This window comes from Gossypium hirsutum, chromosome A05, assembly GCF_007990345.1.
Source record: "Gossypium hirsutum isolate 1008001.06 chromosome A05, Gossypium_hirsutum_v2.1, whole genome shotgun sequence".
Classification (NCBI taxonomy): Eukaryota; Viridiplantae; Streptophyta; class Magnoliopsida; order Malvales; family Malvaceae; genus Gossypium; species Gossypium hirsutum.
In genome coordinates this window covers 13,989,236-14,059,184 of record NC_053428.1, presented here as the reverse complement: position 1 = coordinate 14,059,184, position 69,949 = coordinate 13,989,236, and the positions used below count along the sequence as shown (strand labels likewise).

At 34.5% G+C, this 69,949-nt stretch overlaps 7 protein-coding genes across 21 annotated transcripts; 2 read left to right on the top strand and 5 right to left on the bottom strand.

The window, feature by feature from the left end:
- Positions 1-17,437: 17,437 nt before the first annotated feature.
- Positions 17,438-21,468, top strand: LOC107958316 (E3 ubiquitin-protein ligase RNF216). Of its 8 annotated transcripts, none has more exons than XM_016894050.2 (6): positions 17,441-17,697; positions 17,861-17,897; positions 18,101-18,170; positions 18,379-18,878; positions 19,495-20,255; positions 20,824-21,468. In XM_016894050.2, the coding sequence occupies exons 4-6, from the start codon at positions 18,459-18,461 to the stop codon at positions 21,203-21,205; spliced, it is 1,563 nt and encodes a 520-aa protein (XP_016749539.2). In that variant the 5' UTR covers positions 17,441-17,697; positions 17,861-17,897; positions 18,101-18,170; positions 18,379-18,458; the 3' UTR covers positions 21,206-21,468. The 8 variants fall into 8 exon arrangements, with proteins under 8 accessions (XP_016749534.2, XP_016749539.2, XP_040969470.1 ...); XM_041113536.1 differs by having other exon boundaries at positions 17,832-17,897; XM_016894048.2 differs by having other exon boundaries at positions 17,825-17,897.
- A 1,255-nt stretch (positions 21,469-22,723) lies between these two features.
- Positions 22,724-28,563, bottom strand: LOC107958318 (O-fucosyltransferase 23). 2 transcript variants are annotated; one of them, XM_041113539.1, is made up of 2 exons: positions 28,227-28,563; positions 22,724-24,555 (listed from the first exon to the last, which is right to left on the bottom strand). In XM_041113539.1, the coding sequence occupies exon 2, from the start codon at positions 24,383-24,385 to the stop codon at positions 23,036-23,038; it is 1,350 nt and encodes a 449-aa protein (XP_040969473.1). In that variant the 5' UTR covers positions 24,386-24,555; positions 28,227-28,563; the 3' UTR covers positions 22,724-23,035. The 2 variants fall into 2 exon arrangements, with proteins under 2 accessions (XP_040969473.1, XP_040969472.1); XM_041113538.1 differs by lacking the exon at positions 28,227-28,563 and adding an exon at positions 24,849-25,337.
- Positions 28,564-29,358: 795 nt separating this feature from the next.
- LOC107961313 (egg cell-secreted protein 1.1) lies at positions 29,359-30,061 on the bottom strand. Its single transcript, XM_016897480.2, has one exon. It carries the CDS (start codon positions 29,862-29,864, stop codon positions 29,451-29,453), a length of 414 nt encoding a protein of 137 aa, XP_016752969.1. The 5' UTR covers positions 29,865-30,061; the 3' UTR covers positions 29,359-29,450.
- A 1,443-nt stretch (positions 30,062-31,504) lies between these two features.
- On the bottom strand, positions 31,505-35,758 carry LOC107958319 (putative E3 ubiquitin-protein ligase LIN-1). Of its 4 annotated transcripts, none has more exons than XM_016894054.2 (7): positions 34,530-35,758; positions 34,283-34,427; positions 33,222-34,189; positions 32,986-33,133; positions 32,551-32,793; positions 32,124-32,433; positions 31,505-31,887 (listed from the first exon to the last, which is right to left on the bottom strand). In XM_016894054.2, exons 1-7 carry the CDS (start codon positions 35,573-35,575, stop codon positions 31,850-31,852), a joined length of 2,898 nt encoding a protein of 965 aa, XP_016749543.2. In that variant the 5' UTR covers positions 35,576-35,758; the 3' UTR covers positions 31,505-31,849. The 4 variants fall into 4 exon arrangements, with proteins under 4 accessions (XP_016749543.2, XP_040969469.1, XP_016749542.2 ...); XM_041113535.1 differs by having other exon boundaries at positions 32,130-32,433; positions 34,530-35,743; XM_016894053.2 differs by having other exon boundaries at positions 31,505-32,433; positions 34,530-35,743.
- An 11,537-nt stretch (positions 35,759-47,295) lies between these two features.
- On the top strand, positions 47,296-56,821 carry LOC107958321 (TLC domain-containing protein 4). 2 transcript variants are annotated; one of them, XM_016894056.2, is made up of 9 exons: positions 47,296-47,951; positions 53,951-54,167; positions 54,397-54,485; positions 54,582-54,720; positions 55,103-55,177; positions 55,548-55,669; positions 55,742-55,817; positions 56,129-56,188; positions 56,514-56,821. In XM_016894056.2, the coding sequence occupies exons 2-9, from the start codon at positions 54,027-54,029 to the stop codon at positions 56,670-56,672; spliced, it is 861 nt and encodes a 286-aa protein (XP_016749545.1). In that variant the 5' UTR covers positions 47,296-47,951; positions 53,951-54,026; the 3' UTR covers positions 56,673-56,821. The 2 variants fall into 2 exon arrangements, with proteins under 2 accessions (XP_016749545.1, XP_040969468.1); XM_041113534.1 differs by lacking the exon at positions 47,296-47,951 and having other exon boundaries at positions 53,658-54,167.
- Positions 56,822-56,859: 38 nt separating this feature from the next.
- LOC107958322 (ras-related protein RABF2b) lies at positions 56,860-60,361 on the bottom strand. Its single transcript, XM_016894057.2, has 8 exons — positions 59,996-60,361; positions 59,283-59,360; positions 59,020-59,187; positions 58,641-58,689; positions 58,407-58,480; positions 58,056-58,149; positions 57,866-57,966; positions 56,860-57,143 (listed from the first exon to the last, which is right to left on the bottom strand). Exons 1-7 carry the CDS (start codon positions 60,032-60,034, stop codon positions 57,866-57,868), a joined length of 603 nt encoding a protein of 200 aa, XP_016749546.1. The 5' UTR covers positions 60,035-60,361; the 3' UTR covers positions 56,860-57,143.
- A 2,706-nt stretch (positions 60,362-63,067) lies between these two features.
- LOC107958323 (trihelix transcription factor ASR3) lies at positions 63,068-65,122 on the bottom strand. 3 transcript variants are annotated; one of them, XM_016894060.2, is made up of 2 exons: positions 64,075-65,122; positions 63,068-63,739 (listed from the first exon to the last, which is right to left on the bottom strand). In XM_016894060.2, the coding sequence occupies exons 1-2, from the start codon at positions 64,766-64,768 to the stop codon at positions 63,588-63,590; spliced, it is 846 nt and encodes a 281-aa protein (XP_016749549.1). In that variant the 5' UTR covers positions 64,769-65,122; the 3' UTR covers positions 63,068-63,587. The 3 variants fall into 3 exon arrangements, with proteins under 3 accessions (XP_016749549.1, XP_016749548.1, XP_016749550.1); XM_016894059.2 differs by having other exon boundaries at positions 63,068-63,734; XM_016894061.2 differs by having other exon boundaries at positions 63,068-63,734; positions 64,079-65,122.
- Positions 65,123-69,949: the final 4,827 nt, after the last annotated feature.

Genomic DNA, 69,949 nt, shown 5'->3' with positions numbered 1-69,949 from the left:
GCGAGAACAAGAACTCAAAAATATGATTTATGGATTCATGAATCAGTGGTATAATGAGAAAGTGCGAGGAAGAAATCAGATTACACAACCTCCTCCCCCTATCTCAACATCTGTAGTACCCCCGGTTGCTCCTCCACCTCCTCCGACAACTGAATCTGGCAAACGTTCTCCATTTGAAAAGCTCAGAAAACACGGGGCTGAAGAATTTTGGGGAAGAACAGATGATGACCCCGTTAAAGCTGAATATTGGTTACAAAGTATAATGACGATTTTTAAGCAAATGGCGTGCTCACCAGATGATTACTTAATATGTACCGTGTCATTATTGAAAGAAGAAGCTTATAACTGGTGGGAAACAATAGAAGCTGTAGTACCGGCTGAGAAGATCACTTGGGAATTTTTTCAAAATGAATTTAAGAAGAAATATGTCGATAGAAGATATCTGGATAAGAAGAAAAGAGAATTTCTCGATTTGCGACAGGGAAACAAGTCAGTGGCTGAATATGAAAGAGAATTTATTTATCTGAGCAAATATGCTCGAGATATAGTACCCACAGAAGAAAAAATGTGTATCAGATTTGAAGAAGGGCTTAATGATGAGATTAAAATGATGATAGGGGGCATTGAGATACGAGAATTTGTTGTTCTATCAGATCGTGCTCAGAAGCTTGAAGAAGTATATAATAAAAAGATGCAACGAGATAGAAGAAGTAAAGAATCTTTCAAAAGAAGTGCATCTAAGTCAATTTCGGCTTTACCAGTGAAGAAATCTAAAGAGGAATTCAGTCGAGCCACTTCAGTACCGGAAAGTTCAGGAAAAAGTAGGCCAAGACAATCTGATTACAAAGCATCTGACAGACCTGCTGTTAGTGTGGGTAGTGTACAAAATACCCAAAGGCCTAAGTGTCAACATTGTGGAAGAAGTCACCCCGGTGAATGTAGAAGTAAGTTAGGGGCTTGTTATAAATGTGGGGCCACTGATCACTTTATTCGTGATTGTCCCCAATTACAAGTAGAAGAAGTGGAACAGAGGGAGAAACAGAAAATTGTTCCTCAAAAAGGAAGAAACTCTGGTCAGAGCAGTGCTACAGGGGCTACTCGTTCGGGTATGAAAGATACTGCTAGCCGATCAGAAGTTAGGGCTCCTGCTCGTACTTATGCCATTCGAGCGAGAGAAGAAGCAACAGCTCCAGATGTAATTGCTGGTACTTTCTATCTTTATGATGTTCCTGTGTATGCTTTAATAGACCCTGGGTCTACTCATTCATATATTTGCACTATGTTAGCATCTGAAAAGAACTTATTTATTGAGCCTACTGATTATGATGTACAAGTTACAAATCCGTTAGGTCAAAGTGTGGTAGTTAATTTAATATGTCATAACTGTCCATTGAAAGTTAAGGGCTCTGATTTCCCCACTGATTTGATGCTGCTACCCTTTCGTGAATTTGATATTATCTTGGGCATGGACTGGTTAATGAAACATGACGCGGTAGTGAATTGTCGAGAAAAACGAATTAGCTTGAAATGTCAAACAAGAGATATTGTTTTGGTTGAGTCTGGGAATTTGGATGACATGGTTAGAATGATTTCCTTTATGTCTGCTCAGAAATTGTTGCGTAAAGGAAATGAGGCTTATTTAGCCTATATTCTTGATACTCGAAGTTCTAAATCAAAGTTAGAGCAACTATCTGTTGTAAATTAATTCATGGATGTATTTCCTGAAGAATTACCAGGTTTACCACCCGATAGAGAAGTTGAGTTCGTGATAGATGTGCTTTCAGGAACAGCTCCCATATCAGTGACACCGTATAGAATGGCTCCAGCAGAATTAAGAGAGTTAAAAGCACAGTTGTAAGAACTGTTAGACAAAGGGTTTATCAGACCGAGTATGTCACCATGGGGTGCACCTGTCTTATTTGTGAAAAAGAAGGATGGTTCATTGAGGCTGTGCATAGATTACAGGCAGCTGAATAAGGTAACAATTAAAAATAAATATCCTTTGCCTCGTATTGATGATTTATTCGATCAGCTTAAGGATGCTACAGTGTTTTCAAAAATAGATCTCAAATCTGGGTATTATCAGTTAAAGGTAAAGGAATGTGATGTTTGAAAGCTGCTTCCGATCGTCAAAAGTCGTATGCAGATTTGAAAAGAAGAGATATAGAGTTCAATGTGGGTGATCGTGTGTTCTTGAAAGTTTCTCCGTGGAAGAAAGTTTTACGGTTTGGTAGAAAAGGAAAGCTTAGTCCACGATTTATCGGACCATACGAAATCATTGAGAGGATCGGTCCGGTAGCTTATAGATTGGCCTTGCCTCCAGAACTTGAGAAGATCCATAATGTATTTAATGTATCTATGTTGAGACGATATAGATCAGACCCTTCACATGTGATTCCTCATATTGAGATAGAGCTACAATCAGAGATGACTTATTCGGAGGAACCAGTGAAAATATTAGCTCGGGAAGTTAAAGAACTACGAAATAAACGAGTACCGTTGGTAAAAGTGTTATGGCATCGACATGGATTGGAGGAGGCAACCTGGGAAACAGAGGAGTCAATGAGATCACAGTATCCAAATCTGTTTTCAGGTAACAAATTTCGAGGACGAAATTTTTAAAGGGGGGAGAGTTGTAATGGCCTAATTTTCAGTGGTGTCGGAAATGGTGATTTGAGATCACTAAATTCGACAAATAAGATTGAACAAGATAGTAATTTAATATTTATGAGTCAAGTAAGAATTTAGAAGAATTTGTGAAATGGTGAAATTAGTGAATTAAAAGAATTTATTAGGTCAAACGGGTCAAAAATGAGGTATCGAGACCTCAAAGTTGAAAATCGAGCTATAAATATTTTTATAAATATTTATGGAGTGTCATTGAGTTAGTATTAAAGTTTCGTTAGAAAATTTTAACGTTTGGATGGCTAATTAATTAAAAAGGACTAAATTGAAAATAGCACAAAATTTGTTAAATTGTGAGTAAATATCTTAAGTATTTAAAAAGATGGATTTAAAGAGCAATTAGACCCAAAGGTTAATGGCTGGACGGTTTGGATATGAAATAAGCAAGAAAACAATGTGAACAAGGGGCAAAATTGGAAATAGCATAAAAGTTAATAGTTAAATAATGATGTAATTGAAAAATCTAAACATTTCTTCATATTTTCTCAGCCAAAACGCCATAGAAGGTCTGGAGAACGCTGGTTTTTCATATTTTTACATCTTGTGAGTTTAATTCTTACTTTTCTTGATAATTTTTATGTTTTTATGACTTTTACCCTGGATGTATAAGGGAATTTTATGATGAATTATTATGAAATTTAAGTTCTAATTTCATATTAAGGTGGTTTTATTAAGTGATTTTGATAGGAAATGATATTTAGGACCTAATTGTGAAAAAGTTGTGAACTGAAGGTTTCTGTTGAAATTAAGAATATAAAAGGTTTTCAAATAGTTTATAATGATAAAATAAAGTGTTAATTGAGAAAAATTAGCTCAATTGATGGGTGAATTGAGTAGGGACTAAATTGTGAAAACTGTAAATTTTGGGGTAAAAGTGCAATTTCAAAATTTGAACAGCATAAATTGTGAAGTGAAATAGAATTGAAATGGATGCTAATGAAGGAATGATTTTATAATTATAGATCAAGAAAACGAACTGAATCGTGGAAAGGAGAAAATTCAAGAATAGTCTCTGAATTTCTACGACTTTTGCAAATTAGTCCAGGTAAGTTCATATGGAAAAGTTCAATGTTTTGTTATGAAAATCTTATGATTGTTAAAGTATTTTATTGTTGATGAATACTATCAATTTGCATTAACTAATAAATAATGTGTAACTAAAAGTACAAATTAGTAGGAACAATGGATTTGAGTGCTTCTATTCTGTGACCCTGATGAATTGACGAAAAATATGTGATAAGTGCGCCCGTTTAAGACCATAGCTGGGCTATGGCATCGGTGCAATGTGATAATGTGACTCCGTATAAGACCATAGCTGGACTATGGCATCGGTATAATGTGATAATGTGATTCCGTATAAGACCATGTCTGGGATATGGCTTCAGTATGATATGTGAACCGTGTAAGACCATGGCAAGGCTATGGCTTCGGTGTGTGATGCGTAACAATGTGAAAGTCCATAGTTTACTATGGCAATGTGATAATGAAGCACTCAATTCCCTTATTATTCCCTAATTTGACAATGAAGTAAATGAGAAATGGGCCTAAGGGAGTTAAATTGTGAGTAGCCATATGGAAATTATTCCAATGAGTTATTAATGAAATTGTGATTTGGAGGATGAAATAGTTAAACTAATAGATATATGATTGTGTACGATATTTGATATGATTTGTGTTTTTATGCCTATGAGCTTACTAAGCTTCAATAAGCTTACTTGTGTGTGTTTAATATTTTTATGTAGATTGACTTGAAGTGAAGTGGGTAGATCGGATCAACACAACAGGGCACACTATTCAGATCAATTCCGGTAGTTTTTGTTTTATGTTTAAAGATTTATATGGCATGTATAGAGTTTGAATGAATTGAAGTAAAGATGTTATAAACTAGTTAACAATATTTGTACTAAAACAGTTTTTGGTAAGTAGCAGTAGTTTGACTTTGAAAAATCACTAAAAATAGTAGAAATGGAATTAAATAATGAATAAGTTACGGAATCGAATCTTGATGAGTCTATTTTCATATGGAAGAAGCAAAACAGGTATATGAGCTATATTTTATGAGATGTTTAAATTTTTGTGAAACAGGGCCAGAGCGATTTCTGGATCCCCTGTTCTGATTTTGGAAATTCACCATAAATTTTACAAAGATAATTAGAAGTCATACTTTATCTGTACAGATTCCTTATTGAGTCTAGTTTTATTAGAGACAAACGTCATAGTCATTGAAGCTCTGTACAGAGAGATATCTGATTCGTAATACACAAAGGTCAGAGTAGTTAAACCCTAAAATAGGGGAGATTTTAACTAATAAACTGTACTAATTGGCTTGACCAACAATTCTAGAAAAAATTGGTAAGTAGATATATGAGTATAAATTCGGGTAAAATTTACGGATTTGGATTTCGAGTTTTATAACTCGAGATATGAATTATTTAGCAACTATGACGCAGTTGGACAGCTTGTCTGAAAAGTATGATATAAATTATCTAAATTTGGTTAAGTGCTCAAATAAGTTTAGTAGTGCCTTGTGCTCGACTCCGACAACGGTCTCGGGTAAGGGGCGTTACAGAAGGCTCCTTGGTTGGTTCCTAGTGAAGTCCTTTACCTATGTGGTAGTTTCGATTGGGTCCCTTTGCCAGGAATTTGGTGAGTTGTTGGATATACATCATTGCTTGTTCTAAGGCAGTATCAAGCAAGGCAGTTTATACCGGCTACACAGGGTTTAGCTTAGAGCGATTTCTCTTATAAAGGTGATCACTACAAGAAGAAGATACGGGAGATTTCTGAGGCTTGGAAGAAACCTTTCTGTATGAAGATCTTGACTGAAGGCTCGACGTTAACTCCTGAGTATAACGGGTGGTTTAGTAAGAGATTCAACGATAATATCCCTAGGCCGATTTTGGGAGAGGCTCGATCATTAGAGGAGAACTTGCGAGTGATCCCGTCGGAGTTGGAGGTTATGAAGCAAGAGTTTGAAAGGAAGAATTCAGAGCTAGAAAAGAGGATTGAGAAACTCGAAGAGGAGAAAATGTGCTTAAGTCTCGATGTTGACGTTCAAAAGATGGAAGTCTAGAAGATGAAAAAGGAAAAGAGGAAGGTCGAGGAAGATCGAGATGACCTAAAGACACATTATAAGAAAGCTCAGATGACACCGAAAAGGGTCGGATTAGGGAAATCTTCAGAGCAATGGCAAGAAGAGATTCAAGAAGAAAGAGTCAAGGCGGAGTATTGGGAGAAAAATTTCCAAGAAATGCAGTCTTGTAATCAGGCCCTAGAGAAAGAAAATCAAGGGTTAAAAGTTAAGGTGTCAGAGCTCGATGCAAGTAACGTCAATTGGACTCTAGCTTTAGTGGTATTTTAATCGTGTGCTAAATCGGCTTTAAAAAAGATATTATTAAATATTTTTAATTTTATAATGTAACTAACAATAGTAATTTATAAAATGCATATTTTGTATAGTCTTGCGATGAATGCGGTTAGGACACGGAATTAAAAGGTGTATATATATATATGCGTTACACGTAAATTAAGGCGTTTGAATCTCTAAGGACTTTTCCTATATGCCGAATTAAATAATTAAGGAGAAAGTTGACCTAATTTTTTGACTAATTATTCAATTTTATATTGATTTCTCTTTTATGTCTAAAAATCATTTCAACATGCAATTGTTTGATTATATACTCATACTTGGAACTGATGGGTTATTTTGGGCCATTCCAAGAGAGGATAGCAAATGTTTGAAGATAAACGTAAAAAGTTTTCAAATTAAAAAAAAAAAAGTAATTAAGTCTTTTTTTTTTCACTCACTTGAAAACTTGAATTTTTATAATACATTAAAAAGACCCTTGAACTTAAAAAAAAAGCAATTAAGCCCTTATTTCTTTTTTTTTTCACTCAATTTGGTACTTGAACTTTCAAAATATATAAAAAAGGTCCTCAAACTTTTTCAAAAAAAGTAATTAAGCTCCTACCTTTTTTTTTTGCACTCCAATGGGTACTTGAACCACCCTTAATTTTTTTCCGTTAAAACAATCATGTGTCACAATCACTACGTGACATGTGGCAAAAATAATAAAAAATAAAAATTATAAAAATATTAAATTTTAATTAAAAATACAAAAATCATAAAATTTTATAAAAATTGTAAAATTTTATAAAAATCGTAAGAAATTATAAAATTTTATAAAGGCGTAAGAAAAGTATAAAAAATGTAAAGAAATATATAATTCGTAAAAAAATACAATTTTATTATAAAAATATAATTTTTATAATTTTTTTTATAAATTTTATTGATTTTTATTTTTTATTAATTTTTGCCACATTTCAAGCTGTGTTGCAGCACATGATGACATTAACTAAAAAATATTGGGGGTCATTAACTTTAACAGTGAACAATGAAAGTTAATGGTTAAATGGTATTTTTTTATGCATTTTATATTTTTTTATGATTTTTATAAATTTAGTTTCTAACTTTTAAGGAATTTTAAAATTTTTTTATTATAATTTAACAATTGTTAACTTTTACTGATTTTTCATTTTTATAATTTTTTTGCCACATATTACGCCGTGGTTGTGATACGGGATGACTTTAACTGAAAATTTTAAGGCTAGTTAACTTTGATGGTCAACTGTTAATGTTAATGGTCAAAGGGCCTTTTTGATGTATTTGATAGTTAAAGTAACCAATTGAGTGGAATAAAAAATCAGGGACTTAATTGTTTCTTTTTGAAAAGTTTAAAATTTTTTTAATATATTTTAAAAGTTTAAGTATCCAATTGAGAGTAAACAAAAAAAGTTTAATTACTGTTTTTGAAAAAACTTGAAGGCGAATGTATTTTAAAAATTTAAATAGTTAATTGAATGAAAAAAATTATCTGAGAATTTTTTTTTTAAATTTGATAACCCAATATAAACTATTTTATGTAACGGTTTTTTTGTCACTATAAACACCAATTTCAAAAGAAAAATCCGAAGCAAAACTGGAATATTGGAATGGAAGCATCTTTGAGTGCCCCATGTGATTGATATATCCCCGTGAACCTTAAATAAGCCAGTCCCACCAAAATAAATAATGATAGACTTAATTAAGTTCTTGCACTAAAAACATGAATATAATTATGGTATATATCCTTATCTAATCTTATCTTTTGATTCTTTTATTATTTTGTGTTATCTCGAAAGAGGAAAAAAATTTATATATTTCTAGCAAAAAGGAAAAAAGCTTTCTTATTAAATCAACATACAAAAATAAAATAAAAATTAGTAGACTCAAAGGACCATGCACCATGTTCCCTTTTGATGAAAAGATCCATTCAACAGTCATCAGAAACAAAAATTTGTCATTTTCTTTTGATATGCTTGGTATTGCTTTAATTACCAATTTTACATATAAGAAATTTCGAAAAGCTTTTCCATCTTTGAACGTTGAATTTGATGAATCAAATACAAAATTAAAAATAGGAATAAATCAAACTACATTCATTCATTCTTTTTATGGAAAAGACATCCATAATTCAATCGTATTTTAGGAGGCTACTGGAGGGGTGGGAGTGTAGGAGAGAGATGTTGGTGTGTAGTTCCTTTCATAAAAGGTGGTGGGTTCTTTGACAACTTTGTCACAATGAGAATAAGTCTCATCTTTTTGTTAACATAGCCATATCAAAAGTGGGAAGCTACATTCTCCCGTGAAACTAATTACAAACAATCATTTATTTTAAACATAATATTTATATCATTTTATACATTGACACATTAGCCCCCCAACCTTCTGCTATCAAACAAGGCTTGTAATTGACACATTAGCCCCACCCTATTTATTTACTTACATTGGTTTTTTTTTTCCGGTGTTTGGGACCCCATTAATTATCTGACACACAATAGAGGATCCTAGTCACAAGGCCCATGTCTTGGTCCCTAATTTTTGAATCTTCGATTGGGGGGCAGTGTCCAAGGCAAGGCAATGAAAAATGGGGGAGGGGAATGGGACCCAAGACTTCCAGTTGGTGTAAAGAGAAGGATAGGTGTGTCGTAAAGCAGTCGACTTTATAAAATTATCCATATTCCATGCGGTTGGGGGGTGGGGTTGGTGAAGGGGACGGAGTGCACAAAGCGGAACATGAAACATGGATTCAATTAACAGCTATGGGTCCCTTAGCCTAGATGTGAATCTTAAAACTTTTTTTTTTATGTAGAATTTTGGGTGTTCGTTGTTTAAATGTGGAATTTGTTCACACTTTTACTGGTCCAGCCCCGTAAGAAAATTGATGTTTGCTTCCTTTGTTCCCCCTACAACACATTTTCCCTTTATGAAATAGTCCCAATCCCAAAAGAACCAAGATGCTATGGGAAGGGAGAAGGAGCACTACCTATCAAGAATCATGCTCTTTATTTGGGAATTTTAAAGCCTGCCATGGGCGTACTTTTTCATGGCATATAGATTTGGTACTGATATATATATTTATGTGTGTGGGTGTAGTGGAGTAGAAGTAAAGCTAAAAAGATGATTATTCCATAGGTGAATCAATCAATAATAAAAATCCCAATAAGGATGAACCTATTAGAGGTAGAAGCAATAAAAATATTCTTTTATCTTTATCTTTTGTTATGGGTGTCAGAAGAGATGGGTGAACACATCATATTCTCCCACTAAAAAATACAGAAGCTTTTGGGGTCCATTTTTCAATTCCAGTAATGGGGTTTTGGAAGATTTGCAGCATATCAAAACTGTTTAGTGCATATCAACCTAATACCCAACTTGGGTAGAATGATTTTTGTCTTTGCTTTTTCAAGTTTTTAAACCTTAAAAGTCCTAGTGACCAACAACACTCAAACTTCCCAACATTAATGGTTTCATAGTGGATGGTTCTTTCATACATTGAGGGATGGAGATTGAGATTCCATTCATACAATACATCCATAGTAAACTTGACTTTTCTGTTTGGAAGAATAGGAACCCAAAGTTATAGAATAAAATCATTTCAAACTAAGGATATAGGTGAAAAGGTACTAAATATCCCCCTATCTTTTAGGCTTAAATAACAATTGGACCCTTGAATTATACTCATTGTTCTACTTTACTTAATTTTTTTTGTCCTAATTTGGTACCTAAAGTATCAATCACTTCCCAATTTGGTACCTAAAGTATGCATCCGTTATATTTTTGAGTCCATTTTTTTACTGATGTTAAAAAAATTGATAGCCAATCATAAAGCACCACATAGCAACTTTATGTAAAAAAAATTATATTTTCTTTTTTTAAATGTATATGCACATTAAAAAAAATGAAAAATAAAAAATAATTTATTAAAAATGTATAAAAATAAAATTTACAAGAAATATGATAATTGAAAAGAAACAAGTTGAAATTAATAATAATATTAAAAATGTTACAAAATTGTAAAAATTATAAAAAAAATATATAAAATTGTTTTAAAAATATTTTTTTATAAAATTTTAAAAAGGTATTTAAGTTTCAAGGTTTTTTTGCAATTACTTGAAATTTAAATATTTTTTTAATTTTATAACAATTTTCAGTTTTTTATATATTATTTTGACTTTTTAAAATCTATAATTATATATTTTATAATTTTTTAAAAAAATAAATTTTTTATATATTATATATGATTTTTTTACATATTTAATCAATATTATATATATAATATTAAAAATAAAGAAAGACACGTATTTTAATAGCACTACATGGTAGGTCAACACACAGTCAATGTTGGTCAATGCCAATTAATGATTGGTCAACGTCGATTAATGGCCGATCAAAGTAAACAATATTTTTTAATATTTAAATATTTAATATTGTAATTTTATTTTTTAATTTAAATTTAATATTTTTATTTTAAATAAATATAATTGTCACATGACCTTTTTCATTGGTCAAAACAAGTAATGTGGTACTTTTCCATGAACCAAAATGGTTTAATTTTATAAAATAGACCAAAAATAAAGTAAGTTAGATATTTTAAGTACCACATTGAGACGAAAAAGAATGCAAGTATCAAATTAAAAAAATAGGTATAGTTGAGAAGCTAAATCTTAAATTAAGCCTTCTTTTATTTGTTCCCTAGCTGAAAATTTCACCCCTTCTCGTGCATTCGATAAAAGCGTTATTGCTAGTTGCTGATATGAAAGGCGTATTTGTATGAAAAAGTAGAAATAGGAAATTGACTTTGCTTTTGGATCCAATGGCTTCAATGAATATATTGAAATGGAAAGGAAGGTGCATTAGCATTGCATGCGTCAAGGAGATAGAGATGTGGGCTATCATAGTAATGGGCTGTAGCGAGTGGGGGCTCCAAGGAAAAGTGGTTGGACCACAAGGAAATGGTGTAAGCAAGAATCTTGAATGTGAGGTCAAGTTTGTGAGCTGTTAAATCCTAGGGCAACACATCTCGGCCGAAAGTCAGAATTGTAGAATCTCTTTTCTAGAATATCATCGTCATTTTGGATAGAAGCATGCAGTAATCCATGATGCTAATCATGGTATAATTCATGCAATTTGAAATTGGAAGAAGCACCCATGTGGTCACATCCTTAAATTTAATTGTCTGATGTTATTCATCTTTTGAGATTACGACTAATAAGCCAGCATTAGGTTTTACCAAGACAAAATAAACATGGAAAATTTAACAGGGAAGACGAATAGGGAAAAAAATAATAAGCTTAATTCATGATTTGATTCTTGAAGTATACTCATTGTTCCATTGTAGTATTTAATTTTTTTATCATAATTTGATACTTAAAGTATCAATTACTTCTTAATTTGGTAACTAAAGCATGCGTTCAATATATATTTGAATCTATTTTTTGACAAGCGTTAAAAAAATCTGATACCCAATCATAAAAAGCCACGTGGTGACTTTAAATAAAAAAAACAAGCACTTTATTTTATTAAATGTATATATACATTAAAAAATATATACAAAATAGAAATAAATACAAAAAACTTAAAATATATATATAATCGGGAAAGAAATATAAAATGAAAAAATACAAAATAAATTTACAAAAAATACTATAATTGAAAAGAAATTCGTTGAAATTAACAATATTATTACAAAAAAATGTAAAAAAATGAATTTTTTTTAAAAAGATTATAAAATTATGAAAATTTGTTTAAAATTTAAGATTTTTTTTCAATCACTTGAAATTTAAGTACTTTTTTTAATTTTTATAATAATTTTCAATTTTTATATATTATTAAGTTTTTAAATTTTAAAATTATATATGGTAGAATTTTATAAAAACTTTAACCTTTTTCTAAAAAAAATTAATATTACATATCATTTTCTTAGCTTTTTAATCAGTTTGATATATATAATATTAATTTTTTTAAAAAGGACAAGTGACGTATTCTAATAGCATCACATGGCAGGTCAATATCAATTAATAGCTGGCCAAAGTCAATAATGTTATTAAATGTTTAATATTATAATTTTTTTATTTTTTAATTTAAATGTAATATTTTTTTAATTTAAATCTAATTGCCATGTGGTATTTTTTGATTGGCCAATAACAAGTCACGTGGCACTTTTCCAATGGCCAAAATGGCTTAACATATATATATATTTAATTGCCCTTACAAAATGGACTAAAAATAGAGAAAATTGATATTTTAGGTACTAAATTGAGATAAAAAGTTTTAAATTTCAAGGTAGACAAATGGATATATTTAGGGGACTAGATAGTAAATTAAGCCAAAACAAAGAGGGAGTGGTGGGTGTTTGGCATTGAAACTTCAGACCTAAATGCCAGCAACTTTGTACAGCCAAGGAACAATAGTGGATTGGCCACCGATCCTACTTTTCCTTGGATATGGTGCTTATAGTTTTTGGGATTCTGTCAATTGGTTCAAGAGATTGGCCCAGAAGTGCAAACCCAAACGAAATAAGAAGGGCTGCAGGAAGTGGGAGTTGATAATTGAAGGCATCAGGAGCTTTTAACTTGGCCCAACCAGAAGGCTTGTTGATATGTGATCTTATATGTTTTACATTAGAAATTAGAAAACAATCCAACCCAACCCACTCAAAGCAGGGGATAGACGCGCATGGTGACATTATGCAGGTGGTAGGTACTAAATTTTCTTAGCACTACTCTATAAACCATGGGTCTCTACATGTCTCTCCGACTAAGAAGTTGAAAACCAAAATTTGCATCGGTAAGTAAACCCCAGAGATAGACCAAACCTCAATGTGACGAAGGAAGACCTAAATTCGTGTTCTGAATGGTGATTTGAAATTTATCTGACATCAGAAGTTCATAAAAAAAAAAGAAGAAAAATCCTGTGGAACCATTGAACAGTATTAGTAGGATCGTAGTGTTGATTTAATTTTTTCAAAACCCAAAAGGACAATATAATTATTAAGGTAGTAATTACATAATTTTGTAATTATAAGGAATTGTAATTTTTCAGAGATGTTTGACTGGCAGAATGTAATTATTTCGTAATTAAATATGTCATATTTAATGATATAAATTGTAATTACATAGTTACATAATTTATATTTTACAAAAATATTATTTGCTATAAAAATTATTAGTATAATAAAAATAATTTCTAAACAAGTAACCACAATTAAAATAAAATCATCATATCTATTATGTTAGTCTAAAAAATTAGTTGATAGTATGATTATTGATAAAAAACAAGAAAAAAAATATCATATGCAATTTTGTGTAATTGTTCTAGTGCATATTTGTTGAGTTATTCCCTCTTTAATATTTAACACATGCCCCTTATCATCATCTATTGGTTCTTGATCGAGTTTATCATTATCTAAATTTAATTTTGTATCATTAAGATTATTAAGGTCTTTTTCTTCAATGCACTCTTCGAAATATGGATCATATTAATTCCACCTATAATTGAAATTGTAAAGTATGCAACATGTTAGAACTACTCAACATTGTTTTTTTACGCTATACTAAGGTAATAATTATTTCAAACATTTATACGTGTTTATGCTTATAATATAATTTTTATAAAAATATTTTTTAAAATTAGATTTGTGTGTAATTACCTACTTAATTACTCCAATTTTTATCCCTTAAAAATTGAAAAGTATAATTGAAATGCTCTAATAACACTTAATTCAGTGAGACCTACCAATTACAATGATTACCCAAACATGACACTATTGTATAATTATAAGCAATTACACTCAATTTAATTACTAAATAACTTTCCAAACACAACCTAAAACTCTTGAAAATGACCGAACACTACAGCAAAATACTCCATAAAAACACCCAGAGTTCAATTACAAGACAATCGAGCTTCTTAAAAAGGGCAAAAGTAAAATAGTAACAAAAATAAAAATTCGAGCACACTCCTTAATATCACAAATCATTAAAAGTTATGAATCTCCTAACTAAATTACAAATTCAGACATACAAGCCAAATGCTACCATTTGACAAATATTGAAAAATCTCCTTAAGACGTAAGCTTGCAAACATAAGAATAATTTCTAAATTCTTCATTAAGTAGTTTCTCTTGCCATCGCCTACTCATCTTCGAAAATTGATATTTTAAATCTTCATAATTTTACTGCTCAATTCAATGTTTGTTAGTTCCATAACTATCTCTTCTGAGACTTCTCTCACTCTAAAAGCATTAAGAACTTATTTATTTATTGTATAGCTAAGCTTCTTCAGTTTCCTAGATGATGTTTTCCCATGGTATTGACCTTTTTACTATTTCTTGATTTTATAACATTTTTAGTTGGCAACAATGTATTGTTACCTAAGGAGCCCTAGTGTTGATCTAATCATACAATATTGCATTGCTGTGGTTTGAGTCCTAGTAACTAGATTTGACTAACGACTGAATTTCGATAAAAATTTTACACTTTGAGTCAATTCAATCCAATTCAAATTTAATTTAAAGAAAAAAGATATTTTTAAAATAAATTTTAATTATAAAAATATATAAAATGGTAAAAAAATATATTTTTAATATTTTATTAATTTTTTGAATAGTAAAATGGATTCTTTGAGCGGTCAGATCCACATACAGATCCAGGCTTGAAAATTTTTTGAAACTAAGCTTCGACCTGGCCCGATCTATAAACACTTCTAATTCTGACTAATTAGATCTTGACTCGATGTGGCTTGACTCAAAAGCATTTCTAGTCCCCCTACTAATTAATTTATTAATTGTATCATGTGATCCAGGAAAAGGCATAGAAATGTTTTATTTTACTTTATTATAGTACTTTCACTTTGTTAGTTTGACACTCCATGGCAGCAAAATTTGCCTTTTTCTTCCCTGGTCCAACCTTGGTTCAGTTGATTCTTCATAGTAGCTTTACTCAATTGACTTTGAAGTATATGAAGTCCAGCTAGTTGGTTTAGCAGCAAAAGTAAAGGAATATTAATTGGCAAACGGAGAAGCCATAGTCCATTAATGATTTGCTATTGCCATTGGTTTTATTAGTACCGGTTACTCTGACGTTGAGAAGACAAGAGTTTCCTTAATATCAAAGAAACTCTGATTGAATCCCTCTGCAGGAAAGCTTTCTTCATGAGTGGGTGAAGGCTGCTGCCCTGTTGCAATCTCTTTGACCTTCATTCATATCCAGATTCTTGATTCTGCTTATAAATAAAATATTGCTAATGACCTTTCATTGGTCAAGAACTTGAAAGTGTGTTTCTTCTTTGGAATAGTTTGATCAGTGAGGGACTGATTGTTCCAACAAGTGAATATGTTTCCTTTGATTGATTTCAACTACTCAAAAGATTAGTAACTAGTCCATCTATTAATTGCTCATCCACGATCTCTTCTCGATGCTTCTTACATTAACATCATCTCAAGATTTCATAAGCAATATTATGGATTTTCGGTGGAGGGTCCTGCGGGCCTAAAGAAATCTAAGGTCCAACCCCATTGCGTGGCACAAAACACGACACAAGCCCTTTTGACGTTAAATTGTCCTTAGGTTTCCTCTTGAGGAGACATTGAGCGACCTATTTGCCTGATGGCCATACACCATGACACCTCACATGCCATAGGATAGCTCACTTGCATTAAGGAGGTTCCACCAGCTAATCAAGGCGAGGGGCAGTGGGAAGTTCACATTGTTTCATTATCCCCTAAATAGCACAAGAGCTTTTACAGCTCCACCCTCGTGAAACACTTTTTCTTTAAAAGTTCCCACAAGGACCATTTTTTTAAAAATTTTCTTAAGGAAACACTAAAATGTTTGAAATAAGGACATTTTTTCTTACTTGCCCCTCCAAGGACATCTTGAGGAATGAGGCTTCTCCAAGCACACTTGACTCACGCTTGAGAACCCATATTATGTTGCTTGCATGATGTTCACCACACTTGGCTCACCATCAAGGATCATGAATCCTATGGCACTAGGTCTCATCATAGCACAGCTGGATAATGATACATTGTGATTGCTTTTACAACCTTAATCAACTTAGTTAAAGCCAAAGAGTTGTGTATCGCTACAATTATTTTAATCATAGCATACCACCACAGTACTTATCGTGGAGTGTAAACCCATGTAAAGTAGGAGTTCATTTAGAGAAACCAAAAGAAGTTTAAATATCTATAGAATATAAAATTAAAATAAACATTAAAAGAAAATAAATGAAGAAAACAAAGAATACAATACAAGACATCATCGTAGCATTTAAAGTGAATCAGTCTTCTCGTATGTTGATAATAATTGGATAGAATAATCCGAAAAAACTCTAATGACACAAAATTAAAAAAAAAAAAACTGTAAAGATATTACAGAACTCCTAATATCCAAAGAATAACTCTTACAACAAAAGATCAAATTTACGTGGTTGATCATTCCGGAACGGAATCAATTCCCCAACCCACGATCAACACAACACAACCCGTCTGGTCTGCAAGCTTGGTTTACTCACAGATCAACTGCAATTTGGTCAAACAATCATTTGATTTATAATATTTGTATTTAGGAATTTACAATATTTAATAAAAAATTAGTAAAATAATCAGACGCGGATTACCAGATAATATAATGATGGGTGTCATTTTTCAACCTGCTTCAGTTTCACTTTTGCAGGTTTATTTTATTCCTAGAAAAGATAAATAAAATATTATATTATGGCCTAGGGGGTTGAAAATGTCAAAACAGTCGCATATTTTTCTCATAAACCAGACAAAACCCCATGTGCATTGATTTCTTAAGCCTATGTTTTCTCTTTCTGGTTGAAAGAATCTTACCTTGTTTATTGCATTATCCAATAGTGCTTTTATTTTTTTATTCTACGATAAAATGACAAAAGCCTTTAGTTTTATTAGGTGGATTGAGTTAGACTTGCGATAATAAAAGGTTGAAATTCTTGTTTTCATTTTTCAATTTTCATCCTTTGTTTTAAAAATGCCTAAAGAAAACATATTAGTACTGAATTGTTTTTCTTTACACCACCAAAATCAAGATTGATATAAAATTGTACACAACCACTACTCATTTTACAAATGCTGAAAACCATTAAAAAATTGAGACAACATGATTTTTTTATTTTTAATCCAAATTTCAACCATACCCAGATTTTCTCTTCCCTTTGGTAAAAAAAAATAACAATTAACGATAAGACGAAGCTTAAATTATCTATAACAGCAAGAAAGACTAATCATATAACTCAATTTGCCCTAAGGTTTTAGCAAATTTTAATCAAGAGAGCAAATTTGAACATTATACATGTGACACTATTGGGAACTGTAAAAGCTAATCTGTATCCAAGTAAAAAAGAATAAAAGAATGTCAGCAAAGCCAAAAAAAAAAAAGGTCCTTCCTTTTCTCTTACGCCATGAAACGAACAGCAAATAATTGGTCTTTTTTCCCTTTCTTTTTCTTTCCAAATAATGATCTTTAATCTTAATTTACGGTATAATAAAAAATATAGAAAAACAAAACTAAGCTAAAAACAGATTTGAGAGAACAAAGAAGGAAAAGAACACAGAGAGAGATGATTCTATCTACTCTCTACCAAAGCTTTGATCTTCTGTCCCAAAGGTAACTCCTTTTTTTTTCCGTTTGTCTGAGTACCTTTTTTTTAGTTTAATTCTCTCCCGTTTAGGGTTTCATTTGCTAAAAATGAGTCTTTTTTTATTATATTGTATTTTTTTCCTTTTCTTGTCAGAGATTAGGGTTTTAATAATACTCTTTCACATGACAGCCATAAATTCCCCTTCCATACAAAGTTCCAAGACATGGTATGGAAGTTTCATTTCATTTGATTGATAATCCACTTTTATTTATTTCTTTATTTTGTATAATATATTCTCTGTAGTTATGTGGAAAATAAAGAAGGGATTCATTTTAAAGTAGGTTTAACCTTTTTTTTTTAATTTCTGGGGTTAATGGATTATTGATGTTGATTCTTTCTGAAGTGCCAAATTTTAATTATTTTGGTCAGAGCTTGGAGCTTTGAATTGATCTGTTGATGGGTATTTTTTAGATTCTGATTTGGAATCAGGAACTTGAAGGTGAACTTTTTGTTTGTGGATTTCATTATGTGGTTTCAGCTGGATTTTGGTGATAAAATCTGGGTTCTTGGTCAATTTCTTTAATGGCTTCTTTGGATTTTGTTCTCGAAAAATGAGCTAGAAAAGATCACTCCTTTTATTTTCTTTTCTTAATGACTTGTAAATTGAGATGCATTTTTCCTTTTTGAACCTTAATGGTTTGGCTTAGGTTTGGATATTGATAATTACTTGAAGTGTAAAGAGCAGCGGAGATTGTTTCAATTATTTGGAGGAGTTGTTCTTGGAAAAATGGAGGATCAGGAAGTTTTACCGGATAATATCTCTGTAGCCTTAGTTAGGGGAGTTAGGGCCGAAGAAGATGAGGAAGACTTTCAGAGCTGTTGTGAAGATGATGAGGTATGGAAGGACAATGAAGAGGTGGCGAAAGAGGAAGAAAAGAAAGAGCTTGATGAATTTTCAGTGAAGATGTTCTTCAAGGGCATCTCTTTAGCTGAAACTGGGGACTCTAGTTTTGGGTTTTCAGGAATTGGGGTGGTCATGGAGAGATCAGCCAATAGCCCTGTTATTCAAGTGCAGAAAAAGCTTGACTTTTATGTTGAGGAATCTGTGGCTGATTATTTAGCCTTAATGGATGGTTTGACAGAGGCTATGCAGAACAAAATTCTCCGAGTATATGCTTTTACTGATTCCACATTGCTACATGATCAGGTCAGTTATGATTGGCAATTTGGCATCCTTGTAATGTTCTTTTGGTAACAAACATTTAAGAAGTTACTTTCATCATATGATATCAGAAAGTTTTCCTATAATATGAACTTCCATTTTTTTTTTGTCTGGCCACACTATACAAAAGCTTGTTTTCCATTATTTGAACAGCTGCAGGTTCACATTGTATGTGTTTTTTCTTTCTTTAAAGAAAACTTCTGGAGTTAAATGATTTTGCTAATTTGGCTCCTGATATGATACTTGGAACTTTCAACTTTCTATTATGCTGAAAATTTGGTAGCTTGAGTTTTGAAGTCTTCAAAGCTAGTGCTAGTATCTCCCTTGTAACTGTTATCTGTTTAATGTTATAATCAGCTAAATGCAAACTGTGTGTTCAATCATTTATGGCTTAATGCTGAAAAGTTTTGATTATCTCTGAAATCATAGAACTTAAGAAAACAAAGAATTAGTAGTTGCTTATAATGAATCACTGGAGGGGAAAAAAACCCTTAATGATTATTTTATAGACAAAAAGTCTGAAGTTTATAATCTTTATAGTAACCCTGTATAGCTTTTATGTTATACCTTGAATTAGCTTACTGACATGAATTTCTGGCAGATTACATGCGAGGAGAACCTTGATAATCCACTTTTGATGGCGTTAAGGGAAAGAATCATGGAACATTCCCGTAATTTGGAAGAGTTTGTCCTGAAACTTGTTCCAAGCACCGATCTTTTGAGGCCATTGCAGCTAGCCCAAGTAGCAATAGGAGTTGTTTCTTCTCCTGCCAAGGGAGATAAATCACTTCAATATTGTTCTATTTGCTTTGAAGACAAGCCATCATTGATGATGATCACCATGAAGTGTTCCCATAGATTCTGTTCCCATTGTATGAGAACTCATGTAGATGGTAAACTGCAGTCGTCCAAAGTTCCAATCAGGTGCCCTCAGTCACAATGCAAATATTACATCTCCACTGCTGAGTGTAGATCATTTCTTCCTCTTGCTTCCTATGAGTCTTTAGAAAGAGCACAAGCAGAAGCAAATGTTCTTCACTCAGATGGAATATACTGTCCTTATCCAAATTGTTCTGTCTTGCTTGATCCTCGTGAATGCTTATCAACTAGGGCAAGTTCATCTAGTCAATTAGACAATAGCTGTGTTGAGTGCCCTGTTTGTCAAAGGTTTATATGTGTGGAATGTGGAGTTCCATGGCATTCATCAATGAGTTGTGAAATGTATCAGAACCTCCCACTTGAGGAAAGAGATGCTGCAGACATCACCTTGCATCGCTTGGCACAAAACAAGAGGTGGAGACGATGCCAGCAGTGCCGTAGGATGATTGAACTTGCTCAAGGTTGCTATCACATGACATGCTGGTAAGTCCATCTTCTTGTGGTCTTACTATTAGTTGTTGGAATACTTTGATGCCAACCTTCTTGCTTTTAATCATTATATTGGTTGCAATTTCTTGCTTGCTACTTGGCAACAATTTTAATTGCTGCACCTGAACCTAGTCACAGGCCATGCAGCTTGTACCATTTTGGAATTGTAGTGTTGTTCTTTTTTTTTGCGACAGCATTGATCTTATCGTATGCACACCTCCCTTTGATTAGATTATATTTATGGGAACTTGGTTGGAGCTCTGACATGATCAGGTGGCAAGAGAGACCTTTTAAGCTGGAAGGGTCCATTGATGTTTGGACTTAAAAACTTTGTTGTGTATGTTTGGACCATTCTTTGGCCCCATGATATGACCAAGTCATCCATGACTTAGCCAACTTGATTTCCTTTGATTATACAGTTTGGCATGCTTTTGTCCGGTTCTTGTTTGTCCATGTTTGAAGAAGTGTATTTGTATGTTTTGTTCACACGTGCAATTGAGGCATATATGACTTCATTTTTACATTGGTTTGATGTTCAATATGCTTCATGTCTCCTTTTCAGGTGTGGGCACGAGTTCTGTTATTCTTGTGGTGCCGAGTACAGGGACAGTCAGCAGACCTGTCAATGCGCCTTTTGGGAAGAAGACAACTCTGAAGGCTTGGCCACCCATTCTGTCCAAGAATCGGAACAATGGGCTTGGGAGACTTTCAATTCACTCCCTATGCTTATGGATGCATACTCAGACCAAGAAAGATCACAGCTGGCACTAATCCAAAGGTTCCTTGCTGGGGGTTTCAGTCTTAGTGATCATCATCCATATCAATCACCACCCCGCTGTACGGATTCATATGTGGATGCCATGAAGGACCTCCGTCAGCTTCCTTGGCTCGAGAGATTTGTCTCTGTAATAAGTGACAACTACTACGAAGACTATATCCAATGAAGCTGTGTAGATGATTCCAATGTTAGGTAATAAGTTGCTTATCAGTCCAACAAGGTTTACAATAGAGCCCAAGAGTTTCTCACTCTATTGGCTCCATTTTCATTTACACAAATTCCTATGTGGTTCTTGTTGCATAAGAGCTGAAGCAAGATTCTGTGCATGTTAGTTGCTTTCTTCTTGAAAGAAAAAGAAAGATAATAGGGTAAACACTTGTTGATGTCACCAGATTGAAAAAAAGTTAATGAAACAAATCATCTTTTCAATCTTTTTGGTTTCTCTGAGGTCGTTAATGATTATTGTTGCCCACTTAAAAAATTTTCAGTTTAATCTTCAAGTTCAAGAGATGGAAAAGTTAACTGTGATATGATGGCTATGTTGGTTGTAGCATGACTTTGTTTCAATTGCTCTCTTACCCCTATCGGCAGCCGCCTGATCCAGTGATCATTTTAGATGAGTTAGCTGTCCATAGGCTTACTAATAAGAGTTCAATTGTTAAGTCCTCCAGGTCTCATTTAGCAAGCAACACAAGAGAGCTTCTCAGACAACAAGCTTTTGTTTTCTGTTGGCTTTTATATAATACGGCTTTCTAATCTGTGGGTGCTCGTGCATTTTCATTTTGAGCAGCTCTCGGTATGGATAGCCTTCATACTTCGAACCCCAAAACCATGTCCTCGCATTTCAAAGTATTCACCACCACACTTGACGTGGAAAGACCTTAGTACCATGTTGCTCAAAAGCCAAATTCAACTAAGATATGCCACCGGCCACCCATATTTAAATGGTTACAAATTGTTTTTTCTTGTTCTTGTTACAGCCGGGCCACGAATGAACTTCACTTCAGTATGTTAATGGCCCATGAAACTACATTGACAAACAGATATTACTCTATGTTAGCCCCCAAAATGAGGAGAGTGATTAAGACAGGATCCAATCTAGGTAACATTTTTGACACCCTTTTTTCTCAGTTTCTCTGCAATTCTGATTTCACCGACTGTAAAATATCTACACGGAAATCGATGACCTGACCCCTCTTTGACAAATGGGAAAACAAGAGAAAATTAGCCTGCTATTATTGCTATTAAAATATAACACAAGACAGCAAGAAAGTGTTGTAAAGAGACTGATATTCGGCAGAAGAAAAAAAAAAGGACATAATAATATATTTTTGATAGAAAGCATGAAAATTCTTGTTTTAATCATAATTCATAATTGGATTATTGAGCCCGAAAAGATGACCGTCTTGGCCAATATTGGACCTACATGATGGAAAAAAGTAGGCAAAAATGTAATTCTTTGATTGTAATGGAGGCAAGTTGCAACAACGTGTGGTCCTTCACTTTACCTTTTCCACTCTGTTCCTATCCTTGAATGGCGGTAACAACAAAGTGGATTAATAGCTAAAGCAAATGATCACCAAAATCATCAAAATTCTCGTTTAATTCAGTGACAAGATTCAGGTTGGCAAAGCAGGAAACCAAATAAAACAAGATTACTTTGCAAGTAACCTTACAACAGGAATTGGTGAAAGCTTGAAAGATTTTTTTCATTTGTAAACACAAACCAAGAACAGGTAACCAAATAAAGTTTTATGAGGATATTTAGCTGAAAAAGAAAGATAATAAATCTATGGACAATGGCTTCAACATAATAAATACGTTCTCTGTAAACAATAAGATATATCAGACACTAAAATTACAAAAACGAAAACTGTACCCTATTTCAGTATTCAGCTGTATCAAGATATGCCTCTTCACCTGCTTCTCTTTACAGTGTATATACGAGCACCATCAACATGGGGAACTGCAGTAGAAAATTGTATGCCATAAACTTTCAACATGTGATTGCATTAGAACCATAACTAATTGCTTGGAGAGTTGAATCAGACATGTTAGTCATCCATTTCTGAGGACCATTTGATTCCCCTAATATGTTGTATGCATAAGACGGCCACCTAACATCGATATCGCATGACCTTGTGATGCCCATTCTCTTCATCTTTTGTGTTCTCTCAAGAACTATGAGGCTAGAAAATGTGGAAAAACTGTTGCCAACAAAAATATTGGCCCTCGAGCACACCTCATAGTCGATTGCCGACTGAATTAGATATGGATGCTTCTTGTAAATCCCATCAACCCCTAATTTCTTCTTCTCAAAAGGAAGCAACCCTTTCTTCCAGCCACTCAATATTGAAGAATCATTGAGGAGACTATCGGCAACAGCAAGATACACAACAGTGGGAGATTCTGAGCTGACAATGTTCCCCACTCTTTCTATGATTTCTTGTTTGCTACTACAAATTTGCTTTACGCCTGATCGTTGCTCTAACTTCTTACAGTGAATCATCCAGTCTATTTCTACCCTCATATGAACTGCAATGTAAGGGGCCGTTGCCATTGAAGAATTCTCTGTGTTGGCATCGAAATCGCTTTGTATCATCTCGGTTTTTCTCCTATGCTTTTTTACTATCTGCCTAATCTTGGACACAACTTTGTCTGCTTCCTTCGATATCTCATCAACCAAAACTAAGCACTCAAAGACCCTTGCATAGTCCTCGACAGGCCAATGATCATGCCAAAGAAATGGATTCTTTCCTACAATTCTAATCATTTCATGCTCATCAACATGACCCCTGCTGCTTTGCTTCAAGTGCTCCATGTCTCTCTCAACTGTCCACTTTCTTCCACTTCCCTTTTGGAGATCATATATTCTAGTCTGATTCTTAAGATCCGAGTAACGACCCAATTGCACAAACCCCTTACAAAGTGAATTGAACTTATCGAATTGAAAGACTTTATCGAAGGAAATAGGCTGCAAGCGGTCAATTTCCTTATAGAAAAGTGAAGCACTTAAGCTGGGCATCAAAAGAGTTCGGTTCAGCATTCTAGCAGTCAAACAAGCTCTTGCAAATGCTATCTTCTGGTTATTTAGTCCCCAAACAATTTGAGGAACCTCCAAATACTTGTCCCTACGAATCCCTTCATCACGGGAGTTTAACAACAAAGAGTGGCTTAGAATCAAGTCCAGGTTGTTCCATTCAATCACACCATAGCCAGAAAATGAATGGAGCAACACAGCTCTGAGAAACAGAACCGTGGTGACCAGTGCAAGGCATATGTAAGTTAGAGAAGTCAACTGGCAGCCGATTAACCTCGAAAGCTTACTTTTAGAGGACAAATCCATTTGAAATTCACAAACTTACAGCCTTATCATAACCCAACTCATTGAAAAAGGTCCATAGAAGATTCAAGAACAGATTTAGAACATACCAAGTCCTACAATCACTATAACCTTGGGAATTGATGGTATATAGAGTTGAGAAGACACCAAATATGTAGCTTTGAGTTTAGAATCTACACAATTCAGAAAAGAATTCATCGTTAGAATCCATTTAAGCTTGACAAAACATGATAAAAATTGCATTCTTGATTCATATGTCTAAAGCAAACTCAATTCAACACTAGGAAGGAGGAGAAGAAGAAAAGTAAAAAACTTGGATGAGATAAAGCCAAGATTAATCCCTCGTGATACCATACGACAACAATTCAAAAGACCAATGAAGCATCTCTTTTTAAGCCTAACAAATTTAACAAAAGAAACCCAAGAGACAGTCCAGAAGATGATGTTATTGAGTAAAAGTTCTTACCCTGCTTTGAATTCTGCAGAAATCAAAATATGGTGACCAAAGGAGTAAAAAAACCCAAGAAGGAAAAGGATACAATTCTAAACAAAAGGAATTTACATGTGATTATCACGAATGAGAAAGAACCACAAAACACTGAATTCTCATGAACCAAAAGCGAGACAGCCCATCACCGTCATGACAACATGAACAAGTGATTGAAAAAACGTGTCCTTTTTTCCTTCTTATTTTTCAATAATAAAAACAAAGAGAGTAGGAATCGACGAAATATAATATAACAGGTAGGAATCCACGAAATAGAGTATAATATAACACAAATGTTGGATGGATAATTGTGTGAAAATAGCAAACAAACAAGCAAAAGTGCAAAGCAGTCAGAAGAGATCAGGGTGGGGAAAAAATTATATGATTTGATAAATGCACTTTAACCGTCTCATCACAAAATAAAAGCAAAAAAAAAAAAAACTACATCACAAACAAACAACGCTTCCTTCGTCTCTTTTAGCCTACGTACGAAAATCAATTAATATCTGGTCCATAATGGGTGCCTAACCTATATGCATAAAAAAAAGAAATTTCACCAATTTTGTTGGCCAGTGCTATCTGTTGACAGTTGGGATCGGGGGCCTGGTTTTGTCTGTACATTCTAGTGAGTTCTGATGAGTTGGAAATAAAATATTAAAATTATAAGTTACGATAATATGGAGGATAATGCGTTTCAGCGCATTCAAACCCACTTCTTCCTGACTAATAAAACTAATTTGACTTTCAAAATCAATTGGTTAAGGATAAATGTATGAATTAATCGTGATAAATCTCGAGTAAAAATTGGTTTAATCACAAATATAGTTGATGTGAATTTGAAAGTAATTTCTTTTAATCTCGTAGTTTCATTATAGTTGGTAACCTCCAATAGATAAATCATTCTAAACAACTAATACATCATAAAATATAGGTAAAAGGAATATTAGCATATTAAACTGTGATAATCATTTGTTAGTTTAAATGGTATGGCAACTCATGATCCATAATCTAAAGTCAAAAACGTGGGCTAGAAGGAAGGAAGGTAGGATATTTTTGTTATTATATATGTCTATTATTTACAACCCAAAATTCATTTATTTTAAACATATTTCTATTGGCTTTCCATTATTCAGCGAAAACTTTCAGTATTTATTAGATAGTTTACATTAATGTTTTAAGAAATGTTAGATTAAAAAGCAAATGAAGCAAAACTGGTTTTGGTCATCTATTCTTTGCTGAGATGAGAAGCAGTGTGGAGGGTGGTGGACCATTGAGGTTGTGAAATTGGGGAGTCTGAAGCGTTAAAGAAGGTAGAAGAAAGTTTAGAGATGAAAACGATGGGTGTCCGGGTCGCATGTGAGAGGGGTCGTTTTTGGGATGTTGTCAATACATGGGAGCACACTTGTAGCGTATTTTCCGGATGAAAACTGACACATCCGAATCTCGCTCTGCTGCATGTGCCTTTTTCTTTTTTGGGCTTGGTAAAGTCTTATAGGTCTTTGTGTTAGGCAAGGCAGGGGCATGTCCTAAAAACTAAAGTTAAACTGTACCTTCAAACCAAATTTTGGCTCACATTTCTAGGCGTTGGCCAAATTAAATGCCCGAAATTGGATGTTTGGTGGGGGCTCCCTTTTAGCTCCTATGGCGGCTTTTAAACCCCCCCCTCCCTCAATTTTTCCTTTTTGTCTGTAGAATCTTGGCTCTTTTCCTCTGTCAAATACCCAAAGATGCCATTTCACATGAGCTAACATGACTCAGACTTCACACCAGTCCCTTGGTAATTTGCCTTTGTAATTTTTTTATACAAGTGGACAATTTGTCATTATAGATTAGTTTTTGGGCATATTTATGGAATATTTTTTTAATGATAGGGAGCAAAGGTGAAGTTATTAGAGATTCAATCAAAACTTTTATGCCATACAACATAATACTTTTGTCATTAGGTCAGATGACTATGAAATAATTATATAATCACCCTTTTCTTCTGACTCGAAAGGAAAATTACTACCAAATACCATTCATATTTATCTTTCCTAAGATTTGATTCAACAATTGAAGCAATTGCCTGATTTTAGCCAGACAAAAGAGTAAAATAATATTACTATCATTTATAGTATTATTGTAGGGGACATTCTGTATGGTAACCCCCCCTTCCTTTCCCTAATAGAAAGGAATAATTTGCTAAAGGAAAGACAACAAACAAGTTATTCCTATATTTCAATACTCAACTATAACCCCGCGAAATCGTGACACACAATGCTGTGTGCTTAGATAGGGAAATTCCCATGATCTTTGAATGAAGCTAAACACACCTTTTAATACATTCTGGTTCTTGGGTTTAGTTTATGTAACTTGATCCGGACTTGTGGGTGGATTATACAAATGGTGGAACATGTGCAACGATAAAGGCATTAAAGTCTGACTTGCATTTTCAGCTAAGCGGAACGCTGGCATAGTCTTCCTTTATTAATTAATTATTGTTCAAGTTGAGGAATAGAGTTCCGGAGAGGAGCAGATGTAGGTCAGTATGCTTAAATAGTGATGACATGAAATCGGAATACAATGCCACCTTTAATTTCACAATCCTTTTCACCTGAGGACATGCCAAGCTCCTGGTTATATCCCCACAGCTAGACTTAAATTAAAGGTCACGAAAGGTTAGTTAATATACACATGCCTATGCTGTGAAGTTCAGAATATTGAAGTCAAACCTTGATGAAAGATGGACATACATATAAGAAACACAGCATTCTCGATAGACACAAAAGGAAATCTCACTGAATAATTCATGCTGTGGATGTATTAATAGAGAATTGCCCCCCCAAAAATTATTGATCTTACAAAAAGAAAGAAAGAAGGGTGGACTTCAAGTTTTACAGACACGCGAATGACCGATGAAGCACACAGGGAGAATTAGCAGAATTTTGACGGAAAAGAGAGCAGGTAAGTGATAAAAGAGCTACATGTCAAAGTAAGCCTGAAATTATTTTTATCTTTTCTAATATGATCTGCATCCTGTTTGTGCAGATCCAGGAACACCATATTGGATTCTAGTTAATTCAACACCGTGGAACCTGCTTCTCGGTAGAGGTTATCGATCATACCATTAGCAAGTTGGTTAGTCCACTGATTCATTACCCAACATTGAAATCTCTTCGTTAGAACAAAAGTGTAATATGTGCAACATGTCCCATATTACAACAATTAATCCAATAGGAACCGATGGTGTTAGATGGTGATAAAACAATTTAAATACTATTTCACTATCCAAACAACCACGAATTCAGAGTTTCTAGGATAAAAAGAATACAGTAAAAAAGCATTAAAACAACTGTTCAATTTGCAGAAGCAAGGTACCTTATGCAGGATGGTCTTTTGACTTCTAAGTTGGTAGCAAAACTCAGTCAAATACTTTGAAGCCAGTGAAAAAAATGCTTCATATCCAGTAACGACAATACAAGCATACCCAGATAAAAAGATGAATGTTGGAAAAATATCGGTTCATTGACCCATTTTACCGAACTGATAGAGAGCAAGTGTTCAGATAGATACTGCCACTCAAAATCGAAACTTTTACATGCTCAAACGAAAAAGTACCTTCTTCGTTGAAAAACCAAGAACTTCTAAGGAATCCATAAATTGAAAAGGTTTAAACTTTCTTCAAAGTTAAGCTTCTATTATTTGCAATTCTCCTCTTCCTCACATCAAAATGACCAAATTTTATAAGTATGTACATTGTTGAAATGATTGGGCAAAAAACCCCTATTCAAATGGGCCATGAATCTCAGACCATACAGGGCTTCACATTATATTTTATGGGCTTTGGAAGCCTTCTTTGTTTTCCCTTTTTTTTTTCTTTTTAATTTTCTCAATCTTTTAATCGTATTTGTATTAATAGTTTTTTGTATGTAGAGATTAATTGGATGTATTAATTAAAAAATATTAGATTATTTTATATTAAAATTGATTTATTTTTGGTAAAAATTAAGATTTATTTATATATGTTATACAAAAAATATGATAAAGAAATTAAAAGATTGAAATTAAATCATTATAGGTATGTAGTACAAATACATGATACCTTAAAAGATAAAAGTAATTCATAAATAATGGTTAAAAAAAGTTAGAAAGGGAAATTTTTTCATAAATTTAACTTTAAAAATTAAATATTTACAATTTAAAATATAAATAAAATTATTTATGTATCTTAATATAATTTATTATTCTTTGTATAAAGTTAAACGCAATACCTTGAAAAAAATCCAACCAACATACAATTGTCATCTTTGTCCTCATATGTATTTTCATAAGTTTGTTTTTATATTATGTTTTAATATGTAAATAAAATTTTAAAATTTTAATCTATTTATAATTTTACTTGTTTTAAAACATGGATTAATTTTATATTTAAATTTTTTTATAGATTATGTTATATTAAATATATATATATGATTTCATTCATAATTGGAACAAAATGCAAACATTGAAATACGCAATGAAGAAATTAATAATCTTCATATTCAAAGTAAATACTTTTTCCATTAAGCATGTTATTTCATTATTAGATAACAGATGATCAGCTTAGGGATTAAATAAGTTCGAGGAACCAATTTCATCAGTAAGGGCGATGGATGGCGGTGATCGATCATCTTCATGGTCGCAGTAACCTTCAATAACGTGGGACTCTTCAGCTGTAAAGCCTAATGCATCGATCATGGTCGGCCAGCATTGGTGGCTTATAGTACGAATCGCTAGGCAACAGCTTTTCCCTATTTCGGTCTCACCATTCAGGAAGAACATAATAAGCTCTCCAGTGCATGATTGAAGCTGAATCAATGAGCTCCAGCAGTCGGGTGATTCCTCATCCAGTTTCAATCGAGCCAACAGGTCGCTTGTTGTTGTCTTAGGGAGGTCCAACGGCCTTGCCTTAGCCATGAAAAGCAAGCTCGAAAGCAACAGCAATGCAAAAAAGAAGACTCTGAACGTGGAACCCATTTCTTAGAGATATAGACAAGTAATTGGGGTAGAAATAGATTGATGATAAGATGAGGAAAAAGACTGGGAATTGTTGTGGCTTATATAGGGATGGCGACATTGATGATGGAAAACAAAGGAATCTTAAAAGACCTTTTGCCTGTATTAGTAGGAAGAAGCTGATGAGACTCATCAGTTTTGCTTCTTCAATTACATATGTTCACTACATTGCATTGAAAGATGTTAAAACCATTTGATTTAACCAGCAGTTACTTAAAACTTTTTACCTCTCTCTCTTGTCCTTTCAAACCATTTACTCTCTTGAAATCCTATATAATCAAAACTTAACTAAAAGACAAGTTTCTGTGGTTTGGATGGAAATTTCTGCAGTACACACTTTAGAGGTAAAAGCAAAAGACATGAAATGAAATGAATATGTTAGTTTCATAAATTTTCTGTATAAGATCAGTGATTTTCTGAACATTATTAGATTTAAAACTGTTCTGGTTTTCTTCTAACTTGAAGTCTTGAAGGTAATCAATTAAAATAAGCTGAGGAAACTCCAATCCTATGAACTGCAATTCTATGTAAGAAATGAGAATGCACCACATTTTCATGAACTACCCTTAGATGAGTTTAGTTAAAGATGTTCTAGATTATGAGCAAAGTTGAGGCTGCTGTTCTTGATGTTTAGTTGCTGAAAGCTTGAGCTCACATGGTTAAAAGATGCTATTTCCATCCGTCCCCTTTACCTAGATATGAACCGTACCATTGGGTGCCTGCCATTGTTTAGACCTGAGCTAAGATTCATCTACTAGGAATTAGTGATTGAACTTTGAATTTGGCGTCTGGCAATTGTCAACTTGCTAGAACTATTCACCAGTGAGTGACCCCATTACCTGGATGCCTTCGAGTTTGAATTACACATTATTGTTTTGCGACCATTTAGAATAAGTCATGTGAGGCTGGGTCAATTCGACAGGCAGAGCTGCTGGGGCAGGTTTTCTTCTAGTTGCTGCTGCCGCTGCTGCCATTTTATTATTCACTGCAAGGACCTTCCCCTTTTTTTTCCCACTTGAAGACACCACCACAAAACTCATTTTGTTGGATTTATGTGATGTCTATGGAATTCAGACATCCACTGCCTGCCAGCCACGTGCCATGACATATGTGAGCAAGTAATTTTTAAAGATTTTGAGGTAAAACAGCTGGACCGTGAAATCCTAGTGTCATTCATAGCTAATCGGACAAAACCTGTGACATTCCGTGGAGATAGGATGGTGACAACTGATGTATGTTTGAGAAAGTAGGGAAAGTACCCCTAAACCCTAATCTTTAACCAACGAATGTCTGAACATTAGTGAAAAAACTAATGCAACCGGTCGGTACTTGGAGACAAAATCCAGTCTTATTGCAGACTCTGATTTTTATACATGTCTTTTCTTTAGTGCATCATAGAATTCAGTGGTTTTTACCATTGCTGAATTTGAAAGCTGATAAACTCAGTGAAAAGACAAACCAAACCAAAAATTAAGGTCTGGTTCAAATTTTCCATTTCTTGAAACCTGGAGCCATTGGATACTTATATGTTATTTAGGGTCTACTTATGATTAAATTTTGAATCATATAGGTCATCACGTTTTGCAATTCTCCATCCTGTATTGGGGGAAACCATCTTTGTAGATTAGACATTTCACATCTCTCTAAATCGCTATATGTTAAATGTGCTGTATGTTACATCATTTACAGAGACACTCTCAAAAGATGGAAAGGAAATTGAAAGAACTACAATTTAATCATCCTCTCTAAGGTCAGGGTGGTTAATCAGACCCTCTGATAGTCACCCTTTACAATCAAGACTTCAAATGAGTTCCTGCATTTCTTTAACTGGCATGGCCAGATCTTCCAGGCTTCCAGCTAGGGCCACTGATGCCTCGCAGTGCTTGGTGATGGTCGAATAAGCTCATAAGCTATCCATGTGGACAATGATTGCCAAGAGGATTTATCTATGTCGCATCCAACGAGGCAATAATAGAGGCATATTCTAGCAAAGATTAAAAGACTGAAATTAAACAGATAGGAAAATGCATTGAGATCCCATTTTCTGCTTGCATGTAATTTTACAGATTATGCCTTGCCAGAAGTTTATCATAATGATCTTCGTCGGAATTTATATGAGCATTTACTGTGTATCATTGAGGATAACAAGAGGCAAGGAAGATAAAGAATTGAATAACTGCCGAGGGGTTAGCTTTGAAAATGTCTGAAAGTTTACGATACCTGAACCTTTTATGAGCTGCTGCAATGAGATAGAAGCAAGCACCGTTTCCTCAATAGCTCTACTGTAATTTGAGGATTCAAGTAACCGAGGCACGAGTACTGAACATGCCATGGACTGGAAATCTTTATCTCGAACTGAATGGAGAAAGCTGCTTATCCAGGCAACAGTTAAGAGGCTAGCTCGTGCTAAACTAGGAATGCCATTGGCCATGGAATTTGAAAGAGCGGCCAAGAATTTCTTGTTGCCACTGTTTAGCAAAGCGATTGCTGCTTTTCTCTGCCAATTTTTTATTGCTTCCTTCTCTTCATGCTAGTGGTTATAGTAATAAAAGGGAACAAAACATTGGCAAGCATGGATTAGAGAAGAGCATTATTAAAACTTGATGTGAAGCAACTATAATGGACATTCCACAATTGACAAGCTTACCAAGATTTCGTCAACTATTTCCTTTCCATGGAACGAGTCCCCCAAGGTTTCATGAAAGCCTGCTTGTTCCAAAAGCCAGTTTTCTGTTGTTGCCTCTCCCACGTAAGAAAAACAGCCTCCCAACATCATAAGAGCTCTGGCGGCTTGTTCTTGAATCCTGTCATTACACTTTTCACAATCTAAAGCTTCTACAATGGCCTCAACTGCTTCTTCTCTGTAAACACTGTACCTCAAAGGATCTCCCTGCAAAATGACTGTAATCCATGATTTCTGTATCAAAACATTGCATAATTGATACAACAAGATGATTTGGCTTCTGAATAAACTAAAGTAAATGGAACAAGATGGGATGAATATCTGATGGATACTATTTGATAAGCATGAGGCTTGGACTTCTTGGTGTATCATGCTTTGAATGGCAAGGAAATTAATTACCAGAAGGTCAAGCTGCAATAATATGGCTGCAACCAGGGGGCGTTCTTCAGGTTGAGCTTTCTGCAGGTATACCATTAAGATGTGCATGGTATTCAAGCCACCCCATCCATTGAGTAGATCGTTCAAGAATTTGGAAATCTGTGTTCTTCTGTTAAGATACCATATATCATCAGGATATGCATTTGACCTCTGGAACTACTAACAAAAATCATAGTTAATCATAAAGGATTAGCAACCTGTTTAGGCAGAGTAGCTCAGTTAGTAAGGCAATAACAGATCCATTAGAATCCTTATGATTCCCAACAATAAGTTCAAGTAGAGATGCCTTGTTTATTTTATCAGCTACGTAGTTCCGACAACTCCCATCGGCTCGAATGCAGCAGGATATGATCATGGCAGCATTGTTCCTTTCAAGAACACCTCCCATCTCAACATTTCTTATCAGAAGGTTCAATCCTCCAAGAGAAACTACTTGATTTGCATTCTCTAAGTTCCTATCTTCATTAAAACCAGTTAATAGTTGGTCTAGGACGTAAAATGCTGCTACTTGAGGACTACACCTTACTGTAAATAGAGTCTGCAACTGCTCACCGAACTCTAAAACTCGAAGAACTAGCGGAACCCAGTCCGTTGATATCATTTGTTTTGCCTTTGGCTTTATCAAGTAAAGCAGCACAGCTGCTTTTAAAAATAGACTACTATTTCTTAACAGTCTTAAGAAGATCTCAAGATGAGGATCTGAGTTAAGTATTATCTGCCTATTCACCTCACTCCTGGCTACAAATTCTGCTAAAATCGATATTGCTAGTTCTAGAATTTCATCATCACTGGAAGCAAACAATACCTCGAGGATTCCCTCGATAACGGGTGCCTTTGCTATTGCAGCTTCAATGGCAGGACCACCATGTGATTCCAACCATGCTTTGGTCAATAACCGGACTGCAATTTCGCACTCAGTTAGATTGTCCGAGGAGCAAATAGTAGCAATGGATCTACTTAGATCACTCAAAGGAAGATGAACATTGTCCTTCCTTCTCATTGAACTATGTCTGACAACATTTTTTCCGTTTACCAAGCATTCTGTTGGCCCACTCTGGCAGGTAAACAGCCTAAAATGGTCTGATTTACGTGTTTCCGGTAATAAGTCAGTTCTCGGAGTTCGATAAATCTGGCTTGATGAACTTCTACGTGTCTTTGTCATGTTCTGTCAGGTTCAGAAACATAAATGATACTCTCAATGTAACGATATCTGAAAGCAAAGAACTGTAATTTTCAGAAAGAGACAGAATCTACCCACATGAACATAATTGCAACCATTGTAGTTTTCTTCATCGGTGAATTCGTTTTCTTCTGCCTGGAGGTGACATATGTCCATTGATGCTCTGATTCGATGGTCAAGCTCAATGGATTGCAACTCAGTTGTGCCAAACACAGTTCGATACCTTTCAAACATCATGGCAAATCAAGAAACAAGTTAGAAAATCAACATGATTAATGATGATAAAACTCTTGAATGATTAAAATTATCTAAGCTAATAGCTTACAAGTTTCTGTTGATTGAAGAACGCGAAGCAAAAGAATCAGATGATCGCCTTCTTGATGATCTAAAACTGGGACTCGATGGCAAAGGCACTGTGGGAACAGCAGGGGCTTTAGCCCCAATTTTAAGCCACTCTTTATAGTACATGGCAAACTTAGCTGTCCCCATATCCATTTGATCATTGTAGAGCTTGCACAAAACTTTCATTCTCTTCTCTTTCTCACCATAATCCAAGTAGGAGAGAAGTTCAAGCTCTTTGTGGTACCAAACCTTAAGGTGAAGAAGATGGGGAAGGAAAAGATGCTCCCATAGATCAGGAAGCAAGTGGGTTCTCGCTAGGAAAGCCGAATCACAAAAAACTTGAAGCAAATGCCTAGCCGAAATCCTATGATTCCTCTCGAGCTTGTAAAGTATAGATAAGTACAGCTGAGCACATGCCGAGAGATGAGAATTGGGAACTCCGCAAGTTGAACCATTCCTTCTTTTCTTAGAATTCAAGGAAGCAACAATGCTCAAAAGCTCAATCGAATTCCTCAAAGTTTTCATTCTAAGTTCCTTTTTGTTCCCCGGATTTTGTACTAAGCTGTCAATGCTCTCAATACCAAGTTTCATATTCTCAAAAACCCCATCATCGGAACCGGTTTTTCTCCTCGTTAAGCAGGAGCTGCATTTTCCTTTGATCATTCCTCGAAAAATCTCATCTTTAATGTACTTACCAGTGAATCCACCAAGTATGGATATCACTGCTCTAATGGCAACGTCATCGATTGCAGGCTCATCTCTCCTTGGCGTACCGTCGTTTGTCGATGATTTGGGTTTCGGTCTATCCGAATTCGACACCCTTCTAGATGAAAACACTGAGGACCCATTTCGAGTAATAGTCTCCTCAGCGTCGTGCTCGGGTTTCCCCAAGCTTTTTCGGGCATGGCAGATGTATATAGGCAGCGCTACCGACTCATCTGGCTTTGCACTACTTGGGTTTCTAAGACTGATTTCCTTCCCTCTCTCAAACCCTTCTTCTTTAAGCAAATTTTGTAAAGAAGAAGCCATTTCTTGAAAGATATTCCAAGCTTGTTCTTGACATGGAAAAGATTAATGGAGATCGAGCTATAAAGCTTCACTGACATTCTTGCAATAAACCATAAAAAAATAGAAGATAACGAAAGGACAGCCATAGAAGAAAGAAACAGCAAAAATAAAAAAAAACAAAACAAAACAAAACAAAAGGAAATTATGACAAGAAGATTTTGCGGGTGGTGATTTTGTGTTTTTGTCCCTTTTCGACGGTTAAAAAAAAGGATCAGGCCGGTTTGTTCCAGTTAAAAGCAGTTAAACTTCCCGCCATAAGGGGTTCAAGTGTTGTCAAAAAAAAAATTAGTGAAAAAAGGTCATTTTTATCAGATGTCTGATTTATATTCTTTTTTTGGTCGGACAGATGTCTGTATCTAATTAAAAACCAAGTTGTTTAAGGGTTAAAAATGGTATCAAACAAGAGAACGGCATATTTTGGGAAATGGGTAGCATGTGATCTGCTTATGTAATATCGACGCCACTTTGTTAATCACCCCCCCAATTTGTGTTTTACTCATTTGAGGCTTCATGATTCTCATGCAAACCAACTTGTAATTTATATTAATGCTTGAGTTTTGCTGGATTGGTCAGGTACAATTTGCATTGCTTTTTACAAAATTTGGGACTCAAATAATTGTTTTTATTTAATCTTTTCACTTCACATTGTTAATAGCGGATCTTTATGTTTATGTACATGGTTATATTGGAAAACGTGAATGATGATAAATTTAGCTTTTAATATTTATATTTTTTTAGTTAAATTTAGTTTTTAATTTTTTTAAATAAATTAAATTTAATTATCAAATATTAACATTTTAAAAAGAGTTGGATTTTTATTTTTTTAACGAAAATACAGATTAAAATGTTAAATTTTTAATTATGGCAACATGTATGGTAATTCACATTTACTTTATGATACTTTTTTAAAATTTTATGAACTTTGCTCTTTTTTTTTTGAATTTTTTATTTTTATAATTTTAAATTATTTGTTGATGTAAAATATAAGTCAAATAGTATCATATTAGCATAAAGTATACTCATGCTAATATTGTTAAAAAGTTTAACATTTCAGTTAAAAAACCGATTTCACTCTTTTAAAAAGAAAAATTAATAACCAAATTTAATTAAAAAAATAAAGATGAAATTGATAAAAGAATAAACATTAAAAATTAAAAACTAAATTTATTATTATACCTATTTTATAATATATCTATGGCTTCCGGATGAAAAAATCCTCAGTAAAAAAAGGGTTTAAATATAACCTTGTATGTATCAAAATACAAAAGGATAAATCTTTGATAATTCTGAACAAACAAAACATAATACAAAAAACAAGACAAATAGGACAAATTGCACATATAAAAAAGTTAAATTTAAGACTGTACCTGAATTTCATACACAAACATCTTTCACTTTCTCATGCACAACTTAAGTAGAAAGACAAATAGATTAGATCAAAGGATAAATAATTGTTAGCCAGGTGTATTTGATACCGTGAAGGACCAGTCCATATATACATATATATGGTGTGATTTAGAAGCCATATGCCAGATCATTATTTGTTGATTGAAACAAAAATTTGGACCGTTGGATAGCGACCTATCAACTTTTATATGACAAGGAAACTAATTCACGAGACAACGGAAATGGATATTTTCGAGGAATAGTTTGTCTATTAACTCTTGTTTATCCAAAACAGACCATGCAATAATAATCAATTTAATTATTCAACTACATAATTATATATTATATATAATGAAATCTATGTGCTACCACTGAATTTTTTTTATATAAAGTTAAAAAGAAGAACATCATTTTGTCTATCCATATAGCAACTTGTAGGAAAATTTTCATTCTTCTATCTATACAACTTGTAAGGGGAAAAAATATTAATGGTCAATGTAGAATCAAGGTTATTTGGTTTAAAAATGAGTGTTCGACTATTTTTTATATATATTTGAATAAAATAAGAAAGGGCAAGTGTTTTCTGCCATAGCTAGGATTGTAGGATGATTTTTTAACGTTTTGTGGCCTTTGTTTATTGTCTTTCTCTCCTCCTCTCATTTCTCTCTGCCATTTTGTTTATTTCATTGCAACTCGGCTGTTTTCTGTGTTTATTCTCTCTCTTTTTTTTAGATTTTATCTATTTATTTAGAGTTAGGGTTTTATTTTAAACTATAATTAGGTCACCTAAAAACTATATGGAAAGATGAAAAGTGTAGCATATCACACACAACAACAAAGCTTTTGAAATCTTAATGCAAATCAGTGTCAATCATGTTTTTGTTGATTGAAATAATTGAGTGAATGAGTCTAAATTAAGGTTACAAAATAAAGAATCTATAAGAAAAAAATAATAATTGCAGTACAGTTTTCTTTTGGCATTTTCTGCTACTTATTCAAGTGTATTGACAAAATAAATTTGCTAGCTAGAATCTTTAGTCTTTTAGCAGCATTGGTATACAATTAAAGTAAGTCATATGCTCTCGTAATCATTTGTAAAGTTGATACTTTAATTTCATGTATTATTTACATAAATAGTGATATTATATTATTTGAAATAAAAAATATTTAATTATTTGATCGCTGTAAAAATATTTAACTATTAAAAATAAAGATATTATATCTATTTGAAATTTCATATGCAGGAGAAGTACAATGGTACGACTAAATTCAATAGATAAGTTGCTAAAATATTAATAAATACAAATCTTAGGAAAGTGTGTAAAATTAAATTATTATAAGTGGGTTTATTTTATATATATAATTTCGACATTTACAAAGCTGTAAAACTGAAATATTTTTTTAAAATTTTATCTATATTATATATATTTAATTGTATAAAGATCTTTTACTTAAAATAATTAATTAGAAATTTTTAATTTATGTCAAATTTGATATACATGATCTATAATTTATATGAATAGAGCAATAAATTAAACTGTTGAATTATTAAAATATTAATTATTGTTTATAATTAAATATAAATTAATTGATAAGAAAAATTACTTTGAATCCTAATTTTTTCTTGTTGATGTAGTGGATGCTTTACTTTTTTACATGTAAAAAAAAAAAAAAAAATTTAATTGTAATAAATTTATTATTATAATTAATTATTATTTATTATTATTTTTTTAAAAATACTTAGTTTAAGTTTGGGTAACTTTGATCAATTGAGTCTTAACTCGGTTAATATTAGCATTATTGTCTAAGCAGGGGATGTGAATTCGAGTGTATTAAAGCATATTTATCCTCCTAAAAGATATTCGGGTTGAATAGGTTTTAAATGTTAACTTTTTAAAAAGTTAACAAGACACAATAATACTTATGATTTTTGTCTCTTTAGAGAAAGTTCGAAATGCTCTTTTTGACATGACTCCGGCCTCCTCAAAGCTACTGGAGTGGTAGTATAGATGAAAAAATCAATCGAATTTTGTTGATATTTATGCCTAGTCATTGGATCGAAATATATAGCACAATTTCACCCAGTCAATTTGTAGAATGTTTTGCATAAAATCATCACGAAAACTATTACAAATCTTACTTGGCCAAATAATGAATAAACTCATCAAGCCTAATCAAACAAGTTTTTGGGTGCCATATAACTGACAATATTGTGATAGCGCAGGAGGTGATGCATACAATGCGGACTTGCAAGGGTGATAAAAGTTGGATTCCAATAAAAGTGGATTTGGAGAAGCGTACAATCGAGTTGGACAAGATCATATAAAGGATACTTTGATGTGAGATTTCACTTCCTTTTGTTTAGGTTATAATGCATTATATCTCGACTTTCATTATGCAATTCCTTTGGAATGGTGAAGTCACTAAAACATTTGTTTCAATTCTGTCCAAGGGATCCACTCTTGTCATATTTTTTTTGTGTTGCGAATGGAGCGAGACACCTAATTGAACAGACAGTTACGAACAATGTTTGGGAGCCTATTAAACTTTCTCACCATGGACTGGGCATCTCACACTTATTCTTTGCGATTGATTTTATTTTATTTTTTAAATCAGACTTAAAAGGATAGTTTGCAAAAAGTTTTGAGCTTTCTTAGGTTACAAAGTGAGTGCTCCTGAAACTCAAATCCTTTTCTTGAAAAACATCCCATGATATTAGCTTGAAGCTAGGGTTTGCAAGGGTGGATGACTTGAGAAAGTATTTAGGCAGCCCACTTCTTCATGGCCGGCTTATTTCGGGTTCTTTTCAGTTTACTGTAAAGAAGGTTCGTGTTGGTGCTGTAACTGAAACTAACAGATTCAGTGCAAACTTGTCAAGCAAGTCTCGAGACTTGCTAAGCAAACAAGAGAATTCGAGCAAGAGAAAGAAAGAAAAGCTAAGAAAAATGAAGAGAAAAATTGATGAACAAGCTGAACTTCATTCATAAATTGCATAATGGCACAATGCCAATACATAAACCAAGCACTAAGCTTGTCAAAAACAGCAAATAATTACCTAAACATCACCTACCTCCACTAATGACATGGAAACTTGAAATTTTGGCTTGTAAACTTATACAAAGTTGTGTTTACAGCTCATACATAAGCTAATTACATCAGTCAACAACCTAACTTAGTTAGAAATGAACTAAGATTACATTTCATTGACTAGGAATTACAAAATAAACAAAATAAGCTTGCATCAGCAGCTCCTGCATGACTTGGTCTTCTTGGCCTGCATCCTGTCGAGTTTGCTGCATGCTGAACCAACTTCATCACTCCTCCTTGGTTTGCATGGAGCAAACACCTAGCTTCTTTCTTAGACATTCGAACCTTGTGACACTAAGGGCTTTGGTTAAAATGTCTGCAAGTTGATCCTCTGAATTACAGTGGATCAGCTTTACTTCCTGAGCTTGCTCCATTTCTCGAACAACATGCAACTTGATGCTGAAATGTTTTGTTCTTCCATGGAACACTGGATTTTTAGCAATTGCTACTGCAGATTGGTTGTCACAGAAGATCTCAGTAGCTTCCTCTTGATGCACATTCAAGTCAGCCAATATTTTCCTTAGCCATATGGCTTGGTTGACAGCACTTGCTGTTGCCACATACTCTGCTTCAGCAGTAGATTGAGCTACTAGACTTTGCTTCTTTGAGCTCCAACAAAACATGGCTGAACCAAGGTTAAAAGCATACCCTGAGGTGCTTTTCATGTCATCTATCGAGCCAGCCCAGTCACTATCAGTGTAGCCAACCAGCTTCAGATTTCCTTCTTTGCTGTACTTCAAACCATAGTTTAAAGTGCCTTTGACATATCTCAGCACTCTCTTTGCAGCTTGGAAATGCTTCTCATTGCAGCAATGCAAGAACCTTGAGAGCAATCCTACAGCATACATGATGTCTGGTCTAGTGGCAGTCAAGTATAGCAAGCAACCAACTAGACTCCTGTAGGTTGTTTCACAAACTTTCTTAAAATCACCTTGGCTCGATAGTTTTTCTCCAACAAGCAACAGGTGTTTTAGTTGCCTTGCTGTTTTGCATTGAGAACCTGGTCAGAATCTTTGTGGCAAAGCTTCTCTGGCTTAAAAATATCTCATTCTGTACTTGAGACACCTCCATTCCAAGAAAATATGACATCTCCCCAAGATCAGACATTTCAAACACTTCCTGCATCTTGGTCTTGAAGTCAGCCAGCATTACTCGATCTCCTCCTGTCACTAGAAGATCATCAACATACAGGGACACAATGAGTTGTATTTGTGTCCCTTGTTTCTTGACATACAGTGTTGGCTCACTCTTGCTTCGATCGAATCCCAGATCAGTCAAGTAGCCATCGATTCTGCTATACCAAGCCCTTGGAGCCTGTTTTAATCCATATAGGGCCTTCTTCAGTTTGTAGACCATATACTCTCTGCCAGCTATTTCAAACCCTTGTGGTTGTTCAACATAGATGTCTTCATCTAAGAAACCATTTAGAAAGGCTGATTTCACATCAAGTTGATGGATCTTCCATTCGAGCTGTGCTGCTAAGGCAATCAGCAGTCTGATGGTGTCGAGCCTGGCCACTGGTGCAAAGGTCTCCAGGTAGTCCAAGCCATACCTCTGACTGAACCCCTTGACAACTAGCCTTGCTTTCAGCTTGTTCAAGGTACCATCAGCATTCTGCTTGGCTTTGTACACCCATTTCACCCCAATCACCTTCCTTTTGACTGACCTTTCAACCAATTCCCAGGTCTGGTTCTTCTCAATCATGCTGATTTCCTCAGCCATTACCTGCTTCCACCCTTGCTGAGCCTCAGCCTCTTCAAAGTTGCTTGGTTCAGCTATGGCTACATGAGCCCTTTCATAAATCTCAGCCAATGACCTTGTTCATCTGACTGGTTCATCATCAATATCCATTTCAGGGACATTTTGGTCTGGCTCAGCTTGGTCTGCTGCAAGTTCTTCAGAAACTTCTTCAGGTTCATGTCTTTCCCAGTTCCAACATGACCTCTCATCAAATACCACATCCCTGCTTACTGACACTTTGTTTGTTGAAGGATCTAAAATCCTATAGCCCTTCTTAACAGTGCTATACCCCACCAAAACACCAGGTCGAGCCCTTTCAGACAATTTGTCCCTTTTAACAGCAGGTACATGTGCATAACAGATGCATCCAAAGACCTTCAGATGAGCTAGTGATGGCTTGAAGCTAAACCAGGCCTCGAATGGGGTCTTTTGATCCAAAGCCTTGGTTGGAAGTCTATTTTGAATGTATGTTGCAGTGTTAACTGCTTCTGCCCATAGTGCTTTAGGCAGATTCTTCTGAATCATCAAGCACCTGGCCATATCCATCAAACTCCTATTCTTCCTTTCACTTACCCCATTCTGCTGAGGTGTATATGTGTTAGTAAGTTGATGTTGATGCCTGCCTTATCACAGAAGGCTTGGAACTGAGCTGAGGTGTACTCAATCCCATTATCAGACCTTATGGTCTTCAGCTTGCAGCCTGTTTCAGTCTCAGAAGCAGTCTTGAACTTCCAAAACATAATGGCCACCTCTGATTTCTGTTTTAAGAAGTAAATCCAGCAATATCTCGAGAAATCATCAATGAACAGTATGAAATACCTGTTTCCACTTAATGACTCAGTCTTCATAGGGCCACACACATCAGTATGCACCAGTTGGAGTTTTTCAGAGGCTCTCCAGGCTTGATTCGAGGGAAATAGGAGTCTGGCCTGCTTTCCTAGCTGACATACTTCACATACATCATCATGGTCCACTGAGTTGATGAAATTTTCAACTAGGTCCTCTCTGACCATTCGGGCCATCGATCTGAAGTTGGCATGTCCCAGTCTTTGATGCCACAGCTTGGATTCATCTGAAGTGGCTGTGTAGGCAATGTCTGACTTCTTTGTCCAGTCAACCACAAAGCTCTTATCAGCCATAGGGACTGCCATCAGTTTGGATCCACTTGGATCACTGATTTGGCACTAGTGGTCTTTAAACACAACTGAATAACCTTTTTCCAGCAACTGAGCTATGCTGAGCAGGTTTCTGTCAATTTCAAGCACCAACAGCACATTTGAAATCACTTTGGTACCTGTAAGGGTGCATATCAGCACATCACCCTTGCCTTCAGCTTGAATAAAATGACCATTTCCTATCTTGACTTTAGTTATGCAGCTTCTGTCTAAAGACTTGAAGATTGCAGCATCAGGTGTCATGTGGTTAGTGCATCCACTGTCTAGGAGCCAACCAGATAAGGACCTTTCCTGAGTAGCTGAGCATGACACAGCAAAGACTTGCTCCTCTTGATCACTGTCCTCCTTAGCTACTCAAGCCTCAGCTTTCATCTGTTGAAACTGATTCTGCCTCGATTTGGTCTTACTCTTGCAGACTCTCTCAACATGACCCTTCTTCTTACAATGCTGACACACAGCATCTGGATTGAACCAGCATTTTTCTTCTGAATGACCAGCCTTTCTGCAGTGCTTGCAAGTCTGACCTTCTCTCCTTGCAGCATCATTCTTTGGCTTGTCTCTCCAGGCCTTCTTGCCTTTGTGGGCAGTATTTGTTCTTGCCTGAAAGGCACCTTCTTGGTGCTCCTCCAGTCTGCTTGCTCTCCTCTGCTCTTGAGCATATAGAGCATTGATCAACTCTGTCAGGGAGATGGTGGACAAATCCCTTGAGTCCTCGAGAGATGAGATTTTTGCCTCATACCTCTCAGGCAGAGTTGCTATAACCTTCTCCACTATCCTAGCTTCATTGAACTGCTCTCCAAGGAGCTTGATGCTGTTAACCACAGCCATAATCCTGTCAGAATATTGCTTGACAGTTTCTTCTTCCTTCATCTTCAAATTCTCGAAATCTCTCCTCAAGTTTAACAACTGTTGCTGCCTTGTCCTCTCTGTCCCTTGAAACTCTTCCTGCAACTTGTCCCAGGCCTGTTTTGGTGATTCACAGGCCATAATCCTTGTGAAAATCACATCAGACACTGAGTTTTGGATGCAAGACATAGCCTTGTGCCTCTTGGTCCTTTCATCAGTATGCTGTCTGATCTGAGCCACTGTTGGATTAGCTCTAAGTGGCTCTGGTTCAACATCAGAGTTGACCACCTCCCACAGATCGAAAGCCTGCAGGTAGGTCTTCATTTTGACCACCCATATGTGATAGCCTTCTCCATTGAAGACTTGAGGTGCAGCTGGTGAAAAGCTTGATGAAGCCATGGATTTGTGTAACAGATCCCTTAAGAAATAGGCTCTAGATACCAATTGTTGGTGCTGTAACTGAAACTAACAGATTCAGTGCAAACTTGTCAAGCAAGTCTCGAGACTTGCTGAGCAAACAAGAGAATTCGAGCAAGAGAAAGAAAGAAAAGCTAAGAAAAATGAAGAGAAAAATTGATGAACAAGCTGAACTTCATTCATAAATTGCATAATGGCACAATGCCAATACATAAACCAAGCACTAAGCTTGTCAAAAACAGCAAATAATTACCTAAACATCACCTACCTCCACTAATGACATGGAAACTTGAAATTTTGGCTTGTAAACTTATACAAAGTTGTGTTTACAGCTCATACATAAGCTAATTACATCAGTCAACAACCTAACTTAGTTAGAAATGAACTAAGATTACATTTCATTGACTAGGAATTACAAAATAAACAAAATAAGCTTGCATCAGTAGCTCCTGCATGACTTGGTCTTCTTGGCCTGCATGCTGTCGAGTTTGCTGCATGCTAAACCAACTTCATCAGTTCGGAAGAAGCTCAACGTATGGGATGCTAGGAAACTCTCCTTAGCAAGAAGAGTTACTCTTGCTAAGGTGGTCTTACTCGCTATCCTTAATTACCTTATGAGCTCGACTCTCATGCTGGTGGTAATCTGTAATGAGATTGAGAAACTTGTTCGCACTTTCATTTGAGGATCTACCTCCGAGACTAGAAGGCCGACTTTGGTGAGTTGGGATAAATGTTGTTGAACTTGAAGCATGGTGGTCTGGGGTTTCAAAATCTTCGTGAACAAAATAAAGTGCTGCTACTGAAGGCTGGTTTTTCACTTATTTCAAAAACAGAAGCTTTTTGGGTTCAAATACTTGATCAAAATGTAATGTGCATCACTCCACTCTCGATCCATAGAAGCTCTTGTTCTTATTTCTGGCAATCCTTGGCGAAACTTTGTAACGATTTTCCCCTTGGGCTTATGTCGTCTACAAGGAATGGTAAACATGGTGAATTTTTGGAATGATTCTTGGCTGGGAGGTGTTGGGCCATTGAAAAACTGGTATATTTGCAACGAACCTTTAAGGGAAGACACTTATGTTAGATACATGGTTGAACCTTCAGGGGTGTGGTCATAGCACAAATTGCGACCATTCCTACCAAGGGAAATCATTCAAAAAATGGGGACTGTCGTGGCCCTGGCGAATGAAGCAGGCAAGGACACCCTTATATGAAGGTGGTCACAACACGGAATTTTTTCAGCATCGGATACGTACAAGGCAGTAGCAGGGACAAATGGGGGAGTTAAAATTGTAGGCTGAGATTTAATTTGGAAGTGTGAAATCCCTCAGCGAGTAAAACAGTTCCGTTGGCTTGTCATTTCGGGGCACAAATGCTAAAAGATTAAGAAGAAACATAGCAGATGATGACCATTGTATGTGGTGTGGTGGAGCAATGGAGACCAACATCCACGTGTTACAGGATTGTAGCTTTCCGAGGAGTGTTTGGATGTCTATTATGCCGAATAAGTCCAATGAGATCTTCTCTTTGTAGGTTGAGCAGTGGCTGATTTGGAACCTGAGAAACATATTGGTGGAATAGTGATAGAGGAGCCAACTGGAGCGCTTTATTTTCAATCATTAACTGGATGTTATAAGAAAAAATAGGAATGAATTCGTTTTTACTAGAAGCCACAATAGCATCAAAGAGTTGTCAACAACAAGCTTGTCATGGGCCCGTTCCTTAGCGGACTTGAGATGTCTGAAACTTGACTCCGACTACGTATGAGTCGTGGCAACCCCCTAGGGAGGGTTGGATAAAGCTTAATTCGAATACTAGCTACCATGAATAATGCCACAGATTTTTTAGCAATCGGAGGAGTAGTAAGAGATTCTAAAGCTGAATGGATTATTGGTTATGCTCAGAGATTAAAAGCTACTTCGGTATTTCAGGTAGAAGCTCGCGCATTTTTGGAAGGTCTTCAAATAGTTTGGAATATGGGTTTATGTCGAATGGTGGCTGAGAGAGACAATGCATTGCTGATAAAACTCCTAAGGGACAAACATGGAGGTGCCAGTAATATCACTGAAGTGCAATAGATTTAAGCTCTTTGTAAGAGAGGATGGCAAGTACTTTTTTATCATGTTCGGACGCCATGGCCAATATTGGAAGAACAATAGGTTCAACGATGCGCCTGTTCGAGCAACCCTCGCCAACTATTGAGGGAATGCTACAACAAGACAAGAATCTAGAGAATTCTGGGATTGGACCCACTGATATTGGTCAAAATTAGATTCCTTTAATTTTTTTTTATTTACTACTCAAAATCGAATCGAATTAATAAAAACAAGTTTTTGAGTATGGGTCAAATTTTATAGAGATTTTATTATTTTAAATATGATTTTCCTTTTTCCTTTGCCAAACCCACGTATTATACACTCTCAATTCCATTTGCAATGTCTTTGGCTCTTTGCCCAATTGCCGTACAAACTGGTTGGAAGCCTTGGGGCTAAAATGATTGGTTTATTTACGATTTATACTTACAATCAAGAGAATTTGGATACAACAAGAATAACAGCTCATGAAAAAATCAAACTCATGATTAATAGTTCATTGAAGATTGACAAACTTTTTGTCTAAAGGCAGCATTTTTTTTTTCAAATTAACCTCATGATCATGTGCATGACCCACTATCACAAATGAGGTAATTATATGATCTGGTTTCAACTCAAGTCAAACTCATAGGAAACTTGATTAAATCAATTCCTTTATGTAATATTTTTAGATATTGATATTCAATAACTTTGAATTTAATTTTAATATTTTAATATTTTTTTTAAGATTTAAGTAACTAACTCTTTTTGTAAAACAGAAAAAAATCAGATTCTATAAAAGCCTAAATTTGATGATAATGAAAGTTTGAAATCCAATAGCAATGGCAACGCTAAATTTATAACTAGTATTTACACGATTATCAACCAACATGAAATCATAATTTATGAAAGTAAAATCCAATTTCCAACAAAATCCTAAAAAAGAAAAACAAGTGTCACAAATTTACCATTTTTTTAATCTCATTCTCATCTCCACCCCCAAGCTTTGATCTTTCAAAGGATAAACTAACACACCAATAAATTCATCTTTCAATCCCATCACCCCAAGTATCCAGAAATCAACTTTATTTCATTATCGTTATTATCCCTTATTTGATTTTGGTTTTATTCATTAAAATCATTCATTTATTCTGTTGGTAGGAGCTGGAGATTCAAAGTACTCTCCCAACATTGATTAAACTTTAAGGTCGGTGCTACACTTTGGTTATTGGTATCCAAATGATGATTGGATTTGATTTCCCTTTCTTTTTATTTCGTTCCTTTTTGCTTTAATTGAAAAGCATTTGTTTTCATTGTCATGGCCATTTCTTTTTTGCATTGATTTCCTATTGTCTTTATTTTTTACGTTTTTTTATTTCCCATGTTTGTCATGTGCCCATTCGTATTTTCTCCTTATTTTTGTCTTAAAAGTTTTCTCCTTTCTGGGTCTGGGGCATTGGATTGATTGGCCTTGGTTTTACTTCAAGAACCCTTCTGGTCCCTGGTTTTAGGTTTCTCTTTCAAATTTTTTTTTTCCTTTTCCTCTTTAAAGATCCAGCTGCATTTTGTTTCAATCTCACCGTTGCTTCTTCAAATATGTAGAACGTGCTTATGGTAACCACACTTATCACATTCCTCATCTTCTTCCCTTCTATTGTATTACCTTTGATTGCCTTGTGTTACTTTTCATGCCAATTTATTTGTGTTTTCCTCATGGATTTCTTATAATTTTAATGCCTTTTGCATTGTATTTACATTTGCTTTTCTGAAATGGAAATGTTTTTTGTATTTAGTCAAACATTTATTATTTGCTTTCTTCATTTTAATCAAACTTTCACAGTTTTGGTTGGTTTCTTGTTTGTTTCAACATGATTGAATTGAGGTTATCTGTAAATGGAGAATATTTTTACATCTGATATTTCTGTTGGGTATGGGTCCCACTATGTGGGAAACCCATATTTTCTGGCACAAATGTTTTGCCTTCCTTTTTCTTTTGGTTTTGTCAAAAGCCAATTTTTTGGCTTATTAACGGGAGTGGGCAGAAATTTTTCTGCAGAGAGCTAAAGAAAAAATAGAGAGAAAGAGAATAGAAAAAAATCAGATTTCAAGCTTGGTGCAGCAGTGATCAACTCTTCGATCGAAGGTCCATCCGTGGTTCGATTGAGCTGATTTTTGGACAGCAGCTAGGTGATAAGGTGTTCTTGACTTTGTACGGTCGGATTTTTCATCCGAGTCTTGTAGCGTCGGAAATACCCATTTTTCAGCAGCTATGTTTTTGGTGATGTTCTCTCATTTTTCTCTCTTTTGCTAAAGATTACATGTTGTTAGCCTTGTCGGAGTTGAATGCTTGTTGTAGGCTTGATATTGTGATCTTGTAGTTGAACATTTGATGATAGTGGAGCTCTTTATCGGACTCTAAAGTCCCGTGGTTTTTACCCTTAATTTAGAGGGGTTTTCCACGTAAAAATATCGGTGTCTCTATTTATTTTTGTTGTGGTTGCATTAGTTGATTTGTGGTTGATTAAGGTTGCTAGAGAACATATCTTGTGCTATTGTGCTTGCCATAATTTTTACAGGAGTTATAAGGAGAGAAAGAACACCGGTTGTGCTTTCGCTTTGTTTCGGTTGTTCGGTTTCTTCCCAACAAACTGGTACCAGAGCTTGGTTATTGTGTCAGATAATTATGGAAATTAATACGAGCAAGATGATTATGTTGAATGGCACAAATTATCAACTTTGGTGGAATAAAATGAAGGACTTGTTGTTTGTGAAGGCTTTGCATCTTCCGGTCTTTACTACTCAAAAACCCGATTCGAAAAGTGATGAAGAATGGGAATTTGAGCATCAACAAGTGTGTGGCTTTATTCGGCAATTTGTTGAAGAAAATGTTTACAATCACATTGATCAGGAGACACATGCTCGAACATTGTGGGAGAAGCTTGAAAGCTTGTATGCTTCGAGGTCGGGCAATAACAAGTTATTTTTGCTGAAGAAAATGATGGCGCTGAAATATAAAGAAGGAATGTCTATAGCTGAACATGTTAGTGAATTTCAGAGTATGATGAATCAGTTGCTTGGTATGGGTGTCAAATTTGATGACGAGATTTTAGGACTTTGGTTGCTTGCTACTCTACCAGACTCTTGGGAGACCTTTCGAGTCTCACTCATTAATTCTGCCCCACAGGGTATTATTACTTTGGATTTGGCTAAGAGTGGTGTGTTGAATGAAGAGGTTAGAAGAAGATCTCAGGGTTCTACATCACAGTCCGAGGTGTTGGTTATCGAGAACAGTGGGAGAAACAGAGACAAAGATGGAAAGGGTAGAGATAAAAGCCGAAGCAAGTCAAGATCGAGATACAAGAATCTTGAGTGTCATCATTGTGGTAAGAAAGGCCATATCAAGAAATATTGCTTCAAGTGGAAGAAAGAGAACAAAAGTGGTGGTGATAAACACGACCGGAATGACGATGAAAAATCCGAGCGTGTTACTACTGTTACTCGTGAAGATTTGTTAGTTATTTGTGATCAGAATTTGGTCAACCTAGCATGCGACGAGACTAGTTGGGTGATTGATACTGGTGCATCACTTCATGTCACGTCGAGGAAGGAATTCTTCACATCTTATACTCCTGGTGATTTTGGGGTATTGAAGATGGGTAATGATGGTTTGGTTTCGGTTATTGGTATGGGAGATGTTAGCTTGGTAAGTAACAATGGAACAAAGTTAACTCTCAAGGATGTCAGACATGCACCGGATGTCCGTTTGAATTTGATTTCTGCAGGAAAACTTGATGATGAGGGATTCTGTAACACTTTCAGTGAAGGGCAGTGGAAGCTGACTAAAGGCTCCTTGGTTGTGGCTCGAGGAAAGAAGAGCTCAAATTTGTACTTGATGCAAGCTTTGACTTCTCGAGAGACGGTGAATGTGACACTGAATGACAACTCAACTGAGTTGTGGCATAAACGACTCAGTCACATGAGTGAGAAGGGGCTTAGCTGTTTAGCGAAGAAGAATCAACTTTCGGGTTTAAAGAATGCTACACTGAAGAATTGTGCTCATTGTCTAGCAGGAAAGCAGAAAAGAGTTTCATTTAGAAGCCATCCTCCTCATAGGAAATCAGAGTTGCTAGAGTTGGTCCATTCAGATGTTTGTGGTCCGATAAAAGTAAGATCACATGGTGGTGCACTTTACTTTGTGACTTTCATTGATGATTGTTCAAGAAAGCTATGGGTTTACACTTTAAAGTCTAAAAATCAAGTCTTTGAGGTGTTTAAACAGTTTCAAGCATCAGTTGAAAGGGAAACTAGGAAGAAGTTGAAGTGCATTCGTACTGATAATGGTGGCGAGTACACAGGGTCGTTTCATGAGTATTGTCTGCGACAGGGAATCAGACATCAGAGAACACCACCAAAGACTCCACAGTTAAATGGGTTAGCTGAAAGAATGAACCGAACATTGATTGAGAGAGTCAGATGTTTGTTGTCAGATGCAAAGTTACCAAGATCGTTTTGGGCTGAAGCTTTGAATACAGTGACACATGTGATAAATCTGTCTCCTAGTGTTCCTTTGAAAGGTGATGTGCCAGATAGAGTTTGGTTTGGTAAAGACGTGTCATATGATCACCTACGTGTGTTCGGTTGTAAAGCATTTGTTCATGTTCCAAAGGATGAAAGATCCAAGTTGGATGCCAAGGCTCGACAATGCATTTTTATTGGTTATGGTCTAGATGGTGAGTTTGGTTATAGACTCTATGATCCAGTTTAGAAGAAACTCGTGAGAAGCAGAGATGTTGTCTTCATTGAGGATCAGACCATTGATGACATTGATAAGACGGAGAAAGTGGATTCACAAGGTAATGGTGACTTGATCGATGTGAATCCGGTTCCCCTAGACTCTTCACCAGATCCTATCCAGGATGATGTGCATGGTGATGTTAGTGGTGACCATCAGACTATAGGTGACTTTGATACTCCCATGGATGATGTTGTGAATGATCAACAACAAGCACCTATAGCTCCACCAGCAGTTCCACTTCGAAGGTCTTCTAGAGATCGACGATCTTCTGTCAGGTATTCTCCTGATGAATATGTTCTTTTGACTGACGGGGGAGAACCTGAATGTTATGAAGAGGCTATGGAGAGTGAATGCAAAGATCAGTGGGTTGAAGCGATGAAAGGCGAACTTCAATCATTGCATGAGAACCATACTTTTGAATTGGTGAAACTGCCTAAGGGCAAAAGAGCTTTGAAGAATCGGTGGGTTTACAGGTTGAAGCAAGAAGAGAAGTCTTCATCTCCACGATACAAAGCTAGATTGGTCGTCAAGGGTTATACTCAGAAAAAGGGGGTTGATTTTGAAGAAATATTTTCTCCGGTTGTGAAGATGTCCTCTATCAGAACTATACTGAGTTTGGCAGCTTGTTATGACCTAGAGGTTGAACAAATGGATGTGAAAACTGCTTTTCTTCATGGTGACTTGGAAGAAGAGCTTTACATGGAGCAGCCAGAGGGTTTTGTTGCACAAGGGAAAGAGGACTATGTGTGCAGATTGAAGAAGAGCTTGTATGGTTTGAAGCAAGCTCCAAGGCAATGGTACAAGAAGTTTGAGTCTGTTATGGGGGAGCAAGGCTACAAGAAGACTACTTCTGATCATTGTGTGTTTGTTAAAAGATTCTCTGGTGATGATTTTATTATTCTTTTGCTCTATGTTGATGATATGCTTATTGTTGGTCAGAATGCTTCTAGAATTGAGAAGTTGAAACAAGAGTTGAGTAAATCCTTTGCAATGAAGGATTTGGGGCCAGCAAAGCAAATTCTTGGCATAAGACTGACACGTGATAGAAAGGCCAAGAAATTATGGTTATCACAAGAGAGGTACATTGAGAAAGTACTTCAAAGGTTTAGTATGGACAAAGCTAAAGCGGTGAATACTCCCTTTGCTATGCACTTTAGATTGAGTGTTAAGCATAGTCCTTCCACAGAAAAGGAGAAGGAAGAGATGCAGAAAATTCCTTACTCTTCAGCCGTGGGTAGTTTGATGTATGCAATGGTTTGCACGAGACCAGACTTGGCTTATGCCGTTGGTACAGTTAGTCGGTTTCTTTCTAATCCAGGCAGAGAGCATTGGAATGCAGTGAAGTGGATTATGAGATATCTTCGTGGCACTTCCAACATGAAACTTTGTTTCGGCAATGAGAAACCTGTTCTTGTTGGGTATACAGATTCAGACATGGCCGGAGACATTGACTCGAGGAGATCTACTTCAGGTTACTTAATCACTTATGCAGGGGGAGCTGTGGCATGGCAATCGAGACTGCAAAAGTGTGTTGCATTGTCCACCACCGAATCAGAGTTCATTGCAGCAACCGAAGCGTGTAAGGAGATGCTTTGGATGAAGAAGTTTGTGCATGAGCTTGGTTTTACTCAGGAGAAGTATGTCCTGTACTGTGATAGCCAGAGTGCTATTCATCTTGGTAAGAACTCAACTTTTCATGCTAGATCTAAGCATATTGATGTGAGGTACCATTGGATACGAGATGTTCTTGAAGCTAAGCTGTTAGAGCTTGAGAAGATACACACTAATGATAATGGTGCTGATATGTTGACGAAGGCCTTACCAAGAGGAAAGTTTGAAGCATGTTGTTTGACCTCCGGCATGGAGGCATTCCCCACATAGTTGGAGGGGGAGATTTGTTGGGTATGGGTCCCACTATGTGGGAAACCCATATTTTCTGGCACAAATGTTTTGCCTTCCTTTTTCTTTTGGTTGTCAAAAGCCAATTTTTTGGCTTATTAACGGGAGTGGGCAGAAATTTTTCTGCAGAGAGCTAAAGAAAAAATAGAGAGAAAGAGAATAGAAAAAAATCAGATTTTCAAGCTTGGTGCAGCAGTGATCAACTCTTCGATCGAAGGTCCATCCGTGGTTCGATTGAGCTGATTTTTGGACAGCAGCTAGGTGATAAGGTGTTCTTGACTTTGTACGGTCGGATTTTTCATCCGAGTCTTGTAGCGTCGGAAATACCCATTTTTCAGCAGCTACGTTTTTGGTGATGTTCTCTCATTTTTCTCTCTTTTGCTAAAGATTACATGTTGTTAGCCTTGTCGGAGTTGAATGCTTGTTGTAGGCTTGATATTGTGATCTTGTAGTTGAACATTTGATGATAGTGGAGCTCTTTATCGGACTCTAAAGTCCCGTGGTTTTTACCCTTAATTTAGAGGGGTTTTCCACGTAAAAATATCGGTGTCTCTATTTATTTTTGTTGTGGTTGCATTAGTTGATTTGTGGTTGATTAAGGTTGCTAGAGAACATATCTTGTGCTATTGTGCTTGCCATAATTTTTACAGGAGTTATAATGAGAGAAAGAACACCGGTTGTGCTTTCGCTTTGTTTCGGTTGTTCGGTTTCTTCCCAACAATTTCTTGGATTAAGATGGATGTTGGTAACTGCTTTGATTACTCACCCCTTTTAGTGTTTGCTTGTGAGATCGTATGGTTGGTTGTAGCATCAAATGTGGAAACTTCCTCCATATCCATGTTTCTTTATTACCTTCTATTCTAAATTTGACATGATTGAAGCTTTTCTTTTCTTGGCTGCCATTTTTTGTATTTGTTAGAGAATTGATGAATGAAGGAGGGACAAGACTAGGAGAAGGTACTCTTTCTACTAAGGTGATATTGAGATTGTAATATATGGCAACAGTGCCTAAACAGACAACTATGGCAATAAAGTCTTACAAAAATCAGGCTCAGATGTTGGTTAAGAATTACTTATTAGCTGATCCTTTCGCTCCTTATACTTCCATCCTCGGTGGCATTCTTGCTTGCAAAGTGGTATGCTGAATCTTTCCCCTTGTAAATATGTTTTAACTTTTTAATTCAGGATCATTGAATCCTATGGCAGGATGTTTCCTTATACCCTTTAATGAATCTTGCACTGAATGAATTTTACATATTTTAAATTAACTCATATCTGTTCTGATATTTTTATGTAATTACATGCATGGTTGCTTTTCCCTTGGATTCTATTGAAATTCTGTTTACATGTTCCCTCATTCCTTAGATCTATGATCTGTCTGACTTAATCAGCCGCTTTTACATCAAGACTTACCCTAGTCTTACTAAAATTCAACGAGTAGATTGGAACAATCGGTTAGTGTAGCGCATGCTCTAGTTTTTTCCTTCTCTTTTTTTCTGGTTCTGTAATCATGTTCATTCTCTCATTGGTTATTCACATATTTTTGGCAGTGGCATCTCTACAACTCATGCGATTTTTGTTTCTGCTTTGTCATTGTACTTCGTTTTCTGGTCAGACCTCTTTTCTGACCCACATCTTACGGGTCTTATGGTCTTCCGAAGCTCACAACTCTCTACTTTTGGATTAGGGGTATGTTCTAACCTTCTTATATGATCTTTAAGTTGTCCAGCCATGTATCTTGTGGGCAAATTATCTGTTGGGTTTAGATTCTCAACTGTGAACTTGGAACCATGCTCTTTTCTATCCTTATTTAATGAGGCAATGAGGCATCACAGTAACACTATGCCCTATATATGCCTTCTAATGCCTCTGTGTTTTCAGCTCATTCATTAGTCTTAAAACTGATTTTGTTTCTTTGAACAAGTTATTTTTAATCATTTTCTCCTTTTAGATTGAAGTCATTATCGTCCTTTGTAGTTCTTAGCAGCTCCTTTGACCCTTTGATCGGATATTGAATTCCAACTTTTGTCATAAATCCTAGGACTTCTAAAATATTTGTTATATTTTGCAGGTTTCTCTTGGATACTTCTTCTCAGATCTTGCTATGACTTTATGGCAATATCCCGCTTTAGGTGGAATAGAATATGTTCGTATATTTTCTACTAGAAATGCACTCTGGCATACACTTTATTTATTTGTCTATCTTGTTACTGTTGTAAGGAACAAAAGTAACTATTCAACTGTTGCTACTGACCCTTAGAATTTGAATGACAAGCTCCAATATCCTTTCAAACTGTATCTTTAAAAACTGTGTTGTTTCCTTACACAATTCAACTTATGACAAATCTATTTGGTTCAGTAACTAAAAATGCAACAGAAAGCATGCAAGCATAGGGTTGTTATGCTTCTAGGTCAGAGGATTCAATTCAGTTCATCAGTTAAATTATTGGAATAACTTTGACTTACGGTGGATAGAGTTGAATCTTTTTAACTGGTAACCTTATCATCTTTTGCAGGTCATCCATCACCTCCTTTCTGGAACTGCAGTGGCATATTCAATGTTTACTGGAGAAGCTCAGCTGTATACATACATGGTTGTTATATCTGAGGTGACAACCCCAGAGATCCATTTGAGATGGTAAGTTCTATGCAATTGGGATTGTTTGCCGAAACTTACATTTTAAACCATCTAATGTTTCTGTGGTTGAAGGTATCTTGATACAGCTGGTATGAAAAGGTCCACTGCATATCTCATTAATGGTGTTGTCATCTTTATTGGCTGGCTGGTAAGCTCAACTCTTCTGAAGTTTCCATTATAAAATTAACACGCATTGTTAAATTCCACCCCACAAAAGTATGTCTCATAAAATAGGAAAAATAAGGGAATAAAAGTTGAATAGATGACTGATTAGACATGAATGGCCATCAAAACGAGCTGGCTGGAGTTTCTTCTTAAGTTATAAGCTTCTTTGATGATGTTGCATATAGATAGCAGAAGCTCCTTGGTTTTGATTTTCTTTTGTTGATGTTCTTCATTTTTTAGAAGTACCTTGAACTTTAACTTTTTCTATAAACTGAAGTAAGTTCTTAATCGCAGATTGCGAGGGTTCTTCTGTTTGGCTACATGTTCTACCATGTGTACCTACATTATGATCAGGTCATTTCACCTCCCTGGTTTTTAAGCTTCAATTAAATATTTTTGTTGTTGTAATTAACTAATATTTTCAGCCAAAGACGGTGTTTGCAAGGTGCTATTTGATTACTTAGTGATAGATGAGTTCCAAGTTTCATGACCGTCTCCTTTTCAACATGAAATTCACCCACTTCTGAGTATATTCTATAAGTTGCTATTATTTTTGTTGACTGGTCATGTACACCCTAACTCCTTAGAAATTCCATGGCCTAAATGCCAACTGTTCACTCATTGCTTTCCTGCAAGTATTTTGGTAAGTATCTGTTCTAACTTTTGAGTGACTCAGTAGGTGATCAAGATGCATGCCTTTGGTTTCGTCTTGGTTTTTGGTGTTCCGTCTGCATTAGGCATTCTGAACTTGATTTGGTTCGGGAAGATCATTAAAGGTTTAGCGAAGACTTTAGCGAAGAGGCGATCACGGACAAAGGAATTAGACAGTGAAAATTAATGTTCAGTCGTTCTTCTTTGTGTATTTTTCCCACTTGTGCAATGTATAAAAGAACTTTAAGTACCAAGAAAATTGTCCGATATGAATTTTTGAAGTTGGAGATGGAATTGTTGTAAATGGATCCCAACTGAATATACTGTTTCATTTAATCACTCGAATATTTTCTTGGAAAACTGCAATTATTTAGTTCTGGCAACAGCTAAACTTTCGAATATATGATTATATATAACGTACCAACTTTTAATACTCAAAACTAGGCCTAACTAATCATCATAATGTCTTAGAACAGATATAAACTGGTCAAGCTTTAAATCTTTTAACGCATGCCTACGTTATAATTGAGACAGCATTGATCGATCAAAACAATCAACTGAAGGAGTGATTTATAATGTGCTTTGTATTAATTGGGAGGAAAGTTTAGGCTTTAGCATGTCGAAGCTTCTGCAACTCCTAAAGCATGGCTAGCACCAGCTACACAAACAAAAACAGCAGCAGATGTGATAGCATCCTTTACTAAATGCAAAACGAATGAGCCAAAAACCCACTATTTCGGATATCATCAAAATATAAAATTATTTAGCACGTTAGCACCATGAGTATAGGGAAAGAACTTTAAACTACGAAAAAAAAGTAAGTGAAGAAAAATAATCTCCAACCGTAAAATTAGAACTGTCACAAGAATTCACCCTTTTGTCGTAAAATGAGCATTCTAGCCAAAATCTGTCTTAGTACTATTGGTAATGTGATTACCTTCTTTGAAATCCAAATATGAGAATGTGATTCTATAGTTTAAAATTTTAAGATTACCACCAAAAATATAAAATTTCTCAAACCAAACACCCCTTAACACTAACAGACTAAGAATTCAGCATCTTGTGATCAAGCAATACAGACAGCTGATAATGAACCCAACCCGAGCAACCATTTCGATAGAGGGGATGGCATTTTATTTGAACATTTAGGTTGTAACCATGGAAGTGAAACATAATACCATTATCGAACTTTAATATACAAGAATAATCAATCTTTAACACAATTGACTGGTAGATATCATCAGGTCTAGATAACAAGCATGCATGCACAACCCATAATGAATAGCACATAAACATGGCAAAGTTTGGAAGATAAAACTTCAGTCGCAAAGAGTATTGCGTAAGCTACTTAGAAGATACAGGAAGGAAACCGTCCAATACCTAAGAGCAACAAGTGGCACTAGCACTCCGTTCTGCAGGTCTATCCATGAGAACCATTCCAGCAGGATTTTGTGCTGGCTGCACTCGAGGTAATCTTTTGGCTGCATGAAATAAAAATCAGTCAAATGCCAGTTTGTAAAAGAAATACAGCATTCTTATTGGAAACTCAACAAAGAAACAAATAGAACACCTATTTCGTAGAAAATCTCATTGACATTGGATGCTGTCTTTGCAGATGTTTCCTTGAAGAAAAGACCATTCTCCTGAGCATAAGTTTGTGCTTCCTGAGTCACCAATGAGAATAAGAAGTCAAATTGACAAGCATGTGCATTGAAGCCGAAACAAAATTGAACAAGGAATCCATTAGAACGTTTACCATCTCAAATGGAGAAAGAGTTGTTTTGAAATGTCAAAAAATCAAAATTATAATTATCCTAAAAGTCATTCTATCCTCAAAATCAGGCTCAGAATTATCAATTAACAGTAATATTATGTTTAAATTTTGAGGTAAAGAAATATGTAGTAAGAACTGATAACTTGCCTCTGCTGCCACCTTCCTTGCATCTAGTAAATCAACTTTGTTCCCAGCAAGTGCCATTACCATACCAGGATTGCCTTCAGAGGAAAACAAAAAGATTAAATTCAACATTAAAAATTAGAAATAAATTACTTGGCCATTTAAATTAACATGTTATGAGGATAAAAAAAAATAACAACAATAAACAAGATCCATTGATAATCAACAATGATGCCTTCAACGAATAGATAATGATACCTTGTGCTTTAAGTTCTTGGACCCATTTTTTGGCTCTCTCAAATGATGCCTGCAAGATACAAAGAATGCCATTACAAATCTTTCGGACACCATATGTCATCCCACATCTCTACTAATATTCGACAAACAAAATATTCAACAAGTAATCTTGATAGAGACGTCAACTGAACATAACCCAAGTAAAACTTGATGTTGGAAACACCATTAAAATAGATTCCAAGAAAGCTTGCCTTGAGACCATAAATGATTAAGGAATTTAACTAAGTGTGACCTCGACTACGTGCTTCATCTCCCAGTGTCATGATTAGAGCAATACGTAGTTTAGTGTTTAAAAGACAAAAACAAACAGAGAAGACATTGGTTAGGCATCAGAACTTACTTGATTTGTAATATCATACACAATGATAGCAGCTGCAGCTCCTCTGTAATACATTGGTGCCAAGCTATGGTACCTCTCTTGACCAGCTGTATCCCAAATCTCAAACTTCACAGTTGCATCATTCACAGCCAATGTTTGGGAGAAAAAAGCTGCACCTATGGTTGATTCCTACATCATTATAAGACAAATTGTCAAGCTAATATTCCCAACTGAATTTTTAATTAATAAGGTTCTAACTCGCAACAATCCATAACAGCACCGACCTGAAATTCAACAAATTGCCCTTTAACGAAGCGCAAAACAAGACTAGACTTTCCAGCTCCAACATCCCCAAGTAGAACCTGAAGAATAAAATGCACATTAATAGCTAATATATAATAAAAAAACACCACTTCAAAGTTCAAACAAAAGACGTAATTTAACTTTCGGATATACAATTTGGTACTCAAATTCTCAACATGTTTGGATGCATCATCGCATATGAAAATATGAACCATTTACACCATACATGCATATAGAAACAGACATATACAATCTGAACAACAATTAAACCCAAAGAAATTAGGCAAAAATAAGCATATCCTCGAAAGTCAGACACAGTCAAAATCTTAACAAAACCTAAATTGCAAATTTGAGAAGATATGTACTAAGTTTTCGAGCTTGCTAAACTAAACCAATCTAAATCGAAAGCATAGATACAGATCAAAAGAACAAACAATTGACCCTTGCATGGGAATTGATCGGCTCTGAAACTACCAAAATCAAAACAGTATTTTGCAAAAATAAGACAAACCTATATCACAATTCACATAAAAATCAAGTATGATCCACAATTCATCCAGACCCAGGTTAGAATTCAGCATCTAAGAAAGAACCAGAGCAAAAAATACTAGTATTAACTTTAAAAAGAAAAAAAAATACTCCTGAAAGCAAAAAGAGGGTTTAAAGAGAGAGAGAGAGAGAGAGAGAAACCGACTAATTTAGCATTGATGTTCTTGTTTCCAGTAGTGGCCATGAGATCCCTTCTAACCAGACTGATGCTCCGATCAAAATCAGATGAAGAAAATATTGATTAAGTAATATGTGTTGGAGGCGTTGACGAACAAGAACAAGAAAAGAGTGGCTGACAAAAGCCAAACGATAAAAGTAAAAGGAAGGATCCTCCTTAAGCCTCCACCCTAAAAACCAAATCAAACTCTCTTTAATTTCTAAAGACACCCTGATCCCGATTACCAAACTCGAAATTGATTGCAATTTTAATTTATCTTCCCTCTTAGATTTCCTTTTTATTTTTCCTTCACCTGCCTTTTTTTTAAAGAGTGCTTAACCCAACAACACACCTTTTGGCATTTTTTTCTTTCATTTCCGTATTAATAGTTTTTTAATTAAACTCAGGATAAAAATAGATAAAAAATTTAAATTTTGGATTAAATAGTTCTGAGTTAATTGAGTTATTCAGATTTACTCAAATAAAAAAATTAAATTTTTTGATTTAATTTAAATATAAATTATACAATTTAAATTGTTTTAAAATTTAAATAAAAAAATAAAATTATATATTTTTAATAAATATTTGCAAAATTAAAATTAAAATCATTAGGTTAAATGGTAAAATTATGTCGTTTTGATAAATTTTTATCTCTTAAATTAAAAAGGCAAAACTATTATATTGTATATGTAGTTATATAATCTTATACTTCGTCTACTAGTTAAATAACCGATACATGTAAATACAATATTAAGTATAAATAATAGGACTTATTAACTTGACTTGACTTGACTCCAAATTTTTTGACTCGATTAGATTCGATTCGATTTGAAAAAATTTCAAATTGAGTTCGGTTGCTAAAATAAGATTCGTCAACTCAACTAACTCAATATTTTTTGACTTGATTCAACTCGACTCAATCGAATACTGAACTCTATTAATATATACGATGATAATCTTAACTAATAATATGTTAGTTTATCTTACAATATTTGTTTAAAGTATTTCATTGGTATATAGCTTTAGACATAGAGATAAATATTAAAATTATATTGTGTAATGTTGTATATTAATTTTATTTTTGTTTATTTTTATATATTTGGAATTTTAGTTTGATTTAATTTTTACAAACTATAAATAAAATTATCGATTTAATACTATTTTATGTTAATATATTGCATAAAAAATAATTATATTAATTTAATATAAAAATAAATTTATGTATTCATTTTTAAATGTATATAATTGAATCAAAATTTTATATATCAAATTACATATTAAAACATTGAAATTTTATATAAAAAAATAATAATTGAAACTTTAAAAGCCCACGATTAGGATCCATTACTGAATGGACTCCTAACAAGATTGAGCTCTGTGAATCCAGTTTTGGAACTTCTAGGCTTGTTTGGGCTTTAATCTCATTACCAAGAAACTAAATTTTCAAGGATTGCTGGTACACCGAAGTTGAAATTTTATATAAATTTCGATTTAATATATAATAAAAATTAAAAAAAATTATTTTAATAGTATTATTATATATATATATTTGATATTGTAATTTGATTGAATAAATCGGTGCATAAATCTAGAGGGTCTAAATAGAAAGACTTTTTGACTTTATCTTAAGACAAGAAATCTTATTCTATCTGTCAGATCAGAACCAAAGCTTTTATTTTTAATTTTTTGGTTTCAGATCAAAGAAGAAGCAAGCAGATTTGGTTTCTTTTTTATTTTTATTTTTAAAGATTCCTGTATGGTTCTGGTATTAAATTTTTTTGGTAGATGATAAGGGAAACTCTTTAACAATTGGAATTCATGTTGTGGGCATGAATGGGGTCCTCCTCCCCTGCCACTGCCAACTAATTGCTTTTCAATTCTCAACTATCTATAACAACTCTTTTTTAATCAAATGTCCACTGTGCAACCACTATTACATACTGGGGTTTGCTAAGTCGGCAACCCCAACTACCCCTTTAACTTTGAATTCTGAATATCAACCTCAACATATATATATATATTGTTTCTTGGGTAAAAAGAGGGTAAATACAAAGAGAATTTATATAAAAATACAAACTCAAGACCTGTTAAATGTTTCTTTCTTTAAAGACTGAGTAGTGGGTATGATTCATCTAAGGTCAGGTTAAGTTTAACAAGTGAACTAATGTAGCAGCAGTAACGTTCTACCAAAAGAACCAGAGAAATTGTGAAACAGTAAAGTGTAAGAAAGGGGGAAACTTTAGTAATTTGAGTGATGATAACACAGGAAAAAGGAAAGAAAAGCTGAGAAATAATAGCCATTAATTTGCAGTGTACATACATTTATGTGTACATGTATCCGAGCAGGCTCTCTCTATCATAACACTGTATCTGTATGAAGGAGAAAAGGCAAACTTTAGTAGGCACACACGCTTTTGTCAGAAGATTGCAAGCAAGCCTACCAAATTAGCCAACAGTGCCCACTTCCTTCCATTTCTGAATTCTCACTCTCAGTGGAAAATAAAGAGAAAGGAAGGAAGAAAGAAAGGCCCAACTTTTGCCACAGCCTTCTCAAGAGAATACGAGACTAGCTCCAATAATGGCCCCCATTATGGCATTTCTGTAAATCTATCAATACCTGACATCCCTCTCGGGTCTCTCAGACATCCATTGACCGGTCGCCTTTGACTAGTACCAGAAAAGTAATGCTCACTGCTACACATTTCTCTCACATTTTCTACCTCATTAATGATACACATGAGCAGCTCCTCCCACACTCCCCCTCCGTGGCATGTGTGACTCACACTCCTACCCCTCTTTCACAAATTATGTGAACTCTGAAAGCATTTGCTTTGCTTGAGAGAGTTCATTAAGCAAGGGAGAGTAGTGCATTTCTACCCATATCTGTCATGAATCTCCCCTTGGCATTTTTTTTCAAAGGAAAAAATAAAGGTTGTATGACAATCTAAATGTCAAGCACTTACGAAATACTTACGGATATATTGGATGAAGAATACAATCATTTTTTCTCTCTACAGCTGTGTATCAGTGTATGTATACAGTATAATTTCCTTGAAGATATAAACCCAGAGACAATGTTGCTTATATTTCACTTTTGGTAGTATTACTAGTTTACAACCAACCAACCCTAGTTTGTGTTTAAACATAAACTATGAAAGTTTAAACACTTGAAATGACATAAGATAAAGATAATTTTTAAGGCTAATTAGAATGACCAATCAGAGTGAGTGCAACATAAAATATAGGTCACGATTAGTATAAACAACCACCGATTAATGTGATTAATTAATTAACCTCTCCCTCAGTCCTCTTGGATATTAATGGGTAGTATTTTCCTTTTTTTTTTTTTTAAATCAAGAAGAGGATATATACCCACTTCACTTGGGAGCTGACTGTTTCATGTGGGTAGCTAAAGCAAGGATGGAATTAGCAAGCTTGTTAATGGCATCAACCAGGCCATCAAGCCCTCTTTTGTCCATCTCTGTCTTGGATTCCTCCATCTTTAGTCTCCTCTCATGCAAACTAACAAGATCCCTATGTCTTCTCTCCTCTCTCTCCTCACTGGCCTGGATGGCTTCTACTATAATGGAAGCACTTTTAGAGATTGCAGTGCCCACTTCGTTTGAGTTGTTTGCACTTGCTGTGCCCCCACTGCTGCCTTCCCCATTACCAGTTCCTCTCTTCCTTCTCTTTGGTGGCGAGTCTGAATACTCACTTGTATCAGAATCTGAGCTATCACACATCTCCAAACCATTAAAAAGAGAAAGATATGGAATGAAATCAATCAATACCATCTGAAAATATACGACACATGCACGAAGGCTATATATCAATTTTTGTGACGAAATCTGCTAACTCTCAACCCCTTCCAAGAACATTGAAGCACAAAAATGGATGATATCAAAACGCATATTTAATCAGTGCATCATCAATACATCATAAACACTAGTCTCTAACATGGAATATCAAAATTTTAGCAAGTGCATAAATCCCTCGAGCTTACTATGTAGCAAATTCAAAGCAACCCTTAATGTAGTGGCAATAAGAGAGAGAGAGAAAGAGAGTACCTACTGTGGGCAACGGCTGAGCATATGAAAGGGGAGGTGGTTGTACCAGTGGTGCAGCAGCAGCTATTGGTGGCGGCGGCAGATGTGGCGGTGCTGGTAGAGTTAATGGAATTGCAGCTGGAATAGGAGCTAATAACTGATGTTGCAATAGAGGAGGTAATGAAGTTTCTACACTGGTAATTGGTCTATCCATAACATAAGGTATGTTGGGAATGAGACCTGAGCCACCAGCAGCTACCGCAGTTTTATCTCCTTTCTTGTCCACCACCTCCTCCAAACGCTCATATATCAGGCGCAACATGTTACTTGGCAAATTCTTTACTTTTCTTTCATTCTTCTCCATCTCCCAATAAGAAGAACCTTCATTGCTGTGAGTCCCTTCCCCTCTCTCAGCTGTTCTCCTTTGGTACTCTCTCACTTTCTTGTAGTCCCTCATGAGATTATCCCACTTGTCATTGCACTGGTTTTGGCTCCTCAAACACCCTTTCCTCCAACAATAATCTTCCACCCATTTCCATCTCAGCTCTGTTGGTTTGCCCCTCCCTTCAATGTCTCCACTTCTCTTCATTCTTCTCTCATCATCCATCTTCTTTGCCTCAATCAATACCAATGTTTCGTTGACGGTCCAGTTCCCTTTCCTGTATTCCCTCGTCACAATATTGTCACCACCTTGATCAGCCATCACCAACTTCATGCAAACACCGTTAACTAAAACAGAAGGGAGAAAGAAGTGAGAAACTGGAGCTTCATGTAATGCGTAACAAAAGGAGGCAACATGAACTCTTTTTAGAAGAAAAACTTGAAAAAGAACGAAACTTGGCCCAAAGGGGGTCTAATCTAATACCGATCACTGTACAGTGAACACTGTTTGTCTTTCTTTTGCTCTCTTTTTGGGGGGCTGATTTGATGTTGGGTAACAAAGTAGTCAAATATCACAAAGATTGCTAATTGAAGCAAAGGAATCTGGAAGTACTACCAAAAGCTAAAGATCAGTGATTCAATGAAGATAGGTAAAATGATATACTCACTGCCTGCTGTCTAAAACAGTGATTAAAACATTCATTTGATACTTAAACTATACGAATTCAAACTATCTCGCATGTCTCCTTAATATTATAATGATAAAAAAATAAATAATTATAAATTGTGACAAAATTTGTTTAAGTCAAAAAAAAAAATCCTTTCTTGTGTTAGTCTCAAATAGTCAAATGCAAGACACCACCATAGGATACCACATTTTTTTGGTCTTCATCTTGAAACTATGGTAAACTTTGAGGGCATCATCAAATTCAAACCAACCAATTCTTTTACAAAAAGAAATTGATTGCTGATAAAAGTTGTGGTGCAACATAAAATAAGTCTGCTGGCTGTGATGTGAAACAAAAGAGAGCAGCAAATAATCTTATGTTATGCATGATAAAGGATCGAGGCCATCAAAATCAAAGTTATTGTGGGACTCCCTACAGTAATAAATTTTAGGACAGTGATGAAATGATAATATATATTTATATGAGAAAGAAAATATCGACATACATACACTTGAATATTCACAACAATTCCATTAATAAAGTATTGTTTAGACATATACTTTTTACATGCACACGTGCAGAAGAACAACTTTTATTTCTTTATTTCCTATTAATTTATACGTACACTCTAATTTTAAAGGAAAAACGAAAGTGTTCATTAGATTGTTCTGAAAACCTTTCTTCAATGTTTAACTTTTACCGGCAACTAGTGTCCTTTCTAAGCTGTTTTCACTTTTCTCTCTTTTCTCTTACGGTAATACACATTTTTTGAGCTTTGTGCGGCTCATTTCTTTTTTTTCGTTGTTCTTTTTTAAAATTGATTTGTGCTTTCTTTGTTCACGGGTGGATCTTTCCCTTCGATTATTCTTGTCTTTTTTGTATGATACATATATATTGATGGAAAATTTTGAAATCATGTTTCGCTTCATGAAAGTTCATTTGACGGGAAAAAAAACAGTTTTACCGAAATTTTATAGAATTGTATAGGCAAAAGGTGGAGGTTGAATCCATTAAATCTATTTTCCCCTATTCTTCATTCAAGGTAATTTGTATTTAGGATAAATCATAAAATTATATATAAATTTTAATGCAACACGTAATATTATATATAATTTTTTATTTTGTATAGTTTTATACATTAAATTTTTTATTTTTAATTATTAATGCAGAATTGATTTAATTTTAAATTATATATTAAATTAAAATTTATATATAATTTTAAAATATATCCCTTCCTATTTTATTAGTCAAAGTACCGTGTTCATAAAGAGAGTTGGATTTGTAAATTGGGTTTGAACTTGATAAAAGATATTTTGCTTGCCCGAGGAAAGATTTCTGGAATAAAACAATTAATATTAAAAGGTGGATCCAAATCTAAATGGGCTTAGTTTTTGGACTAAACCCTTCTACATTACAGGCAGAAGTCGATTTTGTATCAACACCACCCATAAAGATATATATATATATATATTCAAATTGGGGATAAGGGATGAATTTGCACACAAAATTCACGTCTTGAATATGCGTCAATAGACTTGAAATTTGCACAAATTATTGATACTAGATGATTGACGAGCATCTAGTTCCTTTGTATAAATAAATAAATAAATATATATATTTACTCGAAGAGATTGAGGATTATTGCATGGATATGAATTTGAAGGAAATAGTTCAAGCCTTGTTCTTGAGCCCAGTCCACGTAACTCAACCAAGAAACTATAATTGGATTTGGGTTTAGCGATAAAGCCCATCAAGGCTTAAAAGCGTTTCTACATACGATAACATAAGAAACCGAACACCAAACCAAAGTAAGCAATAAAAAATTGAAACGTATTCTAAGCGGTTAAAATGTATATATAAAATTTTAATCCTAATTTAATCATTTACATTTATAAAAATAAATACATCAATTAATTTTTATATTAAATAACTATAATTATTTTTATATAATTACATTAATAATTTATAAAAATTAAATCAAATAAAAATCTCATTTATATCCAATTACACAAAATTTATCAAATTTATCCTTAGTAGTAACTCAATCTCTTGAGCAACACGCGCGTATGAAAACGTGGAAACCGCTTTTTGTTCAAACAACAATCTTTGTCTTCTTCCCTTTACTTTTTTACCAAGAATCCTGAACTTCCACGGAAAACAAAACCTGCATTTGAGTGGCTTTATTTACTGCTTTCAGCAGCTGGTCCTCTCCTCTACTACCCAAAATCAGAACCCATATTGGGAAGTCGATAGGTAAGTTACTTTGCAGGGCTAACTTTTGGTTATTATATAAAGATATTAGGTTATGGAATTTAATAATTGAAATAAGGTATTAACCAAAACTGAAAATTTGTATCCGGGAGAAGATCATGGGATTCTCTTTGAGACAAAAATGAAATAAAATAAGTAAAGAAGAGGTAAGGGACCGAATCACCGAACAGCATATATATGTTCATTTGGAAGATGTAATAAGCCATTTTCTGCCACTCTCTTTGATGGGTTTTCTTTTGTGACAAGAAGCATGATTTTCTTGTTGGCCATGCATGCTTATGTTTTCTATGTACCAACCAGTGCAAGGCAGTAAAGGTTGAAGAGGGCCCCCCAACCATGGTTTTAGTATTTTCATATAAAGGATCTTCTAAGAGATGTCTTTTCTTCTTTATTCCAAAACATCGTCTTTTTGCTTAATCCAAAAAAACTAAAGAAAAAAACTTTGATAGATTTGTGGCTCTTTTGCAATTTGCACTTCCTAAGTACTAATCAATTTCCTGTAAAAAGAATCCCATATTTGACAAGGAAAATAATTCCCCCACCAAGATAAATCAACCCAAATATACTTTGCTTCAACAAGTTAAAAGATGAAGAGGATGGGATGGGAGTGAGAGGTAGGGTTCACTATTTTCCACTTTAAATATTTACTAGCTTATAGAAACAAGACGTGAAAATATTTACGTAATATATTTATAAAAAAAATTGTTATGAAAATTAAACACGTGAAATGATAAAGTTAAGATGATTTTAATATTTGAGGTTCAAATGTTATTATTTACATTTATATGCATGTAATTTTTTTTAAAAATTTATCAAATATAAAAATATATAAATATCTCAAAATAATATTTGTTGTTTTATAAAATGAATGGATATATAATAATTTTCTAATTGAGTTTGGTCTCGGTTATTAGGTTACATCAACTCAATCAACTCCTTAATCTAGTATAGATGATTTTTTATGGTTGCATGGTATAGTATATAATTACATAAGAAAATTATTAATGTGTATGTAAAAAATTAATTTTGTAAATTATTAATATGTTACAATTTATATCAATAAAAATTAAACAAATAGAATATGAATATTTATATTATGCTTAATTGTCAATAAGTTAATGTCAAGAGTCAACTAGACACTAACTCATTTGGAAATTAATAAAAAAAACATAACCTTTTTACAAAGTAGCAAATATTACAATATAAAAGTGTTTTTACATTTTCTACAAAATATAATAAAAACAATTTAAATCCAAAATACATATAGAAAAAAACACAATAATAAAATTTAAAAATTTTCAAATTCTCAAATTCTCAAATTTCTCATTCAAATTAAATCTCGTTTTTTATATTAATTTTAATAAAGATAGTGAAGATATCATTCTCATTAAATAAAATGTAGTGATTTTATTTTAAAAATAATTATATATATTTAACCCTTATAATAAATTTCATTTAAATTACGATACAAATATAAACTTTAATTTCAAGTCTGTATAGCATATTAAGTCAAACATTACTCCCATTAAAGATAGACCCTCACTTAACTTCCTTTGTAACTTTGGTCAAGAAAGATAAAAGGGAGTATACATATATAAACATCAAAATTATAGTTCAAAAGAGAAAAGAGTGATTAGGGCTGATCAACAATAATGATTAAAGATTGTCCCAATGTGTGCCCTGTACCGCACAAAAGAAAGAAAGAAAAACTATCAATAATTCTATTTGTCTTTTTTTCTCCCTCTAACCTTTTCCTCGGCTTCATAAATACCATTGATAATTAAAATAAATATATTCATTGTACTGCACGTGCACGGTGCACCCCACGATATCCCAATACAAAACAAAAAGCAAGACAGAATTATGTCATGTAGACATAAACTATTACACACTTGAAGACAAAGGTAGAGAGATGATAATGTAAGGGATTAGAATACTTTATATAAAAATTGAAATATCGGGTCATGTTATTTGAAAGCATAGGTATATATGTGATTCATGATTAGAGGATTGAGTTCTCGGTTCCTCTATACATAAATTTGGACGAGCTTGTGAATGTATATGTCTTTTATATGATCATTTGGACAAGAATAATTTTTTTTATCCACGTTTTTTGCTTTTAATGCAACCTGAATAAATAAAAATTTTGTTAATATAAGATATAAAGATAAACTTTATGAAACCATGGCTTGAAGTACATATGTATGTGTGTATATCTATGTATTGATGAGTCGACAATGAGTTAAAAAAAGTAGTCTTCCAAGGCATGCAAAGTAATCTTATCGTATCATAATTTTGTCTTTAAATTATAAACATTATGTCGGTTAAAACATTAAAAATAAAGGCCCTTAATTACTTTTGATTAGTGGATTACTGGACTTTGGACCTAAAAGATTTTGCTTAGGCACCTCAAAAAAAAAAAATTTATTCCCTCCCAAATGATGTGAGATCATCAAAGTTTTCAACTTTGATAATGTAAATCTTAATTATTATATCCCAATGCATCAACTTATGAATTTGGGGTTTTATTACTAAATGTTAATTAGAGCCTTCAAAGGTCAATATCATCAAATCAT

What these genes read in the sequence shown, in the direction of transcription:
- LOC107958322 (XM_016894057.2), bottom strand. Translation starts at nt 60,034, where the DNA reads ATGGCCACTACTGGAAACAAGAACATCAATGCTAAATTA. An exon ending in AGAACATCAATGCTAAATTA is followed by an intron (nt 59,361 to 59,995) that starts GTCGGTTTCTCT and finishes TTTATTCTTCAG; the next exon opens with GTTCTACTTGGGGATGTTGG. An exon ending in GGCAATTTGTTGAATTTCAG is followed by an intron (nt 59,188 to 59,282) that starts GTCGGTGCTGTT and finishes ATAATGATGTAG; the next exon opens with GAATCAACCATAGGTGCAGC.
- LOC107958321 (XM_016894056.2), top strand. Translation starts at nt 54,027, where the DNA reads ATGGCAACAGTGCCTAAACAGACAACTATGGCAATAAAGTCTTACAAA. An exon ending in CTTTAGGTGGAATAGAATAT is followed by an intron (nt 55,178 to 55,547) that starts GTTCGTATATTT and finishes CATCTTTTGCAG; the next exon opens with GTCATCCATCACCTCCTTTC. An exon ending in CCAGAGATCCATTTGAGATG is followed by an intron (nt 55,670 to 55,741) that starts GTAAGTTCTATG and finishes CTGTGGTTGAAG; the next exon opens with GTATCTTGATACAGCTGGTA.
- LOC107958318 (XM_041113539.1), bottom strand. Translation starts at nt 24,385, where the DNA reads ATGGATTTGTCCTCTAAAAGTAAGCTTTCGAGGTTAATCGGCTGCCAG.
- LOC107961313 (XM_016897480.2), bottom strand. Translation starts at nt 29,864, where the DNA reads ATGGGTTCCACGTTCAGAGTCTTCTTTTTTGCATTGCTGTTGCTTTCG.
- LOC107958323 (XM_016894059.2), bottom strand. Translation starts at nt 64,768, where the DNA reads ATGAAGTTGGTGATGGCTGATCAAGGTGGTGACAATATTGTGACGAGG. An exon ending in TCAGCCGTTGCCCACAGTAG is followed by an intron (nt 63,735 to 64,074) that starts GTACTCTCTTTC and finishes GTGATAGCTCAG; the next exon opens with ATTCTGATACAAGTGAGTAT.
- LOC107958319 (XM_016894053.2), bottom strand. Translation starts at nt 35,575, where the DNA reads ATGGCTTCTTCTTTACAAAATTTGCTTAAAGAAGAAGGGTTTGAGAGA. An exon ending in ATGGTTGCAATTATGTTCAT is followed by an intron (nt 34,190 to 34,282) that starts GTGGGTAGATTC and finishes TGAACCTGACAG; the next exon opens with AACATGACAAAGACACGTAG. An exon ending in TATTGCAGCTTGACCTTCTG is followed by an intron (nt 32,794 to 32,985) that starts GTAATTAATTTC and finishes GTCATTTTGCAG; the next exon opens with GGAGATCCTTTGAGGTACAG.
- LOC107958316 (XM_016894045.2), top strand. Translation starts at nt 18,459, where the DNA reads ATGGAGGATCAGGAAGTTTTACCGGATAATATCTCTGTAGCCTTAGTT. An exon ending in CCACATTGCTACATGATCAG is followed by an intron (nt 18,879 to 19,494) that starts GTCAGTTATGAT and finishes AATTTCTGGCAG; the next exon opens with ATTACATGCGAGGAGAACCT. An exon ending in TGCTATCACATGACATGCTG is followed by an intron (nt 20,256 to 20,823) that starts GTAAGTCCATCT and finishes TCTCCTTTTCAG; the next exon opens with GTGTGGGCACGAGTTCTGTT.